The sequence below is a fragment of the Salmo salar genome, chromosome 02, assembly GCF_965601325.2.
Source record: "Salmo salar chromosome 02, fSalSal1, whole genome shotgun sequence".
Classification (NCBI taxonomy): domain Eukaryota; kingdom Metazoa; phylum Chordata; class Actinopteri; order Salmoniformes; family Salmonidae; genus Salmo; species Salmo salar.
Genome location: NC_138292.1, coordinates 87,870,457 through 87,928,743, shown reverse-complemented (window position 1 = coordinate 87,928,743; position 58,287 = coordinate 87,870,457). Strand labels below are relative to the sequence as shown.

Below are 58,287 nucleotides of genomic sequence, written 5' to 3'. Positions count from 1 at the left end.
TGACATCCCACACCGTAGCAGCATAGCCTTTATGTCATTATTATAGATGACATCCCACACCGTAGCAGCATAGCCTTTATGTCATTATTATAGATGACATCCCACACCGTAGCAGCATAGTCTTTATGTCATTATTATAGATGACATCCCACACCGTAGCAGCATAGCCTTTATGTCATTATTATAGATGACATCCCACACTGTAGCAGCATAGCCTTTATGTCATTATTATAGATGACATCCCACACTGTAGCAGCATAGCCTTTATGTCATTATTATAGATGACATCCCACACTGTAGCAGCATAGCCTTTATGTCATTATTATAGATGACATCCCACACTGTAGCAGCATAGCCTTTATGTCATTATTATAGATGACATCCCACACTGTAGCAGCATAGCCTTTATGTCATTATTATAGATGGCATCCCACACCGTAGCAGCATAGCCTTTATGTCATTATTATAGATGACATCTGTTTAAGTTTCTGGTATCAGAACAAAATAGTCAGCACATAGTAACTTCTGATTTATTTGTACTTTAATTAATGCAAACACATGTGTGGTAAATGGGTGGTTCGTAAATACGGTCTCGCTGTTTTACCTCGCAGGGCAAACAGAGAAGAGAACGACACATCCTATTGTTCTCGCTTTTACACTCTGACAGAGATAGTTCCTGCTCAATGCTGGCCTGTCAGAGGGAGGAGGAGCGTGGTTTAAACTTTAAAAAAAAAAATTATTTTAATTTTTTTTATTAACAGTAACATGCAAAACATAAACATAAGTCAGAGGGATTCCAAAGAAATGAGAAAAAAAAATAAAAAAAATATTCCACATCAAATCAAATGCAGACATATAGCGAATACATTTTTTTGACATTTTGTTTTGTATACGTTTTAACGACTCTAAATAGTTTTCCACATCAGATTAAAAAAATTAAGAAAAGGGGCTTTTTCTTCATAAATTTTGATTTGTGTATGAAACATTTTCCTAATAAAATAAAGAGATTTATGACATACTCACGTTCAATTGTGAAATCAGTGTAGTAAAAAAATATGTCAAACTTAGAAATTTCAATGGTTGTATGCAATTTGAGGCCAAGATATAGTTTTACATCAGTCCAGAACACTTCACTATATAAACAATTACAGAATAAGTGTTCAATAGATTCAGTTTCTAGTTCACAAAAACTGCATTCACTGGTAACATCAAGTATGTATTTAGAAATCAAACTATTACACGGATAGAATCTATGGATTATCTTAAAGGAGATCTCCTTTACTTTATTGGTCACCATAAATCTGCGTGGAGTGAGCCAAGCACGGCGCCAGTTTACATCAAACGATGAAGCCCAACAAAATATCGCAGAGGGAATAGACTTCCTGTAGAAAATATCCCTTAATAAACGATTGTTGAATTTCGTATCTAGTAGACCAATGCCATTCACCTGAACATTGCTTACAATCGGAGATATTCCAAAATATGTATTATTCTGAAGTAAAGTTTTTATCCCACTAGGTATAGCTTTAATAACAGTGTCATATTCCTTGCTTGAAACCTCAAAGTTGTATCTTTCCATAAATTCTCTCCGTGTAAATAGATTCCCACTGTTATTAACCATTTGGCTGACAAGAACAATGTTTTTCGAGAACCATTTATGGTTAAATAACATCTTGTTTCTATGTAATATCGACCCATTGTTCCATATAAAACATTTATGAGGTGAAAAGTTGTGTTTATACAACAAAGCCCAGCACATTAAACTTCTGAAAAACAAAATGAGGTACAATATTCCAGAAACTATGAGGATTTTTTATGTACCTTTTAATCCAGTTAACCTTTGATATCTGATTGAAGAGAGTGAAATCGAAGACATTTAGACTGCCATCACAAACCCTGTTGGTGATAACATCTCTTTTTATCTTATGTGGCTTGTTTTTCCATATGAAGGTGTACAAAAGCCTATCTAAGGTACAGCAAGTGGATTTGGAAATGTCAATAGATGAAAAAAGATAGGATGCACGAGATAGCCCCTCAGCTTTGGATAAAAGCACCCTTCCTTGAAGACTTAAATCCCTCCCTAACCATGAGGATAATTTTTTTTGACAGATTCAGTTACAGGGTTCAAATTAAGATCTTTCATAGCCTTAAAGATTTTTGGTGATCTTTACACCAAGGTAGGTTACAGTATCTTTTTCAGAGATGTTACAATCTGCTGGATTGACAGCTCTTTCAAAACAAACATCTCACATTTGGAAAGATTTAAAACCAAACCTGAGATTTTGGAGAACTGCTTCACGATATCCAATGCTGATCTAGCTTGAGACACATTTTTCAAAAAAAGTGAGGTGTCATCCGCCAGTTGGGATATCTTGATCTCTCTGGCCTGGAATGTAATGCCTTCAAATGGACTTTTATGAACTAATGAGCATAGCATTTGAGATACTAACAAAAATAAAAAAAGGTGAAATTGGACAACCTTGTCGTATTCCTTTGTAAATGTTTAACCTCGAGGATGTTCCATGACAGAGTTTGATACAGCTATTGCCACCATTATAGAGTTCTAATAGCATCAACAAAAAAAACGACCAAATTTCAAATGCTTAAGACAATCAAAGATAAAATTGTGACTTACTGTATCAAATGCTTTCTGAAAATCCCAAAATAGGATAACAGGGAAGTCATCTAATAGATCACAATACTCAACCAAGTCTAACACCAGCCTGAGATTATTAGATATATGGCGCCCTTTCATAAACCCTGATTGACATTCATCAATCAGATCATTTAAGCAAGACTTTAACCTTTTTGCAAAGATTAAGGCTATAATTTTGTAGTCGTTATTTAGGAGTGTGATTGGACGCCAATTATCAATACTTAGGAGATCCTTGTGTGGTTTAGGTATAAGAGTAATAACCCCTTGCTTCAGAGAGGCAGGTAGTTCTCCCTTCTTTATAGCCTCCTTAAAGGTTTCAAGTAAAAAAGGTGCTATTTCTTCAAAGAAGGTTTTGTAAAATTCAGAGGTTAATCCATCACAACCTGGAGATTTGTTCTTTTTTAACTGAGCAACCCCGTACTGGATGTCCATAATGGATAAATCTTGGCAACAAGACTGATTGAATTCTTCACTAACCGAATTAACATTCTCTATAGAATCAAGGAGATCCTGAGAGTCACTCAAATTGTTATCTAAGGAGTAAAGATTCTCATAATACTTAGTGGTAAAGTCTGATAACAACTCTCTATCCTCAGTGGTAACCCCATTAATCTTAAGTTTCCGAAGTGTGTTGAGTTCCCCTCTCCTCTTTTCCAAATTAAAAAAGTATCTACTGTTCTTTTCGCCTTTTTCAAGCCATTGTTTTCTAGATCTTATGAAAGCTCCTCTAGCCTTTTCCTCATACAATGTATCTAGTTGATTCTGTAAATCATTCAATTTAGCTTTCTCATTAAGATCAAGATGCTCAATCTCTGTGATATCGGCAATTGTTTTAGAAAGTTCAGCTACCTCACATCTCCTTCTTAAAGCAAGCCGTTTTCCATAAGTAATACAGGCTGAGCGGATTTTAAATTTCAGCAGTTCCCAATATTTCCCATATTCTGCATTAGATGTAGCTAAACTCCAGTAAACAGAAATTAGATTCTTAATCACATTTTTTAAATCATCATGCAATAACAATGAGTTATTTAATTTCCAGTAACCACCAGAGTATTTCTTACCATCATTACTGCATATTCTTACAGTCAACCATATGACTTTATGATCCGTCAGGACTGCAGGCAGTATTTTTACCTCTACAGTGTTGGGCTCAAGACTAGAGGTTATCACCCACAAATCAATTCTTGATTGTAAGGAACGATCTCTATTACTCCATGTGTATTGTATCTCTCCAGGGTTTTTTACTCTCCATATGTCAATTAAGTCCAGGCTTTGGCAGAAATTCACCAACTTGTTCACACCAATGTTAGGCCTATGAGGCAATCTATCAGTCTCATTAGAATAAACCATATTAAAATCTCCACCAACTATTATCTGACTGGATGGATATTTTCTCAGAAGACTTTTAAGAATTTCTTCAATTTCCTCTAGAAGTAAGTTATTTGGAGGACTAGAACAGTATCCATATACATTACACAACACAAACAATCTGTCTGTGGTTGATGACCGCTACTAGCCAATGTCCATTGGAGTCCATTTGAGTAAACAAAAATTTCCCTTTGAAATTGTGTGCTAAAATTGCAACCCCAGCTGAATGATTTGTCCCGTGGACCAAAAAAATGTCACTGCCCCACTGATTTTTCCAATAATTATAGTCCTCTTTGCATGAATGTGTTTCTTGAACGAATACAAGATCTGCGTTGCAGTCCTTACAAAACAAAAAAAAGTATTTTCTCTTCAACAGGTATCGTATCCCCCTGGCATTGATTGACATAAACTTCAAGTCCATATCTATAGAATAGAAAGAAAAATCCTATGCAATCTCAACTTTACCCTCTCTATAAAAAGTTGCTTAATATATGTATTAACAGAAGTCTTAACTTGTAAAATAGTAACACCATGTTTCAAAAGTAGAACGTTCAGTTTGCAGTGGGGAAGGAACTACCTTGTAAACCTACCGACAGAACAAATCACCCCGGTCGTATTTATTTTCCGTTGGCGAAAAAGGCTCTGATTCCCCTGTAGTATCCACCCTTTCCTTGATTTCGGGCCTGTTGTACAAGAGGCCACAATTTTGCCTTTGCTGCTTTGTCTGCTGCAGTCAAGTCCTCACCGAATCTAAGTTTTATCTCTTTCAGAAAGGTGCTTTCCTTTGCCTTCTTCCAAACTTCATCTCTCGCTGTGCAAAAAGCAAACTGGATGATGATCGAGCGGCTGACGATGGCATCTTGTTTCTTCCCAATACGATGAGCGACATCCACAGCCATATCCATATATCCTTCAGGGAAGTCCGGTGCCACACGGTTACAGATGTTTCTTACTAAGCGCTTCACATTCTCATCCTGGTCCTCGGCAACACTGTAAATCCGTAGCCCCCACCTTCTCTGGTATCGCTCTGCTTCCGATAAGCGCTCTTGCATGTCTGCGATGGTCTTCTCCTGAGCAGTGCATTTCTCAGACGTAGCAGTGTTCAAGTTTAAGCTCTTCGATACTCTTGTATGCATGATTCAGAGAGGTCTCGAGTTCAACTATTTTTGATGTGTTTTCGCGTATCATTTTCTCCAGACCATCGGCTCTTTCGTTTACAGCATCGATTATGTTGATCTGTAGTTCGCGCAAGGACAATTCTTTATGTGTCTTTTTGGGTGCAGGACTATTGACTGCATTTTCAGAATCAACCGAATGTCCAGAATCCATTTCTTCTCCTGAGGAGTCAGGTGGTGGTTTTTCTCCAGTGTATGAGTGCTCAGCTAGCAACTGCCTTCTCCTCCCTTTGCTCTTTCGCACATTTTTTCCTTCCATTTCTCAAAGTTTTGAATCAAATTATCGGTCAATTAAACGTTGTTCTCTATTGTGTTTACTGTAAGCCAAGTTCCGTTACATTTAAGTAAGTTTGAGAGGGATAAAAGTTAAGGTTACTCGGAGCAAGCTGAAATCTCGTCTGCACTCGCCGCCATCTTCGCGTGGTTTAAACTTGCTCCTCCTAAAGTCGGCGTGCAGGCTGGTCCCAGCCTAGTGACGCACTTCCTGTCCTCAGCAGTTGATTTATCCGCAGTTCATTTACTTAACATTGTAGCATAGCTTCCCCAGTATATTATATAAGTTATGCATACAAATAGCCAGTTCAACCCTAACACATCCCACACCGTAGCAGCATAGCCTTTATGTCATTTTTATAGATGGTATCCCACACCGTAGCAGCATAGCCTTTATGTCATTATTATAGATGACATCCCACACCGTAGCAGCATAGTCTTTATGTCATTATTATAGATGAAATCCCACACCGTAGCAGTGTAGACTTTATGTCATCTACTAAACCACTGGCCGTGTTCGAGAGCATCAAATCCATGCTGCATTGTGGGTAAATGGTGACTGCTAGACTGATTTCTAAATAATAATGAGTAGTTATTTATGATGTAAGGTGATTTGTAGATCAGTCAGTCGGCAGTCGCCTGCAGTGTCAAACAAGCCCAATATCAAACCAATCAGGTGGTTGTTTGATGAAATTAAGCTTCAGACGTCATTGATGACGTGCTGCTGATAAAGTATACAGGCATCGGTACACTGCTTTGAAGTTTACTGCTTAGCGATTTGGACGCAGGCCTCGTAGCTCCGGTATCAAAAGTAACATCCCTACTGGCAACAAGGCACCAGAGCCTACCGTGCTAATGCGTTCCCACTAGATATCACAACCACACAGTATATGAAAGCATGAGGTGTGGCTAACTTTTGCAAGCTTGAGCTAAATACCGAGCTAGCATACAAACTCTGTAGCACATAGTGCATTGTGGGTAGTTTAGAAGATATCCGGAAATAAGTTAAGAAATATGTAATAACGCAAAAACATAACTGTTTGTACTTATAGGTAACCAGATCGTGGCTACAACTAAGTTACTAAGTCTTTACCCACACTGTGTTGTTACACAGTAAAAACTCATGCTTCCTACACTTTAACTTTTTGTCTGAAAATTAAATAAACATTTTACTCAACTGCGTCACCCACTCCAGTCAACAGATGGCGGTCTGGGAATTTAAGGCGATGCTGTTGGTGTGACGTATAATCTAGTAGACGGAACGCTTCTCTCAACAGCAGGAACACTTAATCAGCCACCTCGGTAGCTTGCTAGACAAAATAGCCGAACCAATAAAGCACTTTAGACGCTTTAGTGTATATTAGCAACTGTGTTTTAAACCCACTTCTGTCGTCTAGTTAGTTATCAGATTTAATTTCATATTTACTGTATTGTTGTTATTAGTCAACTAGCGGACTGGTTAAGTTAGCATTAGCCTAGTCAGCTAACATCCCCGACCATGCGGCCACGAAACTACTGTCGTGTCTTTGGCTATGCCGGATTAAGTGATATGACATGCTAACCTATAAAATCCTTTCTCTGTAATTAATATTACCTGATTAAGCTAATCATGTAAATGTAATTAACTAGAAAGTCGGGGCACCACGGAAGAACGTTTATAGAGCCGTTATCTTCCGAATAAACTCTTAAAATACTTAGTAATATTTTACATCGATAGCAGTCAATATTAACCCTTATCTTATTTTCAGTCTCATAATGAAAGTTGTAAATTCTTGGCTATCTTCACAAACCCTGGCTAACAAGTTGAATCAGCAATACCAAATTGGGTTTAATTATTTATTTACTAAATACCTAAACTAATCACACAGAATTACATATACACAGAATACAAATGATGTCATACAGAAAACGTCCTGGTGGACGGAACCTGTATGAAAGCTGGTTACACAAAGGAAAGGGGGTTGGGCTTGAATGAAAGAGCGGGAAGACTTAGGAACGAAGAAACAGCAGCTATGCTATCGTAAATACATTATCTTATGCATTCTAAATTACCGCCCATTTGGAAAAGGTAAATGCAGTAAATATTTACTCTGAGCTGCGCTTCGGTGGATTGGTCGTAGATGCTGGCCGGGTTGGCCAACAGATCTTCCTGTCCTCGGAAGAATGTCTCTGGTGGTAAATTGGATACGTGGTGGTATCTTCGTCCGTCTGTTAGACTGGATCCGTCGTCTGTCCTTTCCTAGCCCACGTCTACAGCGGCCGCTGCTAACTCAACGGCTAGGAAGTATCACTTCTGTAGTGAATAAGCTCAAAGTTCATACCATTCGCCACCAAAGCTCACGCCGAGGTTGGCTTAGTTCTGTACTTGACATGTGTGTCCTTCTAACGTAGAGGCTGCAGACCTCACGTACTGGAACCAACGTGGTTATCTTTTCGTCAAAGGCTTATATAGTGGAGAGGGGGAAGGATGTGTTTCATCGTTTATAACCCCTGTCTCTTCACAGGGGTGGGCCACTGATCAACCAGGGCACTTTCCTTATGAAAACCCAATTCTCTCATTTGGAAGCTAAAATTACATTTAATCTCCTAACAAACAATTTCAATATCAAACATTTCAATTGCATAACAATTCCATGTTACTCTGATAACTAGAGGGTGTATACTTTCTCAGGTACAGTTTATGTCGTCCTGTCATCAGTCATAATGTCTCAGATGACAACTGAACTGACATACATACTCATTACGTTCCCAAGCATATTTCCAACTGGTTTTATTACCAAAATATGGTTCCTTTTCCCCATTTGTTTGATGTTCCCAGACTCTCTATATTTAACACAGGCTATTCAAGTCCTTCAGTAGGGTCAGAGAGGGGAAGGGAGAAAGGTATTTATGGGGGGGGGGTCATAAACCTTACCCACAGGCCAACGTCATGACACTACTCTCCTCCTGCTAAAGAAGAGGTCAGCTGGATGGAGAAAGAAGCTGTCGTGGAAGAGGAGACTGTTTCGATACAAAAACAAGTGGAGGGTGAGGCTGTTACTGTGAAAGAAGAAGAGAAAGACGTTTCAGTGAAAGAAGAGGTAGACGCGTTCAGAGTGAAAGAGGAGGATGCAGTTTTTGGAGTAAAAAAGTCAGAGGGGGAGATGACTGTCACATCCAAAAGGGAGGTCGAAGAAGAGGAGGAAACTGGATATCTGGGCCCGGTTTCCCAAACGCATCTTAAGGCATCCAATGGTTCTAACGGTGAACTTAGCCATAAGATGGTTTTGAGAAACCGTTCCCTGATTAACACAAGTACTGTCTTAAATACAGAGGCACAAACTCTGCAGTTGTTGAACTGATGTTTGGTGTTAAAGGGGAAATCTGCAATAGCTACATCCATATTTAGACTTCTAAATTATTTATTTATAGCCATTGATTCTTGAAGAATATAACACATGCCTCATGAGCTTAGTTCAACTGTTGTACCCCATCAGAACCCCAAATAAGCTTTTTTTACTCCAATGTTTAGAAACAATGTAAACCAACACTGTATAGCCTCAACATGGTTAAAACTATAATGTTGATATCATGGATGGTCAGTCCTTGCATCCATAGGTCTGTCTATGCATTTGAGACTAGTTACATTTCTCCAGACCCATCCACCATCTTATTACCAACAGTGTTTTAACTGCAGATTGGATGATTGATTAATTTGTGTTTTTTTTAAACAGCAACAAAATGGCTGCCCAGAGACTTGGCGTAACAGTTATAGGGTGTTGACTTGACAGTCACTGGACCCAGGTTTGAGTTCAGCTCAGGGCTACCCCCTGAATTCACTACACTTTGAATACAAATACTGGCCATCCATATTGTCATAATGATAGTTTAACCAGGTTTCTAGGATATATAGTATATTCTAGAATTCATCCATGATGTTATAATGATAGTTTAACCAGGTTTCTAGGCTATATAGTATATTCTAGAATTCATCCATGATGTCATAATGATAGTTTAACCAGGTTTCTAGGATATATAGTATATTCTAGAATTCATCCATGATGTCATAATGATAGTTTTACCAGGTTTCTAGGCTATATAGTATATTCTACAATTCATCCATGATGTCATAATGATAGTTTAAAGCAGGTTTCTAGGATATATAGTATATTCTATAACTGCCCGTGTAGATTTCCTGTGGGGGGCAAATTATTAGAGCTGTTGATAATTTGTATAATTTGTATAATTTTCAGCCAATTCTTTTCATGCCATTACGTTAAAGGCGAAACATACCTAGATTCAATTACATTCATGAATTGGTTTGAAACCTTTGTTTTAAAACCTTCTCAAAGTTGGTCCCTTGACGGATTTGTAGAAAACGGTTGGTCATAAAACACTTTATTTATTTAAATGTTACCTTTATTTAACTAGGCAAGTCAGTTGAACAAATTCTTATTTACAATGACTGCCTACCCTGGACGACGCTGTGCCAATTGCGCGCCGCCCTATGGGACTCCCAATCACGGCCGGTTGTGCTACAGCCTAGATTTGAACCAGGGTGTCTGTAGTGACGCCTCAAGCACTGAGATGCAGTGTCTTAGACTGCGCCACTCGGGAGCCCCAAAATCATGTTCTAGTGCTGTCCCCAGCTAAAATAAATCTTGGTCAACCAAGAGTCATCTGTTCTTTCTACCAATCGCCCCATGTGTTTTTATAAAATCTAAATGTACTGAACTTGTCTGATGCTTTAAGCATGCTGTTCGATTAAATAAATAAGACACACAAATGACTAGAGGGATCCAGTCATGTTCTTTCAGTCAGAGTGCCAATTTATCTTACCATTTCTACCAATCTGTGTGCCAGTTATGATTTTCATTTGCACATTTTTGTGGAACAGTTTCATTTAAATTATAATATTATCTCAAAGTCATTCTCTGTGATTCATCTACATTCTATCTAAATCTAAATGAAAATTATACAAATCTAAAAGTAACTTTTATTGCCATTGCCAACTATGTAAAAATAACCTACATAAAGCCAACAAATAAAAACATTGCAGCCTGCAGGTAGAAAATATCCCGATTTAAACATAAATTTCCTATAAATCACATTTGCTGCACATAGCCTGTCTACAACGAACTTGAAACATTGTATCAACTATCAACTGGGTTGGCCCAACACTCCAGATAGCAAGCTTGCAACATTGTATAAAATATTCTGGGCCTTCAATTTCCTGCCAGAGAGTTTGGGACAGACACAGCTGTAGGCTATTTGTTCAAGGGATTAGAAGTAAACGGGTATTTTATGACATTTCGACTGGATCAGAGGATTGCATTTTTCCCTTTCATGCCGAGTTGTTATCGAAAGGACGAGAGCTGGCAATATTTTAAGAAAATGACTTTGAGGAACTATTGTCATTCGCAATTGATTTTGATTAGACTTTTTTTACTTGCTGTTTGAGGTGAGGAAAACATACTTTGAGAAGCTCCACAACTCATTAGTGGTGGTGCATTAAGACAATCAGAAATACTATCAGACATCCCCAAATGGGCACATTTATAGGCCTACATTTGCACACAGGCCAGGTAGACTAGTCCTACTGTTATATGCGTAATCAGGTGTGCGTCCTTACCCAACATTGACAGGAGTGTTTCAAACAAAAGACAATGAATAAATTGACAAAACTGACGCTTCTTGAAGAGGTCAGGTCTGGGTGGTCTGCCATGGGCTGTTTCATTTAGTATCTGTAGGGGTTTGCTAAATCCAGTGGTTCTAACCGAGAGTCACCTTAACTTTATTGACAACAACCAAATGGATACTGTCATTAATTCATTCTTCAATAATTACACTTAATACTGAAGCTGTTTAGTTAGTCCCATGTTCAACTATAATCAGCTGATCCAGGAAATCATTTTCTGAATGACAGTCACGTGACAAACATCACGACACGCAACAACAACCAAAGTGCTTCTTCATTCATTACTCTGGTAAAGACAGTTATGCCGTGCTCCACGTTGGATCCAACATCCCTAACAAATTGATGTTTATAATGCGTTATTGTCTGCTTCATTTACAATAGGGTCTCATTAGTCTGTTTGAGATACTTAGCTCATAATGTGTAGAGAACTGTTCCTTGATGCATAGGCTATTGTACAACACACAGAGATATTTTCCTTTATTCAGGACATTTAGAATGACAACTCATTACAGAGTAGCCTAGTGGGATTATTCACAAAATTATCTAGTGATAAGGTTATGAAATGTCATGACATAGACATTTTAGTTTGCATGTTTCACCTGAAATATTAAATGATTTATAGTCCTAGGTCTATATTGTTGTTAGGTGAAGGTATGGGTCCTACAGCAGGTCTGTTATTGTTAGGTGAAGTTATGGGTCCTACAGTAGGTCTATGTTATTGTTTGGTGAAGTTATGGGTCCTACAGTAGGTCTATGTTATTGTTTGGTGAAGTTATGGGCCAATTTGTTAAACACTTTGTGTACAAACCCTCATTGTCAGGCTGATGGCAAAGCTAGCCATAGAGCATTTTACTGGTTGAAGTGTTTTTTAAAGTATAAATCAGTTGATATGCGACAATAACACAGACATTATATTAAGCAGGAGATTCAAGCGAGCCTTACAATTATAATCCAAAAGTTGTGTGAAATGCACTCATAAGCAACCTGGAAATGGAAGCTAATTTTGCTGTCAGCCTATGAGAACTCCCCTGAGTTTTCCCCCACGGTGGTGAATTAGTGAATAGACACAGAGCTTAATGTGAGTTTCCTTGAGTAGCACTCCTGATCTTGCGATGATAGTGCGCTGTAATATTCAGAATATGTTGTGGAAAACTAAAATCTTTGCTCACCATTTTTGCTCCAGGCAGATATATTACATCCATAACTAGTGGTTTCCTCATTAGCAGATATACTACATCCATAACTAGTGGTTTCCTCATTACCAGATATACTACATCCATAACTAGCGGTTTCCTCATTAGCAGATATACTACATCCGTAACTAGTGGTTTCCTCATTACCAGGTATACTACATCCGTAACTAGTGGTTTCTTCATTACCAGATATACTACATCTGTAACTAGTGGTTTCCTCATTACCAGATATACTACATCCGTAACTAGTGGTTTCCTCATTACCAGATATACTACATCCATAACTAGTGGTTTCCTCATTACCAGATATACTACATCCATAACTAGTGGTTTCCTCATTACCAGATATACTACATCCATAACTAGTGGTTTCCTCATTACCAGATATACTACATCCATAACTAGTGGTTTCCTCATTACCAGATATACTACATCCATAACTAGCGGTTTCCTCATTAGTAGGGAGGTGTTTCTGCAATCAAATTGTGTGTGCATTGCCCTCATGCCGCGATTTTATTGAACACAGAAAGGGGCCTATATTGGAGACCAAAAGTCATCTGGCACACTGCTTAGGATTTCAACAACTTGAATAACTTATTTCTAGCTACCACTAATGTGAAAACAAGACATTACTTGTTGCTAACTTGACTGTCTTAATTGTCAAATAATTTAACAGACGTCAATTGTTGTACAACTTCATGGGTATGCTCTGGGCATCACCTTTTACTTCAAATAAGCAATGGATTTCTGCTGTTGTGGGCCTTTAACCATCTGTCTGACTTTGTTGTTCACACAGGAGAGAGACGGGACTATCTTGGATCCTCTGGGGAGCCTCAACAACATCATGAAGCTGATGAGGCAGAGAAGAGTCTCTTCAGATCAGAACACCTCAAGAAACACCAGCAGAGACCCACAGGGAAGAAATCTTTCTGCAAATCTTCATCGGAACCTAAAATACACCAGCGAGTACACACAGGAGAGAAAGCTCACCACTGTTGTGGGAAGAGTTACTCAAGACCAGATGCACTGAAAGTACACCTGAGAGAAACATTTTGGCTGTGATCAATGTGGGTTGTTGATTGACAAAGTCTTGAAAAATGTAATAGAATTGAATAAGCCACATTTTGGCTATGATAAAAGATATGTCTCTGGGGTCAAAATGATCCATGTCAGAAGTATGGTTCAATGCAAATCTGTAGTGGGTGTAAAGTTTGTTTTAAATGATCACTCATTAAAAACGAATCAATCAACACATGCTTCTCTTTGAACGACTTAATATAATATTAACCTTTTATGAAATAAATGAAAAATAAACGTTTGGTTCCTCAACTGCGTTGCCCACTCCAGTCAGCAGATGGCGATGTGCGTCTTTTAGGTTCAGGCGATGCTGCCAGTGTGACGTATAATCTAGTGGACGGGACGCTCCTTCAACAACAACAGCTAGTCAGACACCTCGGTAGCTTTCTAGCAAACATAGCTACATCATTCACGCTCTTTACACTGGTTTGGTGTATAGTAGTAGCTGTGTATTAAACACAATTCGGTGGTATGTACTTGTTGGCCCATTAAATTATATATTTACGTTGTTTGTCAGCTAGCTGGTTTGCTAAGTTATCTTAGAACTAGGGTAGTCGCTAATGCTAGCTAGCTAACATCCCCGACCATGAGTTCACTAAAGAAGAGGAGATCTGCTGGACGGAGAAAGAAGCTCTTGTGAAAGAGGAGGAGGAAGAGAAATATGTTACAATACAAAAAGAAGTTGAGGGTAAGGCTGTTACCGTGAAAGAAGAAGAGAAAGACGTTTCAGTGAAAGAGGAAAACGCGATCAGAGTGAAAGAGGAGGAGGATGTTACAGTAAAAGAAGAGGCAGAGAAAGAGGAGGATGCAGTTTTTGGAGTGAAAGAGGAGGAGGAGGAGAAGACTGTCACATTGGAGGAAGAAGATGAGGTTAGAGTTCTGTTGAACACCAGTAAGTACCGTCTCTGCAGTCGTTGAACCAATATGCAGTAAAGGGGTTCTACACTTTATTGTTGTTCTGTAGGAATGGCTGAAGCTACACTGTAATGTGTAGAACATCAAGAGTGGACCATCAACAAAACGTTAACAATTGATCAAATGCATCCAATGACAATGCCTGAAATACTGTAGTCCTCAATATCTCCTATTAGATTAGCCCAAGATGTTCTCTTAAAGGGGCAATCGGTAGTTGTTACATCCATTTTGGGACTTATAAATTAATGATATGTACCCATTGTTTCTTGAAGAAATCACTTATAAATGCCTCATGAGCTTAGTTCAACTGTCGTACCCCATCAGAACCCAAAATATAAACTTTTTTTACTCCAATGTTTGTCACTAAATATAAACAAACACTGTATATCCTCAAAACATGGTTAAAACTAGAATGTTGATATCATGGATGGTTGCATTTCTCCAGCCCCATCCCTCAGCTTTTTACTGAAACGGGCAGGGAGTACGCTTTGTTATTGTTTCTACTGCTGATTGCTGCCCCCGTTACTCCTCAAGGTCCAAGGACTGTATGTTATTTTCAGAGGTAGACTGTCTCTGGCAGACAAAATAGCCAAATATTCCATCTAAATGTGACTCGATTCTCAATTGCGATACGTTTCTAGAAACATAAATCGCTGTACTTTCATGTCACATCAACATCATTTCACACAATACTTAAATATCACATCAAAATAATTTCATACAATACTTTCATATCACATCAAAATAGGTAACCAGTCGCGACGCCCCAAACGGTAACCAAATTCGTTTCTCGTCATTTCTCCTTCCTTCAGGCTTGTTTTTCTTCTTTGGACTTTATATGGCGCTTGGCAACCAACTTTAAGGTGCATTACCACCATCAACTAGACTGGAGTGTGGACCTCAGTTCATCTTTCAATCACCCACGTGGGTATATACCAAGACAGTCGTGAAGAGGGCACAACAAAACCTTTTCCCCCTCAGGAGACTGAAAAGATTTGGCATGGGTCCCCAGATCCTCAAAAGGTAATACAGCTGCACCATCGAGAGCATCCTGACCGGTTGCATCACAGCCTGTTATGGCAACTGCTCGGCATCTGACTGTAAGGTGCTACAGAGGGTAGTGTGAACGGCCCAGTACATCACTCTGGCCAAGCATCCTGCCATCCAGGACCTATAAAATAGGCAGTGTCAGAGGAAAGCCCACAAACTTGTCAGAGACTCCAGTCACCCAAGTCATAGACTGTTTTCTCTGCTACCGCACGGCAAGCAGTACCGGAGCGCCGAGTCTAGGGCCAAAAACCTCCTCAACAGCTTTTACCCCCAAGCCATAAGACTGCTGAACAATTCATAAAAATGCCACCAGACAATTTACATTGACCCCCCCACCACCCCCCTCCCTTTTGTGCACTGCTGCTACTCACTGGTTGTTTGATCCCTATGCATAGTCACTACACCCCCACCTTCATGTACAGATTACCTCAACTAGCCTGTACCCCTGCACACTGACTCGGTACCGGTGCCCCCTGTATATAGCCTCGTTATTGTTATTCTCATTGTGTTACTTTTTATTATTACTTTTTATTTTAGTCTACTTGGTAAATATTTTCTTCTTCTTGAACTGCACTGTTGGTTAAGGGCTTGTAAGTAAAGCATTTCACGGTAAAGTCTAAGTTGGTGTCTTGACGGATTTGTAAAAAACGGTTTGTCATAAAATATATATATATATTTTTTAATGTTGCTGACACCCCTCCCCAGAGATGTCTCATTATTGGGATTCATTGCTGATTCCTACCTGTAGCTCACTATGAGGTGTCTAGTGATACAGGTTAAGGGCCCTGTTGGAGATTGGTGGTTGGTAGCAGAGTCGAGGGAACAAGCAGGGTTGGACTTGGCCATGTTATTATCCCACACACAGTCTCTGTGGTTCATATGAACCCCATTCCTGGGAATTAGATTTGATTACAAATCGCCCCTGTCTGTTACCACAGAAGGGTTCCGTCTGTCCCATTCCCAGCTAGGTTACGAGGCGCTTTGTCACCAGTACCTATGACTGGTTGATAGGGGAAACCTCCATGCTTATTATAGAAAAAGTAATTAGGGGGAAACTATTTAGTAAACTGAAATAAAACAACAAACCTGTTTAAAAAAAATCAAAACTATCTTTGACTCCAAAACTAAAATAGCCTAAAATAATAACCAGCATGAATTATGTTCAGTTTGAATAATTTATATCTTAACTTTGGGCAAAAATAGAATTGGGTTTTAAATATTTTTTATGTGGTTTTAAATCTTCTGAACCTGGTGGCTGGTAAATGCTGCCATGGGATGGCAATGTTTCAAATAGACCTAGCTTGTGTATCACTATCACTTGCTATCACCAGAAATACTTTAAGAAATGAGGATATTGGAAACTCCTTTCGATTTGTATTAACATATTAAAGAAAATAACATTGGCATGAATTACCCTCTGTGAACAAGAAGCACAACATTACAAATATTTTCAGAGATGTGAGATAATTAACTAGTTCTCTGTAATATCGTATAGCTTTGCAATCGTGACTTTCCGTACTTTCAAGGAAAATAGGCATGTTTCGCGACTCATACCCTGACTTTAAAACGGGATTTTCGTGAGAATTAGCTTTGGCGTGTCACAGCATGACAATGTGAACGCGATTGGTCGACAGTCTCTTGTATGGGTGTTATTTACGCGTTGACATTTTCTGGGAATAGTTTTTATTTGAAAAGTTTTTGTTTACTTGCCTGCCTATTGAATTTGGAATGCACTGAGATAATTCCTTTGATACAGCAGTAGCAATACAGGGATATAACATCTACAGAAAAGACAGGAATGCTTATGGGAGAGCTGCTGCTGTATACAGTGCATTCCGAAAGTATTCAGACCCCTTGACTTTTTCCACATTTTGTTACGTTAAAGCCTTATTCAAAAACGGATTAAATTATTTTTTCCCCCTTTCATTTAGCTAATTTATTTGACACACCTGCATTTGGGGAGTTTCTCCCATCCTTCTCTGCAGATTCTCTCTAGCTCTGTCAGGTTGGATGGGGAACATCACTGCACAGCTATTTTCAGGTCTCTCCAGAGATGTTAGATCGGGCTCAAGTCTGGGCTCTGGCTGGGCCACTCAAGGACATTCAGAGACTTGTCCCGAAGCCACTCCTGTGTTGTCTTGGCTGTGTGCTTAAGGTCGTTGTCCTGTTGGACGGTGAACCTTTTCCCCAGTCTGAGGTCCTGAGCACTCTGGAGCAGGTCTTTCATCAAGGATCTCTCTGCACTTTGCTCTGTTAATATTTCCCTGGATCCTGACTAGTCTCCCAGTCCCTGCTGCTGAAAAACATCCTCACAGCATGATGCTGCCACCACCACCATGCTTCACTGTAGGGATCGTGCCAGGTTTCCTCCAGACGTGACTCTTGGCATTCAGGCCAAAGAGTTAAATCTTGGTTTCATCAAGCCAGAGAATCTTGTTTCTCATGGTCTTAGAGTCCTTAAGGTGCCTTTTGTCAAACTCCAAGTAGGCTGTCATGTGCCTTTTACTGAGGAGTGGTTTCCATCTGGCCACTCTACCATAAATGTCTGATTGGTGGAGTACTGCAAAAATGGTTGTCCTTCTGGAAGGTTCTCCCATCTCCACAGAGGAACTCTGGAGCTCTGGTTTTTGGTCACCTCCCTGACCAAGGCCCTTCTCCCCCAATCGCTCAGTTTGGCTGGGTGACCAGCTCTAGGAAGAGTATTCCATTTAAGGACGATGGAGGCCACTGTGTTCTTGGGGACCTTCAATGCTGCAGAATTCTTTTTGGTACCCTTCCCCAGATCTTTGCCTCGACACAATCTTGTCTTGGAGCTCTACGGACAGTTCCTTTGACCTCATGGCTTGGGTTTTGCTCTGACATGCACTGTCAACTGTGGGACTATATATAGACAGGTGTGTGCCTTCCAAATCATATCCAATCAATTGAATTTACCACAGGTGGACTTCGAACAAGTTGTAGATACATCTCAAGGATGATTAAAGGAAACAAGATGCACCTGAAAGCAATTTCGAGTCTCATAGAAAAGGGTCCGAATACTTAAATAAGGTATTTCTGTTTTTTTTCTCCCTGTTTTCCCTTTGTCATTATGGGCTATTGATGACGCCCCTCTGAAACAAGATAGCCTAACCACCAGAAAAAACTCTTCCTGAGCCTTCTCCTCCCTCTGCGGCTGGCCTTCGTAAATTCTGATGTTATGCTCCTATAGTTTCTGGTAATAGGCTACACCAGCAGTCGTTATGCTCCTATAGTTTCTGGTAATAGGCTACACCAGCAGTCGTTATGCTCCTATAGTTTCTGGTAATAGGCTACACCAGCAGTCGTTATGCTCCTATAGTTTCTGGTAATAGGCTACACCAGCAGTCGTTATGCTCCTATAGTTTCTGGTAATAGCCTACACCAGCAGTCGTTATGCTCCTATAGTTTCTGGTAATAGGCTACACCAGCAGTCGTTATGCTCCTATAGTTTCTGGTAATAGGCTACACCAGCAGTTGTTATGCTCCTATAGTTTCTGGTAATAGGCTACACCAGCAGTTGTTATGCTCCTATAGTTTCTGGTAATAGGCTACACCAGCAGTCGTTATGCTCCTATAGTTGATGGTAATAGGCTACACCAGCAGTCGTTATGCTCCTATAGTTTCTGGTAATAGGCTACACCAGCAGTCGTTATGCTCCTATAGTTTCTGGTAATAGGCTACACCAGCAGTCGTTATGCTCCTATAGTTTCTGGTAATAGGCTACACCAGCAGTCAGCAACCTTTTCCATTTGGTGGCAATTTATCTGACCATTTCTAATGATCTGGTGCCAGTTAGGATTTTCATATTCACATTTTACTGGAACAGTTTACTATAATAGTCTTTGTATCTCAACATCATTCTCTGTGGTTAATCTACATTCTATTTAAAATGAAAATTATAAATAAACATTTTTATTGCCATTGCTAAGTTTGAAATAACCTACATAACGCCCCAAAATGTTAACATTGCATTCTGCAGGTAGAAAATATCCTGATTAAAAATAAATATCATATAAATCACATTGGCTGCACATGGCCTGTCTGCAACGAACTTGAAACATTGTATCAACTGGGTCAGCAGAAAGGAGATAGCAAGCTTGCAACATTGTATAAAATATTCTGGGGCCTCAGAGTGAGTTTGAAATACTATCAGACATCCCCAAATGGGCACATTTATAGACCAACATTTGCGCGCAGGACAGGTAGACTAGTCCTACTTCTATCAAATCAAAATGTATTTGTCACGTGCGGCAAATACAACAGGTGTTACAGTGAAATGCTGACTTACAGGCTCTAACCAACAGTGCAATTTCTAAGTTAAAAAAATGCACTCGAACTATGTAACATTTAGTGGCTCCTTACATTACGCTGGGAAAATAATTTACAGGCACAGAAATCCTAAATCATTTCAGAAAGTAACCGAGAGTCACCTTAACTTGATTGACAACACCCAAATGAATACTGTCATTAACGCGGTTCTTCAGTAATTACACATAATACTGTAGCTGTTTAGTTACAGTCACATGTTCAACTATCATCAGCTGATCCAGGAAATCATTTTCTGAATGGCAGTCACATGACAAACATCACGACATGCAACAACAACCAAAGTGTTTCTTAATTCATTACTCTGGTAAAGACAGTTATGCCGTGCTCCATGTTGGATCCAACATCCCTAACAAATTGATGTTTAATGTGTTATTGTCTACTTGATTTACAGTAGGGTCTCGTTAGTCTGTTTGGACACAGAGATACTTAGCTCATAATGTGTAGAGAACTGTTCCTTGATGGATAGGCTATTGTACAACACACAGAGCTATTTTCCTTTATTCAGGACATTTAGAATGAAAACACATTAAAGAGTAGCATAATGGGATTATTGACAAAATGATCTGGTGATGAAATGTCATGACAAAGACATTTTAGTTTCCATGTTTCACCTGAAATATTAAATTATTTATAGTCCTAGGTCTATGTTATTGTTAGGTGAAGTTATGGGTCCTACAGTAGGTCTATGTTATAGTTATGGGTCCTACAGTAGGTCTATGTTGTTGTTAGGTGAAGTTATGGGCCAATTTGTTAAACACTTGGTGGACAAACCCTCATTGTCAGGCTGATGGCAAAGCTATCCAGATAGCATTTTAAGTTCTGTTATACTCACAGACATCATTCAAACAGTTTTAGAAACTTCAGAGTGTTTTGTATCCAAATCTACTAATAATATGCATATCCTACCTTCTGGGCCTGAATAGTAGGCAGTTTACTACGGGCACGCTTTTCATCCGGATGTCAGAATAATGCCCCCTACCCTAGAAAAGTTAAAGGGAGTGCTCCTAATCTCAGCTTGTTACCTGTAAAAAAGACACCTGTCCACAGAAGCAAACAATCAATCAGATTCCAAACTCTCCACCATGGCCTAGACCAAAGAGCTCTCCAAGGATGTCAGGGACAAGATTGTAGACCTACACAAGGCTGGAATGGGCTACAAGACCATCGCCAAGCAGCTTGGTGAGAAGGTGACAACATTTGGTGCGACTATTATTCGCAAATGGAAGAAACACAAAAGAACTGTCAATCTCCCTCGGCCTGGGGCTCCATGCAAGATCTCACCTCCTGGAGTTGCAATGATCAAGAGAACGGTGAGGAATCAGCCCAGAACTACACGGGAGGATCTTGTCAATGATCTCAAGGCAGCTGGGACCATAGTCACCAAGAAAACTATTGGTAACACACTACGCCGTGAAGGACTGAAATCCTGCAGCGCCCGCAAGGTCCCCCTGCTCAAGAATACATATACATGCCCGTCTGAAGTTTGCCAAAGAACATCTGAATGACTCAGAGGACAACTGGTGAAAGTGTTGTGGTCAGATAAGACCAAAATGGAGCTCTTTGACATCAACTCAACTCGCCGTGTTTGGTGGAGAGGAATGCTGCCTATGACCCTATGACCCCAAGAACACCATCTCTACCATCAAACATGGAGGTGTAAACATTATGCTTTGGGGGTGTTTTTCTGCTAAGGGGACAGGACAACTTCACCGCATCAAAGGGACGATGGACGGGGCCATGTACCATCAAATCTTGGGTGAGAACCTCCTTCCCTCAGCCAGGGCATTGAAAATGGGTCGTGGATGGGTATTCCAGCATGACAATGACCCAAAACACACGGCCAAGGCAACAAAGGAGTGGCTCAAGAAGAAGCACATTCAGGTCCTGGAGTGGCCTAGCCAGTCTCCAGACCTTAATCCCATAGAAAATCTGTAGAAAGAGCTGAAGGTTCGAGTTGCCAAACGTCAGCCTCGAAACCTTAACCTGTTAGGGCTAAGGGGCAGTATTGACACGGCTGGATAAAAAACGTACCCGATTTAATCTGGTTACTACTCCTGCCCAGTAACTAGAATATGCATATAATTATTGGCTTTGGATAGAAAACACCCTAAAGTTTCTAAAACTGTTTGAATGGTGTCTGTGAGTATAACAGAACTCTTATGGCAGGCCAAAACCTAAGAAGATTTCAAGCAGGAAGTGGCCTGTCTGAGAAGTAGTGTTTCATCTTGGCTCTTTTTATTGAAGACTCAGGATCTGTGCAATAACGTGACACTTCCTACGGCTTCCATAGGGTCTCAGAGCCCGGGAAAAGGCTGAACAATATCGAGGCAGGCTCTGGCTGAAACACATTATCGCTTTTGGCAAGTGGCCACTCAGAGTACTATGGGCTTAGGCGCGTGCCCGCTTCGACCGAATGCTTTCTTTTCCTTTGTCTGTTTACATAAAAGAAGATTCCCGGTCGGAATATTATCGCTTTTTTATGAGAAAAATGGCATAAAAATTGATTTTAAACAGCGGTTGACATGCTTCGAAGTACGGTAATGGAATATTTAGATTTTTTTTGTCACGAATTGCGCCATGCTCGCCACCCTTATTTACCCTTTAGGATAGTGTCTAGAACGCACGAACAAAACGCCGCTGTTTGGATATAACGATGGATTATTTTGGACCAAACCAACATTTGTTATTGAAGTAGAAGTCCTGGGAGTGCATTCTGACGAAGACAACAAAGGTAATAACATTTTTCTTATAGTAAATCTGACTTTGATGAGTGCTAAACTTGCTGGGTGTCTAAATAGCTAGCCCTGTGATGCCGGGCTATCTACTGAGAATATTGCAAAATGTGCTTTCACCGAAAAGCTATTTTAAAATTGGACATATCGAGTGCATAGAGGAGTTCTGTATCTATAATTCTTAAAATAATTGTTATGCTTTTTGTGAACGTTTATCGTGAGTAATTTAGTAAATTCACCGGCAGTGTTCGGTGGGACTGCTAGTCACATGCTAGTCACATGCTAATGTAAAAAGCTGGTTTTTGATATAAATATGAACTTGATTGAACAAAACATGCATGTATTGTATAACATAATGTCCTAGGGTTGTCGTCTGATGAAGATCATCAAAGGTTAGTGCTACATTTAGCTGTGGCTTGGGTTTATGTGACATTATATGCTAGCTTGAAAAATGGGTGTCTGATTATTTCTGGCTGGGTACTCTGCTGACATAATCTAATGTTTTGCTTTCGTTGTAAAGCCTTTTTGAAATCGGACAGTGTGGTTAGATTAACGAGAGTCTTATCTTTAAAATGGTGTAAAATAGTCATATTTTTGAAAAATTGAAGTAATATCATATCTAAGGTATTTGAATAACGCGCCACAGGATTCAACTGGCTGTTGAGTAGGTGGGAAGAACCTAGCCCATAGAGGTTAATGACTTGGAGAAGATCTGCAAAGAGGAGTGGGACAAAATCCCTCTTGAGATGTGTGCAAAGCTGGTGGCCAACTAACCTCTAGAGGACCCCTTCGAGATAAATTCCCGTTAACAGGATTGGTTGGACAACAACCAGTGAGATAGCATGGCGCGAAATTCAAAAAATAATAATCTCAAAATTAAAATTCAAGTATTATATGGCATTTTAAAGATACTCTACTCGTTAATCCAATCACATTGTCCGATTTCAAAAAGGCTTTACGGTGAAAGCAAAACATTATATTATTTTAGCATAGCACCTTAGCAACAAAAAAAAGCAATTTTCCTAGCACGGATAGCCATCACAAAACCAGATATACAGCTAAATTTAAGCACTAACCTTTGACAATCTTCATCAGATGACACTCCTAGGACATCATGTTAGACAATACATGCATTTTTTGTTCGATCAAGTTTATATTTATATCCAAAACCCAATATTTACATTGGCGCATGACGTTCAGAAAATGTTTTCTCCCCATAACAGCCGGTGAATAGGCACATTCATTTACAGAAGAACTCATAAACGTTGACAAAATGTATAACAATTATTTAAAGAATTATAGATAATCTACTCCTTTATGCAACCACTTTGTCAGATTTCAAAATAACTTTACGGAAAAAGCACATTGTTCAATATTCTGAGTACAGAACTTACCTTCAATGCTAAGCTATACAGTTAGCCTACAACCACGGCGTCGACAAATCTCTAAAAATATGTTTGAAATGTTTACTTACCTTTGCTAATCTTCGGCGGAATGCACTCGGAAGGGCACCCACTTCCACAAGAAATGTTCATTTGTTCTGCAAAGTCCATCATTTATGTCCAAATACGTCCGTTTTGTTGACCCATCCAGAACACTTTACAATGCCATGTGGCGTGGATGCAAATCCATAGACGAAATGGTCAAAAGTTCCATTACCGTTTGTAGAAACACGTCAAACGATGTTTACAATCAATCCTTTAGGGTATTTTTTTACGTAAAATTGCGATAATTTTACAACCGGGCAATAGGTATTCATCCCAGAAGAAAATATTATATTTTCTGGGCCAGAGTAGTAATCTGTTTAAATTGGGTACGTTTTTCATCTGGCCGTGAAAATACTGCCCCTAGCCCCAACAGGTTTTAAGGTAGGGATGTCCCAAGGATCCCGGATAGCATTGACCATTGTGCATTCTTCTGTCTCTTTTTTACATAGCAAGTGATAGGTTCTGACTTCTGAACTTGAAAATATGAAATATCCTTATTTATGTCACTGTTTGAGAGAAGGGGATGTAGAACGTTTACATTCTGTCAGAATGTGTTATTGTTAGATGTCAGGGATCCTATGGAAGGAGAAGGGCCACAGTCTGGTACAAGTCAACAGGACAGCCGTGAGGTGGGGAGGAGAAGGGCCACAGTCTGGAACAAGTCAACAGGACAGCCGTGAGGTGGGGAGGAGAAGGGCCACAGTCTGGAACAAGTCAACAGGACAGCTGTGAGGTGGGGAGGAGAAGGGCCACAGTCTGGAACAAGTCAACAGGACAGCCGTGAGGTGGGGAGGAGAAGGGCCACAGTCTGGTACAAGTCAACAGGACAGCCGTGAGGTGGGGAGGAGAAGGGCCACAGTCTGGAACAAGTCAACATGACAGCTGTGAGGTGGGGAGGAGAAGGGCCACAGTCTGGAACAAGTCAACAGGACAGCCGTGAGGTGGGGAGGAGAAGGGCCACAGTCTGGAACAAGTCAACAGGACAGCCGTGAGGTGGGGAGGAGAAGGGCCACAGTCTGGAACAAGTCAACAGGACAGCTGTGAGGTGGGGAGGAGAAGGGCCACAGTCTGGTACAAGTCAACAGGACAGCCGTGAGGTGGGGAGGAGAAGGGCCACAGTCTGGAACAAGTCAACAGGACAGCCGTGAGGTGGGGAGGAGTGAGGAATTTAGGCCGAGGTTAGGTCAGATGAAGTGAGGAAGAACTGATATCACTAAAGTTCTGCCTAGCAACAGAGGTGTAAGGAGGAGACTCAGCATAAATGGTTAAATACCAGTAAGGAGGAGACTCAGCATAAAGGGTTAAATACCAGTAAGGAGGAGACTCAGCATAAAGGGTTAAATACCAGTAAGGATGAGACTCAGCATAAAGGGTTAAATACCAGCAGCCTGTGTGAATATGTCTTGGTCTTATGCAGCTGTGACTCAGTGGGTGATTAAACTTGGTTTGAGCTTTACTCATCGTCTGAGTTTTTACTCTTTATTTAGAACTTAAAACTTCTTTGGGATAGGGGGCAGTATTTTCACGGCCGGATAAAAAACGTACCCGATTAAATCTGGTTACTACTCCTGCCCAGAAACTAGAATATGTATATAATTAGTATATTTGGATAAATAACACTCTGAAGTTTCTAAAACTGTTTGAATGGTGTCTGTGAGTATAACAGAACTCATATGGCAGGCCAAAACCTGAGAAGATTCTATATGGGAAGTGCCCTGTCTGACCATTTCTTGGCCTTCTGTAGCCTCATTATCGAAAATACAGGATCTCTGCGGTAACATGACATTTTCTGAGGCTTTCATTGGCTCTCAGAAGGCGCCAGAACGTGGAATGATAACTCTGCAGTCTCTGGGCGAAAAACGGTAGGGGTTTTGGAGAGGGGTACTTCTGAGAACAATGGCACTGGCGCGCATGTGCATGTGACGATTCCATTTTCTTCTTTCAGTGTTTGAACGGATACAACGTCTCCCGGTTGGAATATTATCGCTATTTTACGAGAAAAATCGCATAAAAATTGATTTTAAACAGCGTTTGACATGCTTCGAAGTACGGTAATGGAATATTTTGAAAATTTTTGTCACGAAACGCGCCGGCGCGTCACCCTTCGGATAGTGATTTGAACGCACGAACAAAACGGAGCTATTTGGATATAACTATGGATTATTTGGAACCAAAACAACATTGGGTGTTGAAGTAGAAGTCCTGGGAGTGCATTCTGACGAAGAACAGCAAAGGTACTACAATTTTTCTAATAGTAAATCTGAGTTTGGTGAGTGCCAAACTTGGTGGGTGTCAAAATAGCTAGCCATGATGGCTGGGCTATCTACTCAGAATATTGCAAAATGTGCTTTCACCGAAAAGCATAAAGGAGTTCTGTATCCATAATTCTTAAAATAATTATGTTTTTTGTGAACGTTTATCGTGAGTAATTTAGTAACTTCACAGGAAGTTTGCGGTGGGTATGCTAGTTCTGAACAAAACATGCTAATGTAAAAAGCTGGTTTTTGATATAAATATGAACTTGATTGAACAAAACATGCATGTATTGTATAACATAATGTCCTAGGAGTGTCATCTGATGAAGATCATCAAAGGTTAGTGCTGCATTTAGCTGTGGTTTGGGTTTTTGTGACATATATGCTAGCTTGAACAATGGGTGTGTGATTATTTCTGGCTGGGTACTCTCCTGACAATCTAATGTTTTGCTTTCGTTGTAAAGCCTTTTTGAAATTGGACAATGTGGTTAGATAAAGGAGAGTCTTGTCTTTAAAATGGTGTAAAATAGTCATATGTTTGAAAAATTGAAGTTTTTGCATTTTTGAGGTATTTGTAATTCGCGCCACTCTATACCATTGGATATTGGTGAGGCGTTCCGCTAGCGGAACATCTGTCCCTAATAGGTTTTAAGGGCAGTTTATTTCAAATGTAGTACCCTGACGGAGAAAATCCAATTAGCGTTTTATAGTTACATCGTTAGGGTAACTTAACCTAAAGTGGACACACTCCCACCAGTTTCTTAGAAAACTTCCCAGACTTTGTAGACAGTTTAATAATGCTTAAACCTCATCTGTATCAAATGATCCATTAAAAAGATACCAACTCAAAACCTACATTGGTCTATATATGGGTTGTTTAAATTGTATCTAATTATATTCCCAGTATTACTTTATCAAATCTCTACTAATCGATTATACACATATACAATTCATATTTTCATATATTTAAAGAATCCATATAAAACTTAAGAAATTCTCAGGTAGTCACGACAACCATTCCATTTGCTTTTTCAAGGACTCCACAGCTACGAAGCAGCTCTCCATAAATACTCCCAGCAGAACAAAAAATAAACTTTTGTTTCCCAGACAATGACCATGGGATCCTCAACGGTTCTCTAACCTCCCAGAGACCACGGCAAAATCAAGCCTCCCAGGAACTATAGACCTTCCGCTGCTTTCTGAAATATAATCTCGCTTATTATCCACATTTCAATCATCTGATTAAGCATATTTCTATGTTACTATCCAGAGGACAGATTAAGACTCATTTCCACAGTCACACAACTCTCATATCACATACACACAACTCCCATATCACAGTCACACAACTCTCATATCACAGTCACACAACTCTCATATCACAGTCACACAACTCTCATATCACAGTGACACAATGCTATTCCCAAACATACCTAATCAATTAGTTGTTTTTCAACAATATTTTAACCTGCAGGAATATTTTCACATTTCTATCTCATGGTTAGTTCCTAGGATAATGCAACTCATACATTTACATATTTCAATACTTCTAAAATGGGGTACAGGGTTAAAACAATTACAGGTTTAAAACAATTACAGGTGCACCTTACTAACATATACTATATCATAAATGGTCTTAACTAGTAAACACAGATTCTAGTTTTCATCCAGTTCATACAGATAGCTGACTGGGCCCTGTTTGCCACCCCCCCCCCCCCCCCCCCCCCCCTTCTACACAGGAAAACACACTCAGAGCCTTCGAGGCTTTTCTAAAAACTACACTTTGCATGTTTCTCACCTCATTCTTTTTTTTAAACTAGGTTTGAGTTGTGGTATCCACTCAGATCAAAGGTGGGTTCATCTGCTCCGTTCCCGAAGTGTGGTCTCCCTGAGATCCCAAGTTGGAGGGATCCCTCGTGCACTATTTACCCAGATCATTTACCCAGGTCGTCAGTCACCAAGTCAAGATTCACATACCCATCGCCAAATGTGGTTGTTAATTTTTAATCTTGTTCATTTCCAATGTTACAGTATAGCTTCCGTCCCTCTCCTCTCCCCAACCTGGGCTTGAACCAGGGACCCTCTGCACATATCAACAACTGACACCCACGAAGCATCGTTACCCATCTCGCCACAAAAGCCGCAGCCCTTGCAGAGCAACTACTTCAGGTCTCAGAGCGAGTGACCTCATTACTCTTTGTGTAGAGACCAGGGTCTGGCCCTGGGGTCATCTCTCCCTGGTACCATATAGAACAGAAACATTAACTCATGCTCTGGAATGCAGTCTCTTTAGGTTTTATCACCCAAAAGACATTGTAAATCTCCTGTCAGTGTTTTCTCCCAGAGGCCCAACCTCAGTACAGACACAGAAACAATAGTTCTAAGAACCCTTTATTCTGTTGCATAAAACAACCATTTGATGCAATAAAAGTATTATAACATAATTGTAGAAAAAGCCCATGGAATTGGTGGAATAATCCTTTAATTCATTGCCACTTACTCAGCTGGGCCAGGGGCGCTTTAATTAGGTCAGGTGGAAATGTCCGACAGATCTCAACTCCATAAACGGAGGAAATCTCCATCGCCTGATCGCGCTGCTTTCTCTTCCTTCACTCCGTCTCATCCAGAAGTTCTGTGCGTCCATGAATCCACCGACTCTGTTACCTTTCATCTGTTGCGATCGGGAGAGCGGGCCATCAGTTGTTGTTTAGAGTTATTACCGCGGAGCGCGGCTTGGAGCGCTTCAAACTTATCGTGTAATGTGAATGGCCAATGACCCCGGCCCTACGGATCATAACAGGCCAATTATGAAATTGGTATGGTTAATATGTAATGAAATTCCGTGTACATATGAAGACACTTGAAAGGGTGAAATAAGAAAGTAATTGTTTGTTGAACAGATCGGCTCTGATATCCAACTACTGGCGATTTATAGATTGAATAACCGATCACTGTTTGTATTCTTTCATGATAAACAGTTGAGCCTAAATTGCTCACCGATGGTTCCTATTGGCTTATTAATGAACTGGATTGTTGAATTCCCTAAATGTTAATAATGAATGATTGTTACGATTAGATCTTTGATGGATTTGATTGGATACACGTTATTCTGTTTCCTTTGTTATGCAGCACAGACTACTCAGTAAATATACCACTTTATGGTTAAAGGAATTCCTGCCTCAGTCTCATCCATTCCTCTGTCACCTGACCCGTGACCACCTGTTCACCTTCACTGTTAGTCATCCTACCTGTCCAGCTACCCACACAGATTCCCCTCATCTTTCAGTTTTGCTCTGTGTCCACTGAAAGTTGACTAGTAACAACAACTGGGACCTAAAAGACACCCACCATGAGACCCACTAAATCTGGGGCAAACAAAAGAAAAACCCACACCAAACTTAAAGACAGGAAGCAAACCAAAAAGGTAGAGCAACTAAAGGTGTTGACTCTCCACATGTATCAAGACAACTGGAGCACTGGGCCAGACACAGGTTAAATAGAACCTGGACCAGCTCAGGTGAAACACCTTCCCACTAACGAGATGGACAAGCCAGCACAGGTGTAACACATACTGACTAACGAGGTGACACCAATCAGTGCGTCCTACGTGCTAACGAGCGAGCTAGACGTGCTAACGAGCGAGCTAGACGTGCTAACGAGCGAGCTAGACGTGCTAACGAGCGAGCTAGACGTGCTAACGAGCGACGAGCTAGACGTGCTAACGAGCTAGACGTGCTAACGAGCTAGACGTGCTAACGAGCTAGACGTGCTAACGAGCTAGACGTGCTAAAGTCCAACCTCAAACATAAATGGAAAAACCAAAGCCTGTAACACCTTCCCCCTTAAGACAACAAATATATCCTATATTTTTGTTGGACAAGTTTGCTCACTACCAACAGAAAACTTCAATTTCTCATTATAATCAACTACAATGCTTCACCTTCACCAATATAAACATGGTGTCTACTGGCTGTCAACAATTAAAAACAAGAAAAAATGTTTTTTTCCCCCACTAGCTTCTAGAACTCTCGTCTTCCTAAAACTCACTAGCTTCTAGAACTCTCGTCTTCCTAAAACTCACTAGCTTCTAGAACTCTCGTCCCCTTGGAACGAGCCCAAACAAAACTCATCTCCAATACGGAAAAACATGCAGTCAAAATAAATTGTGATCCATGGCAACGCACTGACTAAACGCAAAACACAAAACTTTTTGACTGCTCACCCAGAGACAATCAGCAACCAAGTTGTCCTTGCCACGGACATGTCTGATTTCAAGAGGAAACTCTTGCAATATCCGTAGTAACTTTCCACCTCACTGCAGAGCTTCTCTCTCTTCTCAGGGTTCACTAGATAGGCATGTTGTTGGATCGGGGCCCAGTCCCCAATGTCATGCTCTAGTACATTTGGGTTGGCACATCTGAGAATTAACCCTGATATTCTAAAAGCAGGGCAACAACGTCAATATAAAAGTATCCACAAATTGTCAGTTTGTTGCATAAATAATTATGATTACTAAATGTTACATGAATTGTAAAGATGAAATATAAAACCAAATGTACACCCCTTTGTTAATATGTATTGGCAATAATAAACTTAAATAATTAACTTAACGGTGAGGCATGGAATATTAAAACATGTATCTTTTGTCAGGCTGAATGTTTGAAATATGAGGTGATTTGAGTCATGCTTCTCAATGAGGAAACCAATAGTTATACTACATCCATATCTGCTAATGAGGAAACCACTAGTTATGGATGTAGTATATCTGGTAATGAGGAAACCACTAGTTATGGATGTAGTATATCTGGTAATGAGGAAACCACTAGTTATGGATGTAGTATATCTGGTAATGAGGAAACCACTAGTTATGGATGTAGTATATCTGGTAATGAGGAAACCACTAGTTATGGATGTAGTATATCTGCTAATGAGGAAACCACTAGTTATGGATGTAGTATATCTGCTAATGAGGAAACCACTAGTTATGGATGTAGTATATCTGGTAATGAGGAAACCACTAGTTATGGATGTAGTATATCTGGTCATGAGGAAACCACTAGTTATGGATGTAGTATATCTGGTCATGAGGAAACCACTAGTTATGGATGTAGTATATCTGCTACTGAGGAAACCACTAGTTATGGATGTAGTATATCTGGTAATGAGGAAACCAATAGTTATGGATGTAGTATATCTGGTAATGAGGAAACAACTAGTTATGGATGTAGTATATCTGGTAATGAGGAAACCACTAGTTATGGATGTAGTATATCTGCATGGAGCAAAAATGGTGAGCGACAAATTTAGTTTTTCACAATGTATTCTGAATATTACAGCACAGGATCAGGAGTGCTACTCAAGGAAACTCACATTAAGCTCTGTCAATATATACTAATTCACCACTGTGGGGGAAAACTCAGGGGAGTTCTCATAGGCTGACAGCAAAAATAGCCTCCATTTACAGGTTGCTAATGAGTGCATTTCACACTACTTTTAGATTATAATTGTAATGCTTGTTTGAATGTCCTGTTTGTTATTGTCGCAAATCAACTGCTTTATACTTTAAAAAAACACAAACCAGTAAAATGCTCTTTGGCTAGCTTTAACATCAGGCTGACAATGAGGGTTTGTACACTAAGTGTTTAACAAATTGCCCATAACTTCACCTAACAATAACATAGACCTACTATAGGACCCATAACTTCACCTAACAACAACATAGACCTACTGTAGGACCCATAACTTCACCTAACAACAACATAGACCTACTGTAGGACCCATAACTTCACCAAACAACAACATAGACCTAGGACTACAAATCATTTAATATTTAGGGTGAAAAATGGAAATTAAAATGTCTTTGTCTTCATTACATTTCATTACCAGATACATTTGTGAATAATCCCACTAGGCTACTCTGTAATGTGTTGTCATTCTAAATGTACTGAATATAGGAAAATAGCTCTGTGTGTTGTACAATAGCCTATCCATCAAGGAACAGTTCTCTACACATTATGAGCTAAGTATCTCTGTGTCCAAACAGACTAACGAGACCCTACAGTAAATCAAGCCGACAATAACACATTATAAACATCAATTTGTTAGGGTTGTTGGATCCAACATGGAGCACGGCATAACTGTCTTTACCAGAGTAATGAATGAAGAAGCACTTTGGTTGTTGTTGAAAGTCGTGATGTTTGTCATTTGACTGTCAAAAAAACTGTCCGACAGGAAGATACAGTATTTAAGTTGAAGTTCATCATATGACAAGCTTAATGTTATGACTGTAACTACTGTTCCCTGAAGGAGGGAAACTAGGTTCATAATGCCGACCCAAACGGATACTAAATGAAACGGCCCCTGGCAGACCACCCAGACCTGACCCCGCAAGATGCGTCACTTTTGTTAATTTATTCATTGTCTTCAGTCTGAAAAACTCCTGTCAATGTTGAATAAGGACGCACACCTGATTACGTATATAGAAGTAGGACTAGTCTACCTGGCCTGTGTGCAAATGTAGGCCTATAAATGTGCCCATTTGGGGATGTCTGGTAGTATTTCTGATTGTCTTAATGCAGCACCACTAATGAGTTGTGGAGCTTCTCAAAGCAAATGTTTCTTCACCTCAAACAGCAAGTAAACAAAGTCTTATTAAAATCCATTGCAAATGACAATAGTTCCTCAAAATATATAGCCTACAGCTGTGTCTGTCCCAAACTCACTGGAGCAGGAAACTGAGCGCCCAGAACTATTTATTCAATGTTTCAAGCTTGCTATCTGAGTTTCCTGACCCAATTTGATAGTTGATACAATGATTCATGTTCGTTGTAGACAGGCCATGTGCAGCCAATGTGATTTCTCTGATATTTATTTTTATCAGCATATTTTCTACCTGCAGCCTGCAATGTTTTTATTTGTTGGCTTTATGGAGGCTATTTTTTACATAGTTGGCAATGGCAATAAAAGTTACTTTTAGATTTGTATAATTTTTATTTAGATTTAGAATGTAGATTAATCACAGACAATGATTTTCAGATACTATTATAAATTAAACTGTTCCAGTAAAATGTGCATATTAAAATCATAACTGGCACACAGATCGGTAGAAATGGTCAGATAAATTGTCACTCCAAATGTAGGTTGCCGACTGCTTGTGTAGCCTATTACCAGCAACGTCAGAATGTATGAAGGCCAGCAGGAGGTGGTGGTTCAGGAAGAGTTCCTTCTCTTCTGGTTGGGCTATATTGATGTAATGGCATGAAAATAAATTGGCTGAATATTATACAATGACTTATCAACAGCTCTAACAATTTGACCCCAACAGGAAATCTACACTGGCAATTAAAGAATATACTATATACCCTAGAAACCTGGTTAAACTATAATTTTGACCTCATGGATGGCCAGTCCTTGTATTCATAGTGTAGTGAATTCAGGGGGTTGACCTGAGCTTAACTCAAACCTGGGTCCAGAAACTGTCAAGCCAACAACTTATAACTGTAACGCCAAGATGTCTGAACTTCTTGACGAGGTCGCTAGGTTTTGGGTTAAGGTTGATACAATAGCTTTCTCTATGAATGTGAGAGTGGTTACATTTCTCCATCTCCCATCCCTCAGCTGTTCACCAAACCAAGTCTCAGGGCAGCCATTTTGTGGCTGTTTAAATACTAGGTTGTCCCTTTACAAAAGCCACACAACAATCAATCAACCAATCTACAGTACAAACAATAACAAAGCTGTAATTCCACCACTGTTTTGGTAATAAGATGATGAATGGGGCTGGAGAAATGTAACTACTCTCAAATGCATAGACAGACCGACGGATGCAAGGACTGACCATCCATGATATCAACATTATAGTTTTAACCATGTTGAGGCTATACAGTGTTGGTTTACATTCTTTCTAAACATTGGAGTAAAAAAAGCTTATTTGTGGTACAACAGTTGAACTAAGCTCATGAGGCATGTGTTAAATTCTTCAAGAATCAATGGCTATAAATAAATAATTTAAAAGTCTAAATATGGATGTAGCAATTGCAGATTTCCCCTTTAACACCAAACATCAGTTAAACAACTGCAGAGTTTGTGCCTCTGTATTTAAGACAGTACTTACTAGTGTTAATCAGGGAACGGTTTCTCAAAACCATCTTATGGCTAAATTCACCGTTAGAACCATTGGATGCCTTCAGATGCGTTTGGGAAACCGGGCCCAGATATCCAGTTTCCTCTTCTGCATCCTCCTCTCCTTTTACTGTAACATCCTCCTCCCCTTTCACTCTGAACGTGTCCTTTTCTTCTTTCACAGTAACAGCCTCACCCTCTACTTCTAGTTTTACTCTGATATCCTCTGTCCAGCAGACCTCATCTTCTTGAGCAGGAGGAGAGTAGCTTAGTGACCTCATGGTTGGAGCTGACTAATAACAACACCGTAAATATGAAATTTAATCGGATAACTAACTAGACGACAGAAGTGGGTTTAAAACACAGTGGCTAATATACACTACAGCGTCTAAAGAGCTTTATTGGTTCGGCTATTTTTTCTAGCAAGCTACCGAGGTGGCTGAATAACTGTTGCTGCGGTTGAAAGAAGCGTTCCGTCCACAAGATTATACGTCACACCAACAGCATCGCCTTAAATTCCCAGACCGCCATCTGCTTACTGGAGTGGGTAACGCAGTTGAGTAAAATGTTTATTTTATATTCAGACAAAAAGTTCAAGGGTAGGAATCAGGGATGTGGCTAGTCCTAAAATATTCATTAGCCCCCCCTGTTTCATTATGATATATTGGATAAAGTAATAAAGACAGACACCAATGTCTAGTTCAATAGCCTTGTTCATGCATTGTACAAATCCCTACACACGGAGTCCGGGGAACAGTCCGGCTAGTCGATTACCTATCAACTAGACTTCGTAACATCATCCTTTTCAATAGAAAGTGCAAACATAACAGCATAACATTAAATTCTTAACAATCAAGTCATAACAATTAAAAAAGCATGACATTTTCTTTTTACTTCAGTTGTCATCTTCCTTTCTTTTTTAAATTATTTTTTAAAAAATTAAATTTTATAAACAGGAGGACAAGTTAACAGTCTCTTGCTTACAGAGTAAGCCTGTCCGGTGGCTTGCACAGCCGACCCACCCGTGAGTAAGTATGGGCTCTGACAGGGGTAGGATTAGGGACACGAGCTGGAGAGCTTGGTGGGGTAGAAGCCTCACCTTCAGTTGGCTCATGTCTCAATTCTGCGCCTCGTACCCTTAGGCCTGGACTGTGATCCAGCTCATCTAGGTGAGTGTATGGCGTGTTCTGGTTTGTCTGCTCTGCTACGCGCAGATCCACCCGATTGCGACGATAGAGGGAGCCACCAACATCCACCAGGTAAGAGCGTGGTGCAACTCTCTGTAGGCACGTGCCCAGCCTCCAAAGTCCTGTGTGGTCTCCCGGCAGCGGTTTCATCCTTATCGTTTCACCCACCTCCAGCTCTGGTAGGTCTCGAGCAGTCCGGTCGTAGAAGCACTTAGCGAGCTGCTTTCTGCGACGCAGTTTGTCCATGACGCCAACCATGATGCAGGGCTCAAGTAGCTTGTTAGCTACGGGGATGGTAGTCTTCAGACGTCTGGACAGAAGGCGTTGTGCTGGGCTGCTGTCCATGTTTTCGGTGGGTGTGTTCCTCCACTGTAAGATCGCTTTCCATGGGTCGTTGCTGTCGCGCGCGGCCCTGCTTAACAGGTTCTTTGCAATCTTGACAGCTGACTGCCTTGCCATTTGCTTTTGGGTGTCTTGGAGAGGAGGTCATGTGGTCAAACTCCCATTCTGAGGCGAAACGCTTGAACTGTGCAGTGAATTGTGGGCCATTGTCCGTGATTACCTTGTCAGGCTGACCTTGCCTGGCAAACTGCGCCTTGCAGCGCTTTATGACCGTCTCTGCAGACAAGTCAGGGAGCAGTTCAATTTCCCAAAAGTCAGAGTAGTGATCAACAATGAGAAGATAGTCCTTTTGTCTGTGGCTGAATAAGTCCATGCTGACGATTTGCCAGGCCCTTGTGGGCAGTTCGTGTGACATCATGGTTTCCTTTTGCTGTTCATGAGCGTACTCGTTGCACGTGGTACAGTTGCTGACAAAGTCTTTCATTTCTGCTTGCATGTTTGGCCAGTATAATGTTTCACGAGCCTGGCGGTAGCATGCGTCACCTCCAACGTGACTGGAGTGTATGCGGGTAAGCATCTCTGGACGTAGCGATTTGGGAATAATGACCTTCTGACCTCTGAACAAGACGCCATTTTGCACGCTGATCTCATCTCGAAAGGTCCAGTATTCTCTCACTGTGAAAGGTGTCTCCTCTTTCAGGTATGGCCAACCTGCGAGAGCCATGGACTTCAGTGATTGTAGGTGTTCGTCCTTGTCAGTGTGTTGCCTGATCTGGGCTAGGCGGTGATCTGTGACGTTTAAGTAGTCTGCCTGATTGATCTGTTGAACATCTTGTTGTTCCTGCTGTAGCGAACAGATGGCCTGCCGCTGATAGGCAGTGCCTCTGCCTGTACATTGTGCCGTTGCCCTGCTCAGTGTGTCGCTGATGTACATCTCTGGTCCTGGCTTGTAAATGACCTTCAGGCTGTAGTTTTGCAGAGTCAGGAGCATGCTTTGAAGCCTCTTGGGCGCGTTGAGGAGAGGTTTTCTGAATATGGCAATGAGTGGTTTGTGGTCAGTTTCAGCGGTGACCAGCTCTCGACCATATAAGTAGTGATGGAATCGCTGGCAGGAGAAGACGATGCTGAGGCACTCTTTCTCAATTTGTGCATAGTTCTGTTCGGTGGGGGTGAGCGCTCTCAAGGCAAACGCAACGGGCTGGCCTTCCTGCATAAGGCAGCATCCAAGTCCCCTTTGGCTGGAGTCACTCTGGATTGTGACAGGCTTCGTGACGTCGTAGTAGCGCAACACTGGCATGGATGAAGCCAGAGATTTCATCTCCTGCACCGCAGCCTCGTGCTTGGGTAACCAGTGCCATGGTGTGTCTTTGTCCAGCAACCGGCGCAGAGGCTCACAGACTGCTGATAGGTGTGGCATGAACTTTGCAAGATAGTTTGCAAAACCGATGAGACGCTGTACTCCTTTTGCATCAGATGGGTTTGGCATGTCGAGGATCGCTCGGACCTTGTCTGGGTCCGGCTTCAGGCCTTTTGCCGAGAGAATGTGGCCATGGAAGTGGACGTCTTTCACCTTGAACTGTAGCTTCTTCAGGCCAAGACGAAGCTTAACTGATCGACAGCGCTCCATCAGTGCCAGGAGCTTCACATCGTGGTCGCGTTCTGCTTCTTCGTCTGTGTCACCACAGCCTACGATCAGGACATCATCGGCGATGGGTTCAATGTTCTTGAGCCCAGCCAGTAACTCGTGCTGCTTGCGTTGGTATACCTCAGGTGCCACTGAGACACCAAACGGGAGCTTGAGCCAGCGTTTCCGACCCCAGGGGGTCCAGAAGGTAGTCATGAAGCTGCTTTCTTCGTCCAGCTTGCATTGAAGGAATGCATCTCGGGCATCCACCAAGGTGAAAATCCTGGCCTTGGGAAGCTTGTAGAGGACATCCTCTAGTGTTGGCATGATGTAGTGGGATCGTTTCAGTGCTTGGTTCAGATGCTTTGGGTCGATGCAGACCCTCAGCTTCTCTGTTTTTTTCACTATGACCATATTGCTGATCCAGTCAGTTGGTTCGGTCACAGATGTCATGTGGCCATCGGCCTCGTACTTGTCCAGCTGGGCCTTCACAGCCACTTTCATTGCAATGGGCACATTGCGAGGAGCACACTGGACTGGAGTGATGCTCTCATCCACTTCAAAGTGTACCTCCCCAGGCACTGATTCAACGGGCATGTTGAATATATCGTCATATCTGCTGAGTAGTTGTTCTTTGGACAGGGGTCCATGCTGGATATGATCCACAACGTGCAGGTCATTTGGTACAGTGAACTGCATCAGTCCCAGGCGTTCGCATGTAGAGCCTGAGAGGAGAGGATGTTGACTGGTTTTCACAATCTCAAACTCCAGCTTGTGTTTGCGTCCCCGAATAACACATTCGGTCTCAAAGGTGCCCATAGAGCTCATTAGCTCTCCTGAGTACAGCTTTAGTCTAGTATCGCTGGGCAATAGATGTGTGTCAGGTGCCAGATTGAGTTTGTCTTTGTAGCTCATTATGTTGCATGTAGCACCGGAATCCAGTTGACATTGTTGTTGCTTGTTGTGTAATCGTAGTGTCACAAACCATTTCTTCCCTCTTGAGTGTACAGCCCCAATGGATTCATGCATGTAAATGTCACTTCACTGTTCAGCTCTGAACATTGAGTGACATCATCAACACAGTGAATCTTGCCCTCACTCACCCTTCTTTTGCTTTTGAGACACACTTTTGCAAAGTGATTATCAGTTCCACAAGCTCTGCATGGTTTTCCATAGGCAGGGCAGTGCTCTTTGCCACGTGTGTGCGTATTCCCACAGTATTTACATGCTACTGGGCTCTCTGTGTTCACCGTTCGTGGTGATTTACTCTGCCTCGATTGGTTTTGCCTGAATGTCTGCCTAGCAACAGCGTGAACAGTATCAACGTCAGAGCGTGGGGTTTCGATTTCCATTGCTCTCATTCTCATGTCAGTGACTTCGGCAGTGCGGCACATTTCGATGGCAGTTACTAATGTTAAGCCTCTCTCTCTCTCAGTAGACGCCGGCGCGTATCCTCATTTGCAATTCCCAGTACTATTTTGTCACGAATCAATTAATCTTTCAATCCCCCGTATTCACAAGTGGCGAATTTTTCTCTCAAACGGGTTACAAAGTTGTGTACTGACTGACCCTCTTCCTGTTTGCAGCTTCCGAAAACGAACCGCTCGTAAATTACGTTTCTGGCGGGTTTGAAGTAATTCTCCAATGCATCCAATATAGCCTTTGCATCACACTGTTGTCGCGCTGTGAGGGTGAGATTGTGCCGGTAGATATGCCTGCATTCGCTGCCCATTAAACTCCTCAGAGTTGCCGCTTGTACCTCGTTGGGTTTCTCATGTAGACCGGTCGCCAGCGCATAGTCCTCGAATTCATCCCTGAAATTGTCCCAATTAGTATTCCAGTCCCCTGTGAGAACCATGGGATTTGGTGGCGGAATGTTCGCTGCCATAGCGATGGAATAGGAGATCTCTTTGCCTTCAGTCATCGAGGTAGGTAGTGATGCTAGCTAACCAGTTAACAACTAGTTGATCAGTGTTGTGACTAGGAGTAGGAATCGGCGTGTGTTCGCATATGGAACGTAACCGCGCCTATACTGTACTTAGCTACAAAAATAACAAACGTATGGTTTTCGAGCCACTTCTGATACCATGTTCCAGTATGATATATTGGATAAAGTAATAAAGACAGACACCAATGTCTAGTTCAATAGCCTTGTTCATGCATTGTACAAATCCCTACACGCGGAGTCCCAGGAACAGTCCGGCTAGTCGATTACCTATCAACTAGACTCCCCCCCCCTAAATAAATCAATATCAGTCAATATATTTTTTTCAGTGATTTCTTTTTTTCGTCAACCTTTCCATCGCATCTTAAACTTCTTACAGGGCCGGCACTAGGACCGGGGAGGCTGCTGCTGCACTAGTGACTGTTAGACTTTCTTCAGCAAAGATGGCGGACAGAAATACTAGGAGAGAGGGGTACCCCTACACAGAACTGAATTGGATCAAAGATGGCGGACAGAAATACTAGGAGAGAGGGGTACCCCTACACAGAACTGAACTGGATCAAAGATGGCGGACAGAAATACTAGGAGAGAGGGGTACCCCTACACAGAACTGAACTGGATCAAAGATGGCGGACAGAAATACTAGGATGGAAGCAAATGTAAGGGATTATAACGTCATAACGAATCATGCAAAAACATGTACAGTTGACAGGAATGTTAGTTAATGTAGAGACAAACGATTATGCTTTATTTTATCGTAAAGTTAATTTACGAAAATCGCAATTTAGCCAGCTAGCTGACTAGCTAACATTAGCCAGCTAGCTGACTAGATAACATTAGCCAGATAGCTGACTAGATAACATTAGCCAGATAGCTGACTAGCTAACATTAGCCAGCTAGCTGGCTAGCTTTATGGGTGTTGTGACATGAGTTTGAAATTGTAATTCTGGTTGTTTTAGGGACTCCTGAAACAACCAGCGAACCAGGCTGTCGTTTTGTGAAACAGTGTATGTATAGATTCTAGCCAACTAAAGAATTTACAAATTTGTAAGCTTGCCTTGCTGATATTTGCCATGCAGATAGCTAGCTACGTTATTTCATCTATGTTCTTCCTTATTGTGCAGTGGATGATTAAAATACCTGTATGCCTATGGATGTGTAGCTAGCTATCTAGCCGATCTGTGTATGGACCCAAACGTTTGGTATACATATTAGTTCAGAACCTAGCTATGAACCTCAGCTATCATAGCCAGTTGTATCAACTTCAAAACAGCCTGAATGACATTAATGAAGCCTATGGATTGAGTAGAATATAATATCATGTTGTGCCAAGGATGCAAGTCGTATATACATGTAGTTATTACCATGCATGAGATCCCCACATTGTAGCCTGTACATTTAATATATTCACTGATCATGTACTCAACCTTGGCAAATAAAGGTGCAGTTTAGGTATGAATGTCTTTGAGGTTATTTTTCAGTCATATCCAATACCAGGAGTATCAAATTCCAGTCTTTGAATGACTCTGTGTCTGCATGTATGTATTACAGTTATACACTTCAACAGTGTTTACCAATCTTGGTCCTGGGACATCAATGGTTACACATTGTAACTAATAGACTAGAAACAGGATTTAACTAGTTAATTCATATATACAGAAATATAATGTTAAAAACAGAACACTACACTTCCTATGCATCATGTAAATACTCTAACACTGGTTCATCTCAACATCTAATGCCCTTCATCTGCATTGATCTGATAAACACAGGATAGGTGGAGTATTTCATCACATTACACTTCATTTCAACCAGTAGAGAATGTGAAATGCTTTAGTGAAAAGCTCATTATCCAAGTGTTATAAATACAAGTTCAATCTGTACTTCAATGCACATCTGTTGTGCATTATAAAAACAGAGGAAGAAAGAGGTGGCGGGAGAGTGTAGGTTCCGTCCCTCTCTTCGCCCCAACCTGGGCTCGAACCAGGGACCCTTGCACACATCAACAACAGACACCCACGAAGCTCCGTTACCCATCGCGCCACAAAAGCCGCGGCCCTTGCAACGCAAGGGGAAACCCTACTTCAAGTCTCAGAGCGAGTGACGTCACTGATTGAAAGGCTATTAGCGCGCACCACCGCTAACTAACTAGCCATTTCACATCGGTTACACTCACCCCCCTTTTGACCTCCTCCTTTTTCCACAGCAACCAATGATCCGGGTCAACAGCATCAATGTAACAGTGTAGGTTCCGTCCCTCTCTTCGCCCCAACCCGAGCTCAAACCAGGGACCCTTGCACACATCAAGAACTGACACCCACGAAGCATCGTTACCCATCGCGCCACAAAAGCCGCGGCCCTTGCAACGCAAGGGGAAACCCTACTTCAAGTCTCAGAGCGAGTGACGTCACTGATTGAAACGCTATTAGCGCGCACCACTGCTAACTAACTAGGAAGGCAGCACATGATTAATGAATCACAGTGCTACATAAATATTCTCTCAGTTCATCACAATTACATAATAGTCTCATGTCGGTTCAAAAGGTTCTTAAAAGCAGGTGAGGTGGCGATGATGGCATCCTCTCACATCAAAACATACCTGCAGACGAGACAGATGGAGAGAGAGAACATGTTTAAGCCTTGTGTTTTTATTTTTTATTCCGACATTGTTAGTCATCAATCAGGAGATGAAATGCAAAATTGACCTTGGATCATTAACTCTGGGACTACTGCATCTCTATCTTTATTTCAATGTAAAGCATCTCTTTAATAATACTTCCTGTATAATATAAACTGACCTGGGATCATTAACTCTGGGACTACTGCATCTCTATCTGTATTTCAATGTAAAGCATCTCTTTAACAATACTTCCTGTTGACCTGACCAAGTGACCTCTCACCTCTGATCATGCTGTGCCCTCTATGTAGCCAGTTCAGATGCAGGAGGGGTTCACTGACACAGCTGATATAACCTAGAGGATTTAGGGAGAAGGGGAGAGAGGGATGAAGTGAAGGAGAAAGACTGTTATTGAGAAAATAAGGTAGTTAAAGCGACAGTGTTGAACAGGAATCTGTGTGGCCTCACCTGGTGTCCACACCACACTAAGTGGCTGCAGAGTACTTTATGCTGAAAAACATGAACGGACACACAAGGACAAACAAGATGGTGTAGTTATAGAAATAATGAAGTGTCTTACTATTCTCCATGGTTGGCCCTCTTGCCTATTCTTTGAAGGTGGAAGGAGCCGCAGTTTTACACCTGAACCTGCTTACTGCACAACACAATCCATCAATCAGATTGATACATGAGTGTGTAGGTGTGGGTTATAGGGTGTCAAATTGTTCTACATTTTTTCCAATATGGGGGATTTAAAATAGCCTGTTTTGTTTTTGCACAGACATCACACCCTTACCTAAATAGCACCCTCACCTGAGAAGTAGAAATCAAAGGGAGAGAAACTGTGAATTGAATAACTGCAGTTGACATAGCTAAGTAAATGGAAGAATACTCTTATTGCAATGTGAATGGCTCTTAAAAGAGCGTTTGATTGTGCATAGTGTAGTCTATGGTGTTGCCAGGGAACATTTACATTACATTTACGTCATTTAGCAGACGCTCTTATCCAGAGCGACTTACAAATTGGTGCATTCACGTTATGATATCCAGTGGAACAACCACTTTACAGTAGTACATTATATATTTTTTTGGGGGGGGGGGGGGGGGGGGGTTAGAAGGATTACTTTATCCTATCCCAGGTACTCCTTAAAGAGGTGGGGTTTCAGGTGTCTCCGGAAGGTGGTGATTGACTCCGCTGTCCTGGCGTCGTGAGGGAGCTTGTTCCACCATTGGGGTGCCAGAGCAGCTAACAGTTTTGACTGGGCTGAGCGGGAACTGTGCTTCCGCAGAGGTAGGGAGGTGAGCAGGCCAGAGGTGGATGAACGCAGTGCCCTTCTTTGGGTGTAGGGCCTGATCAGAGCCTGAAGGTACGGAGGTGCCGTTCCCCTCACAGCTCCGTAGGCAAGCACCATGGTCTTGTAGCAGATGCGAACAGCACCCTCTTTGAAGAAGTAGGAGGTGAAGATCTCCTGCACACGGGTTGCCTCTCTTGCTGCGTTGTTGGACCCCATCCTTGAAACATCCTGCAGAGCAGCAGACTTCTCCTCTGGCACACGGCGGCGAGCTGCAGATACCCTCCTGGTTCTTGGTCACCCAACCTTGCATTGCCCTACATGTTAACTGTAGGCAATCTGTAGGAATATGGAAGACAATGTAATTATTAGACTGTTACATCACCAGGTCATTGTGGATTACTAAAGTATAATATCCCTGATAACAAATCATGATAACATTGGATTGTTAGATGCATGGGCACACATATGTACATGTGTAGCATGTGACAATAGCAGGATCATATCAAGGACAGCATCACAAATGAATACATAAATACCACCTGAAGCTTGATAATGAGTTGATTATTTGAATCAGCTGTGCAGTGTGAAGGTAAAAACCAAAATGTGCCCCTCTGAGTCCCCAGGACTGAGAACCACTGCTCTTCATTGGGACCTCTTCATATGTAGACTGGCTTTCATAGAGCTCTTTATCTGAGGACAGACAACCTCACGAGAAACAGACTTCATTATAGTCAAATTACACCACACTGAATATTACGTTTCTATTATCTCCGTCCTCACTTCTAGGGACAGGAACTACACAAAAGTACCTGCCCTATCCAGAATAGCCTCCTCTCTCACTGACAGTTGGGGCTGCTATCCTTTCACCCTCCTCCATGGCTGTTAGCTAGCTACCTACAAATGCATTTGGAGTTTGTTTTTTACAGTGATAAATACATCAAGATAGCTAGCTAATATGTAGTTAGGTAGCTGGTGATATTTAATTCACTTAGCTAGCTATCTATCTATACAGTATGTGAAGTTGTCTAGATAGCTAGCTCATTTAGCAGCTCATTTGAGTTAGCCTGCACTGTAGCTAGTTAGCTAATAATACATCGTTTTTTTTACATTTTCAAAATCTATTTACTTACTTACTTGAATAGGTTCTCCTAGCCTTGTGGATAACTGGAAACAGGGGTAGGCCGTCAATGTAAATAAGAATTTGTTCTTAATTGGCTTGCCGAGTTAAACTTCATTACACCGTTTCACTCGGTAGCACATCCATATGACGTTGAGAAATAGTGCATTGTGGGTAGTTTAGAAGATTTCCCGAAATAAGTTAATAAATATGTAATAACGCAAAAACATAACGGTTTGAACTTATAGGTAACCATATCGTGACTACAACTAGCTTAGTAAGTCTTTAACCACACGGTATTGTCACACTTGTGAGTAAAATCTAATGCGTCCTACACTTTAACTTTTTGTCTGAAATAAAATAAACATTTTACTCAACTGCGTTACCCACTCCAGTCAGCAGATGGCGGTCTGGGAATTTAAGGTGCTGTTGGTGTGACGTATAATGTAGTGGACGGAACTCTTCTTTCAACAGCAGTAACAGTTCGTCAGCCACCTCGGTAGCTTGCTAGACAAAATAGCCGAACCGATAAAGTTCTTTAGATGCTTTAGTGTATATTAGCCACTGTGTTTTAAACCCACTTCTGTCGTCTAGTTAGTTATCAGATTTAATTTCATATTTACGGTGTTGTTGTTATTAGTCAGCTAGCGGGCTGGTTAAGTTAGCATTAGCCTAGCTAGCTAACATCCCCGACCATGAGTTCACTAAGCTACTCTCCTCCTGTTAAAGAAGAGGAGGTCTGCTGGACGGAGAAAGAAGCTCTCGTCAAAGAGGAGGAGGAAGAGGAGGCTGTTTCAATACAAAAACAAGTAGAGGGTGAGACTGTTACCGTGAAAGAAGAAGAGAAAGACGTTTCAGTGAAAGAAGAGGAAGACACGTTCAGAGTGAAAGAGGAGGAGGATGTTACAGTAAAAGAAGAGGAGGATGCAGATTTTGGAGTGAAAGAGGAAGAGGGGGGGATGACTGTCACATCCAAAAAGGAGGAGGAAGAAGAGGAGGAAACTGGATATCTGGGCCCGGTTTCCCAAACGCATCTTAAGGCATCCAATGGTTCTAAAGATGAACTTAGCCATAAGATGGTTTTGAGAAACCGTTCCCTAATTAACACTAGTAAGTACTGTCTTAAAAACAGAGGCACAAACTTTGCAGTTGTTGAACTGATGTTTGGTGTTAAAGGGGAAATCTGCAATTGCTACATCAATTTTTGTACTTTTAAATTATTTATATATAGCCATTGATTCTTGAAGAATATAACACATGCCTCATGAGCTTAGTTCAACTGTTGTACCCCATCAGAACCCCAAATAAGCTTTTTTTACTCTAATGTTTAGAAACAATGTAAATCAACACTGTATAGCCTCAACATGGTTAAAACTATAATGTTGATATCATGGATGGCCAGTCCTTGCATCCATAGGTCTGTCTATGAATTTTAAAAGTGTTTACATTTCTCCAACCCCATCGACATCTTATTACCAAAATAGTGGTGGAATTACAGATTTGTTATTGTTTGAACTGCAGATTGCTGGGTTGTGTGGGTTTTTTAAACAGCAACAAAATGGCTGCCCAGGGGCTTGGTTTGGTAAACAGCTGAGGGATGGGGGAAGGAGAAGTGTAACCACTCTCACATTCATAGAGAAAGCTGTTGTAGCAACCGTAACTCAACACCTAGCGACCCCGTCAAGAAGTTCAGACATCTTGACATAACAGTTATAAGGTGTTGGCTTGACAGTCACTGGACCCAGGTTTGAGTTCAGCTCAGGGCTTCCCCCTGAATTCACTACACTATGAATTCAAGGACTGGCCATCCATGAGGTCAAAATAATTGTTTTAAACAGATTTTGAGGTTATATAGTATATTCTAGAATTGCCAGTGTAGATTTCCTGTGGAGGCAAATTATTAGAGCTGTTGATAAGTCATTGTATAATATTCATCCATTTTTTTTCATGCCCTTACATTAAAGGCAAGACATACCTAGATTCAATTACATTCATGAATTGGTTTGAAACCTTTGTTTTAAAACCTTCTCAAAGTTGGTGCCTTGATGGATTTGTAAAAAATGGTTTGTCATAGAACACTTTTTATTTATTTAAATGTAACCTTTATTTAACTAGGAAAGTCGGTTAAGAACAAATTCTTATTGACAATGACGGCCTACCCCGGACGACGCTGGGCCAATTGTGCACCACCCTATGGGACTCCCAATCACGGCCGGTTGTGATACAGCCTGGATTTGAACCAGGGTGTCTAGTGATGCCTCAAGCACTGAGATGCAGTGTCCGCTGCGCCACTCTGGAGCCCCAAAGTCATGTTCTAGTGCTGTCCCCAACTAAAATATATCTTGGTCAACCAAGAGTCATCTGTTATTTCTACCAATCGCCCCATGTGTTTTTATAAAATCAACTGTATGTAGTGAACTGGTCTGACGCTTTAAGCATTCTGTTTGATTAAATAATTAAGACACACAAATGACTGGAGGGAGCCAGAGATCAAGATAACCTAACCAGAAGAGAGAGAAATTCTGCCGTTATGCTCCTGAAGTTTCCGGTAACGGGCTACACCAGCGGTCGGCAACCTTTTCCATTTGGAGTGCCAATTTATCTGACCATTTCTACTGATCTGGTGCCAGTTATGATTTTCATATGCACATTTTCGTGGAACAGTTTCATTTAATTCATAATAGTATCTCAAAATCATCGAATGTAGATCAATCACAGACAATCTAAATCTAAATGAAAATAATACAAATCTAAAAGTAACTATTATTGCCATTGCCAACTATATAAAAAAAAATAGCCTACATAAAGCCAACAAATAAAAGTTAAATAAATAATAAAAACATTGCATTCTGCAGTTAAAAAATAAATATCCTAAAAATCACATTGGCTGCACATGGCCTGTCTACAACAAACTTGAAACATATCAACTGGGTCGGCCGAAACTCGAGGTAACAGGCTTGCAACATTGTATAAAATATTCTGGGCACTCAGTTTCCCGCGCCAGTGAGTTCGGGACAGACACAGCTGTCGGCTATTTGTGCAAAGAATAAGAAGTAATCAGGTATTTTATGACATTTCCACTGGATCAGAGCATTACTTTTTTCCCTTTTATCCCGAGTGGTTATCGAAAGGGCGAGAGCTGGAAATCTTTTACTAAAATACTTTAAGAAACTATGCATCTGTACAAGTTTGAGTGTTTTCGGTGACAAGCCACATTTCTTCAACTTCCTGAGGTTGAGGAGGCACTGTTGCGCCTATTTCACCACGCTGTCTGTGTGGGTGGACCATTTCAGTTTGTCCGTGATGTGTACGCCGAGGAACTTAAAACGTTCCATCTTCTCCACTACTGTCCCGTCGATGTGGATGGGGGGGTGCTCCCTCTGCAGTTTCCTTGAAGTCCACGATCATCTCCTTTGTTTTGTTGATGTTGAGTGAGAGGTTATTTTCCTGACACCAGACTCCGAGGGCCCTCACCTCCTCCCTGTAGGCCGTCTCGTTGTTGTTGGTAATCAAGCCGACTACTGTAGTGTCATCTGCAGTTGGAAGCGTGCATGGCCACGCAGTCATGGGAGAACAGGGAGTACAGGAGAGGGCTGAGAACGCACCCTTGCGGGGCCCCAGTGTTGAGGATCAGCGGGGTGGAGATATTGTTTCCTACCTTTACTGCCTGGAGGTGGTCAGAAAGTCCAGGACCCAGTTGCACAGGGCGGGGTCTCGAGCTTAATGAGGAGTTTGGAGGGTACTATGGTGTTAAATGCTGAGCTGTAGTCAATGAACAGCGTTCTTACATAGGTGTTCCTTTTGTCCAGATGAGATAGGGCAGTGTGATGGCGATTGCATTGTGGCCCTATTGGGGCAGTAAGCAAATTGAAGTGGGTCTAGGGTATCGGGTAGCGTGGAGGTGATATGATTCTTGACTAGTTTCTCAAAGCACTACATGATGACAGAAGTGAGTGAAATGGGGCGATAGTAATTCCCTGTAGCTCAGTTGGTAGAGCATGGTGTTTGCAACGCCAGGGTTGTGGGTTCGATTCCCACGGGGGGCCAGCACAGAAAAAAAAATGTATGAAATTGTATGAAATGTATGCATTCACTACTGTAAGTCGCTCTGGATAAGAGTGTCTGCTAAATGACTAAAAGGTAAATGTAAAATGTTAGTTCAGTTACCTTAGCTTTCTTGGGAACAGGAATAATGGTAGCCATCTTGAAGCATGTGGGGACAGCAGACTGGGATAAGGATTGATTGAATATGTCCGTAAACACACCAGCCAGTAGGTCTGCGAATGCTATGAGGACGCGGCGAGGGATGCCGTCTGGGCCGTCAGCCTTGTGAGGGTTAACACGTTTAAATGTTTTACTCACGTCGGCCATGGAGAAGGAGAGCCCACAGTCTTTGGTAGCGGGCCGTGTCGGTGGCACTGTATTGTCCTCAAAGCGAGCAAAGAAGTTGTTTAATTTATCTGGTAGCAATTTCGTCCACCTAGAGATTGGACATTGGCGAGTAATTTGATCGGAAGCGGTGGATGTTGTGCTCTCCTTCTGAGTCTGACCAGTAGGCCGCTCAGTCTGCCTCTCCTGTGATGATGATAATAATACATAAAACAAAAAATAACAGTCATTTTAACTTTACAGACAACACCAAAATGGATACTGTCATTAACGCAGTTCTTAAATAATTACACATAATTCTTAATACTGTAGCTGTTTAGTTACAGTCACATGTTCAACTATCATCAGCTGATCCAGGAAATCATTTTCTGAATGCCAGTCAAATGGCAAACAATACGACATGGTATATATATATATATATATATATATATATATATATATATATATATATATATATATGGTATCATGATATTTGTTGTTAGGTGAAGTTATGGGTCCTACGTTAGGTCTATGTTATTGTTAGGTGAAGTTGTGTGCCAATTTGGCAAACACTTAGTGTACAAACCCTCAATGTCAGGCTGATGGAAAAGCCAAAGAGCATTTTACTGTTTGAAGTGTTTTAAAAAAAAGTATAAAGCAGTTGATTTGTGATGATGACACAAAAATTATATTAAGCATGACATTCAAGCGAGCCTTACAATTATAATCCAAAGTAGTGTGAAATGTACTCATAAGCAACCTGGAAATGGAGGTTACTCCCCTGAGTTTTCCCCCATTCACATTCAGAATACATTGTGAAAAACTAAAATCTTTACTCACCATTTTTTCTCCAGGCAGATATACTACATCCATAACTAGTGGTTTCCTCATTACCAGATATATTACATCCATAACTAGTGGTTTCCTCATTACCAGATATACTACATCCATAACTAGTGGTTTCCTCATTACCAGATATACTACATCCATAACTAGTGGTTTCCTCATTACCAGATATACTACATCCATAACTAGTGGTTTCCTCATTACCAGATATACTACATCCATAACTAGCGGTTTCCTCATTACCAGATATACTACATCCATAACTAGTGGTTTCCTCATTACCAGATATACTACATCCATAACTAGTGGTTTCCTCATTACCAGATATACTACATCCATAACTATCGGTTTCCTCATTACCAGATATACTACATCCATAACTAGTGGTTTCCTCATTACCAGATATACTACATCCATAACTAGTGGTTTCCTCATTACCAGATATACTACATCCATAACTATCGGTTTCCTCATTACCAGATATACTACATCCATAACTAGTGGTTTCCTCATTACCAGATATACTACATCCATAACTAGTGGTTTCCTCATTACCAGATATACTACATCCATAACTAGTGGTTTCCTCATTACCAGATATACTACATCCATAACTAGTGTTTTCCTCATTAGTAGGGAGGAGTTTCTACAACCAAATTGCGTGTGCATTGCCCTCATTCCGCAATTTTATTAAACACAGAAATTGTCCTGTATTGGAGACCAAAAGTTGTCTGGCACACTGCTTAGGGTTTCAACAACTTGAATAACTCAATCATTGATGTTACTACTAATGTGAAAACAAGACAAAATATGACTATTCTTGCTCCTTTTTTGTGGGCCTTTAACCATCTGTCTGACTTTGTTGTTTACGCAGGAGAGAAACGTAACTATCGTGGACCCTCTGGGGAGGCTCAAAAACCTCATGAAGCTGACAAGGCAGAGAAGAGTCTCTCCACGTCAGAACACCTCAAGAATCACCTGCAGACATCCACAGGGAAGAGAACTCACTGCTGCTCTGACTGTGGGAAGATATTCACCTCCTCAACAGGAATTAAAATTCATCAGAGAATCCACACAGGAGAGAAACGTTTTAGCTGTACTCAATGTGGGAAGAGTTTTACTCAGTCAACCAGCCTGATATCACACCGTATAATACACACAGGAGAGAAACTTTATAGCTGTGATGAATGTGGGAAGAGTTTTGTTACATCTAGCTGTCTGAGTAAACACCGGAGAAAACACACAGGAGATAAATCTTATAGCTGTGCTCAGTGTGGGAAGAGTTTTACTCGGCCAGACAGCCTGATATCACACCAGAGAATACACACAGGAGAGAAACCTTATAGCTGTGATGAATGTGGGAAGGGTTTTGTTACATCTAGCAGTCTGACTAGACACCGGAGAACACACACAGGAGAGAAACCTTATAGCTGTGCTCAATGTGGGATGCGTTTTACTCAGTCAACCAGTCTGATATCACACCGGAGAACACACACAGGAGAGAAACCTTATAGCTGTGCTCAATGTGGGAAGAGTTTTACTCGGTCAACCAGACTGATATCACACCTGAGAACACACACAGGAGAGAAACCTTATAGCTGTGCTCAATGTGGGAAGAGTTTTACTCGGTCAACCAGCCTGATATCACACCAGAGAAAACACACACAGGAGAGAAATCTTATTGCTGTGCTCAATGTGGGAAGAGTTTTACTACGTCTAGCAAGCGGACTACACACCCTATAACACATACAGGAGAGAAACTTCAGCTGTGATCAGTGTGAACAGAGATAATCTGATAAAATACCTCAATCAATGAATTATTGTCACAATATAGAATGTTTTAACATTGTAGTAGGAGTATTTTAATGATGTCACAATGTAGAATGTTTTAAAAGAGGTTAACATTGTAGTAGGAGTATTTTAATGATGTCACAATATAGAATGTGTTATCATTGTTGTAGGAGTATTTTAATGATGTCACAATGTAGAATGTTTTAACATTGTAATAGGAGTATTTTAATGATGTCACAATGTAGAACCCTAAACGTTTGTCCCCTGTTCTATTGATTTCAGCATGATATGGATATTAGCCCCAGGAGGAAAATCCAGGCTCTGAATTGAAAGAGTACTATTTATGTGATTTAACAAAAAGTGACTGACAAAAAAGAGTTGTGTTACACTTACCACGTTGATGACCCTCTTGAATCAAAATGCATCACTCCAAAATGTAGCTGACTGTCTTCTGCAGGTTGTCCTCTAACCATTGAGGTAAAATATATCTCCCATTTCCATGTGTTTTTTTAGTTGTGTTAGTTTCAACAGGACGTACAACCTGATTTCCCCCCTCATCGATATCAGTGATTTATTGCTACTTGTCAAAACAACAGCGTTTCTGATGCTTGTGCAGTTTATAAGGTGCTTGTTTAAAAAAATACAAGTAATATGATTATTGTGGCAGATGTTTATGTATATAGCACATTTTATGTTTAGGTTTTCTATATATCACAAACTGTTTCTACATATTGGTTATTGATTTGGACATGTTAGAACTGTGTTTTGACATTGGGGCTATCCCACCTAGCAACATGTTGAAAATAAGACTATGCCTGACGTCCAATATATGTTCGGTTGTAGTTGAAAGTGGAGAAGATGTCTTTTCTGGTCGTTTTGTCATTGACTTGAAAACAACTTCATTTCAACGTGCTTGCAGCCTATACACATGAACGCAGTATAATAAATTGGTCTATAATCAATTTCATTTACAATCCTACATCACTCCAGCATTTATTGACAACATTCAAATCCTAATTGTCTTTATTCCACGACTGAAAAAGAATGACTCAAATCACCTCATATTTCAAACATTCAGCCTGACAAAAGATACATGTTTTATTATTCCATGCCTCACCATTAAGTTAATTATTGTCAATACATATTAACAAAGGGGTGTACATTTGGTTTGATATTTCATATTTTCAATTAATGTAACATTTAGTAATCAATGATTTATGCAACCAACTGACAATTTTTGGGAACAATTATATTGACATTGTTGCCCTTTTAGAATATCGGGTTCATTCTCAGATGTGCCAACCCAAATGTACTAGAGCATGACATTGGGGACTGGGCCCCGATCCAACAACATGCCTATCTAGTGAACCCTGAAAAGAGAGAGAAGCTCCGCAGTGAGGTGGAAAGTTACTACGGATATTGCAGGAGTTTCCTCTTGAAATCAGACATGTCCGTGGTAAGGACAACTTGGTTGCCAATTTATTTTGACTGCATGTTTTTCCGTATTGGAGATGAGTTGTGTTTGTGCTCGTTCCAAGGGGACGAGAGTTCTAGAAGCTAGTGAGTTTTAGGAAGATGAGAGTTCTAGAAGCTAGTGAGTTTTAGGATTCTATAGAAAGAAAAAGGAGAAAAAAATTATACGTATAATAAATAATTATTTTGTTTTCTTGTTTTTATTTGTTGATTGTATGTTATTATTTAGAAATGTGTTTTTTCTTGTTTTTAATGGTTGACAGCCAGTAGACACCATGTTTATATTGTAGAAGGTGAAGCATTGTAGATGATTATAATGTGAAATGGAAGTTGTAGAGATACTCTGAATGATTGGCTATGAAAAGCCAACTGACATTTACTCCTGAGGTGCTGACCTGTTGCACCCTCGACAACCACTGTGATTATTATTATTTGACCCTGCTGGTCATCTATGAACATTTGAACATCTTGGCCATGTTCTATTATAATCTCCACCCGGCACAGCCAGAAGAGGACTGGCCACCCCTCAGAGCCTGGTTCCTCTCTAGGTTTCTTCCTAGGTTCTGGTCTTTCTAGGGAGTTTTTCCTAGCCGCCGTGCTTCTACACCTGCATTGCTTTCTGTTTGGGGTTTTAGGCTGGGTTTCTGTACAGCACTTTGAGATATCAGCTGATGTAAGAAGGGCTTTATAAATTCATTTGATTGATTGCTTGTACAACTGAAATGTGTCTCCGCGAACTGATTGGTGTCACCTCGTTAGTCAGTATGTGTTACACCTGTGCTGGCTTGTCCATCTCGTTAGTGGGAAGGTGTTTCACCTGAGCTGGTCCAGGTTCTATTTAAGAGTGTCTGGCCCAGTGCTCCAGTTGTCTTGATACATGTGGAGAGTCAACACCTTTAGTTGCGCCACCTTTTTGGTTTGCTTCCTGTCTTTAAGTTTGGTGTGTGTTTTTCTTTTGTTTTCCTCTTCTTGGGAAGATTTAGTGGGTCTCATGGTGGGTGTCTTTTAGGTTCCAGTTGTTGTTACTAGTCAACTTTCAGTAGACACCCCCATAGTGTCTATCAGAACCCCTCCTAAAATCCCACCTGTTTAGTTGTGGTTGTTGTCAGTGACTCTTTGTTAGTCCCTTTTCTATTTAAGGGACATTTCTGGTTTTCTTGCTGGGGAACGTAACAACAAACAATGTGGTAAAACAAGCTGATATTTTGGGTTGGATGTTGCATCATATATGCATCAATGAATTGTTAATATTTGAATCAATGTCGTTTCCTTAGAATGCTCATTACTCTTTCAGTTATTATTCTTTTTTTATCCTCTTATGTTTGTGTAGTACATTTTTGTTAATTTTCATTTGTGTTTTTTCCTGTGAAGCCATTGTGTTGCATCCATGTCTGAAATGTGCTATATAAATAAAGCTTGATTTGAACATGACCCACCAATCAACAGACTCTTGGTCTTAGTGTAAATTCAGTATATCTCCCACTATGTCAAATAGTGCATGGTATGTAAGTTTATCACTTTTCAACCAATCCAGTGCATTCGTTGAAAATGAACAATATGTCAATGGATTCAACTACTGAAACAAAAAGATCAATCCCACATTTCCAGCCTGTTGAAGGTGTGGTGGAGTGGTAAACACCACCCCCGGCTCTACCAGGGGCTTGAGGTGGTCTCCCACAGCTCTGATTATGTCATGTTCTGTGGCCTTGCTGTTCCATTTCTTGACTGCCCCTGCAACACAGAAAGAAAAACCTTTAGTCATATATGAAACACTCAAAGTTATGGATATGGAGCATCTATGGCCTCAGTTACACCTGGCACCTAAATGTGACTTCTGTCATCCGATCACTCCAAGTTGCATTGGGTTCAGATCTACCAGGATGGGCCTTTGACAGTCAGGCCACCAAATATGCATCAGCAATGTAAAGAGATGTGGTGAATGAGTGGGGAAAAGTACATTTTACACAAATTACCTTCATATCAAAGAACAAATGTGTGTGCCTGAGGGGAAATTAACTTTCATACAGACGAAAGGGGGGAGAAATTACACCAAGATCAGTGGACAATTTGCACTAATGTAAATAAACATGGATGATTGAACATATTCCCTTTTGCTGACGTGATGAACCACTAAGGGGACATAAATATTTACCATCTAAACCATGTGTGACCTCTCACCTCTCTGGCTGTAGAAGTGTTCTTCCTAACCAGTCCCTCAACAGCTCTCTGACTGAGCTCCACCCTCACTGGGTCTTCAGAGGAGAGGAAGGCTGAGGAGGGATGGAAGGATGAATGGATCAGTCAGTCAATAAAGTGTAGAGCTGCTGTCTGACAAAATCACTATTTTAGTTGTTCATTAAAGTAAATAAGGCTTTATGACTGCTGAATACCAATGATCAATCACTTAGATCATGTATTTTCAGGTAGAGATACATCCTTGGGACGTCCCTAGCCCATTGAAGTTGACATTTGAAATGGTTAGAGTTAAGGTTAGGGTTTAGGGTAGGGATGTCCCAAGGATCCCAGATTGCATTGACCGTTGTGCATTCTTCTGTCTCTTTTACATAGCAGGTGTAAAAGAAACACAGACAAGACAAGTCGGCATGCAGTGCATTATGGTCATTGTAGTTTAAAAAAATAGCATCTAATTATGCCAGTCTGTACGTAGGGTTGTTAGAGAAGAGTGTGATTGTCAGCCCTAACAATCCATTCTAGAACCTTATCAGGCTCTGAAAATGACTTAATTGATGTTACATCTATTCCTTCTATTCCAGAGGACAGCAGAGGAACTTCATCGATTCTACTCTTTCATCAATACAAGCAGTGAACATCTGAAATTCACCATCAACTTTGATGCACATGAAACAAGTTATCTGGACATTTTGATTTAAGAGGAATGGGGATGGCTTTAGCACAGACCTATACTGGAAGCCGACTGACAGGAATTCTCTCTTACGGGGAGTCAGCTTCCACCCTACACCCCTAAAAAAAAAAATTGTAATACTTGAGTGAAGAAAACATTTTAAAATGTACATTTGTAATTTTAATTTTGTAAATTTAAAACAAAAACATAACTGTTTGTACTTATAGGGAACCAGATCATGAATACAACTCAGTTACTAAGTCTTTAACCACACTGTGTTGTTACACTGGTTAGTAAAAACTCATGCTTCCTACACTTTAACTTGTTGTCTGAAAATAAAATGTACATTTTACTGAACTGCGTCCAGTCAGCAGATGGACTAGATGCCGCTTAGGCCGCCCATTGTGACTCCGTCAAGAATTCAGCAGAGCAAGTTTGTATGAAGGTCTGGTTATTAAATGGGTACATAGTTCAATAGTAATATCCTCTAAAACGCTCTGGTGACAAACTTTGCTGCCCTGTTTCCAATTGTCCACATGGCTGGGAGAAACTATTCAAGTAAGTAAGTAAATAGATTTTGAAAATGTAAAAAACGATGTATTATTAGCTAACTAGCTACAGTGCAGGCTAACTCAAATGAGCTGCTAAATGAGCTAGCTATCTAACCAACTTCACATACTGTATAGATAGGTATTTGGTGATATTTAATTCAATTAGCTAGGTAGCTGGTGATATATAATTCACTTAGCTAGCTAATATGAAGTTAGCTAGCTAAGTGAATTAAATATCACAAGCTATCTATTTATCACTGTAAAAAACAAACTCCTAATGCATTTGTAGGTAGCTAGCTAACAGCCATGTAGGAGGGTGAAAGGTTAGCAGCCCCAACTGTCAGTGAGAGAGTAGGCTATTCTGGATAGGGCAGTTACTTTTGTGTAGTTCCTGTCCCTAGAAGTGAGGACGGAGATAATAGTCACATAATATTCAGTATGGTGTAATTTGACTATAATGAAGTCTGTTTCTTGTGAGGTTGTCTGTCCTCAGATAAAGAGCTCTATGAAAGCCAGTCTTCATATGAAGAGGTCCCAATGAAGAGCAGTGGTTCTCAGTCCTGGGGACTCAGAGGGGCACATTTTGGTTTTTACCTTCACACTGCACAGCTGATTCAAATGATCAACTCATTATCAAGCTTCAGGTGGTATTTATGTATTCATTTGTGATGCCATCCTTGATATGATCCTGTTATTGTCACATGCTACACATGTACATATGTGTGCCCAAGCATCTATCAATCCAATGTTATCATGATTTGTTATCAGGCATATTATACTTTAGTAATCCACAATGACCTGGTGATGTAACAGTCTAATAATTACATTGTCTTCCATATTCCTACAGAGACCTTGTAACTGGAGATTCCTTCAAAACGATTGCCTACAGTTAACGTGTAGGGCACTGCAAGGTTGGGTGACCAGGGTCATCTGGGACTGCCTCCTGGAGGAATTTGGGTGTGTGAAGGCTACCTGTGTCCTGTGTAACTTCATGAGGATGGACACGAGGACCAGGAGGGGATCTGCAGCTCGCCGCCATGTCCCAGAGGAGAAGTCTGCTGCTCTGCAGGATGTTTCAAGGATGGGGTCCAACAACGCAGCAAGAGAGGCAATCCGTGTGCAGGAGATCTTCACCTCCTACTACTTCAAAGAGGGTGCTGTTCCCTGGCAACACCATAGACTACACTATGCACAACCAAAGGCTCTTTTAAGAGCCATTCACATTGCAGTAAGAGTATTCTTCCATTTACTTAGCTATGTCAACTGCAGTTATTGAATTCACAGTTTCTCTCCCTTTGATTTCTACTTCTCAGGTGAGGGTGCTGTTTAGGTAAGGGTGTGCAAAAACAAAACAGGCTATATTAAATCACCCATATTGAAAAAATTTGACACCCTATATCCCACACCAACACATTCATGTATCAATCTGATTGATGGATTGTGTTGTGCAGTAAGCAGGCTCAGGTGTAAAACTGTGGCTCCTTCCACCTTCAAAGAATAGGCAAGAGGGCCAACCATGGAGAATAGTAAGACACTTTGTTATTTCTATAACTAGGCTATATTGTTTGTCCTTGTGTGTCCGTTCATGTTTTTCAGCATAAAGTACTCTGCAGCCACTTAGTGTGGTGTGGACACCAGGTGAGGCCACACAGATTCCTGTTGAACACTGTCGCTTTAACTACCTTATTTTCTCAATAACAGTCTCTCCTTCACTTCATCCCTCTCCTCTTCTCCCTAAATCCTCTAGGTTATATCAGCTGTGTCGGTGAACCCCTCCTGCATCTGAACTTGCTACATAGAGGGCACAGCATGATCAGAGGTGAGAGGTCACTTGGTCAGGTCAACAGGAAGTATTATTAAAGAGATGCTTTACATTGAAATACAGATAGAGATGCAGTAGTCCCAGAGTTAATGATCCCAAGTCAGTTTATATTATACAGGA

At 40.9% G+C, this 58,287-nt stretch overlaps 1 long non-coding RNA gene and 1 pseudogene across 5 annotated transcripts; one reads left to right on the top strand and one right to left on the bottom strand.

Moving 5' to 3' along the window:
* Positions 1 to 11,117: 11,117 nt before the first annotated feature.
* Positions 11,118 to 54,362, top strand: LOC145863946 (uncharacterized; annotated as a pseudogene). The gene is made up of 3 exons (XR_014382505.1): positions 11,118 to 11,153; positions 13,987 to 14,311; positions 50,542 to 54,362. The product of XR_014382505.1 is annotated as an uncharacterized LOC145863946 (transcript).
* Positions 40,724 to 44,622, bottom strand: LOC123732571 (uncharacterized). Of its 4 annotated transcripts, XR_006763240.2 has the most exons (4): positions 44,467 to 44,622; positions 43,876 to 44,041; positions 42,325 to 43,672; positions 40,724 to 42,023 (listed from the first exon to the last, which is right to left on the bottom strand). It is a non-coding gene; the product is annotated as an uncharacterized LOC123732571 (long non-coding RNA). The 4 variants fall into 4 exon arrangements; XR_014382349.1 differs by having other exon boundaries at positions 42,325 to 44,041; XR_014382350.1 differs by lacking the exon at positions 44,467 to 44,622 and having other exon boundaries at positions 42,325 to 42,396; positions 42,622 to 44,459.
* Positions 54,363 to 58,287: the final 3,925 nt, after the last annotated feature.